Genomic DNA, 70,971 nt, shown 5'->3' with positions numbered 1-70,971 from the left:
GAAATCCAGTGTCTGCCCAACACTGAAAAGGGGTGGTACACCGGCTAAAGTGAAACCAAGTCTAGTGTCTTCCCCACGCCGAAAAGAGGTGGTTCACAGCTAAACAGAAACCGAATACTTTCTTTGAGCATTAACCGACATAGATCAGGTTAGCTAAATATGAAATCCAGTGTCTGCCCCACACTGAAAAGGGGTGGTTCACCTGCCAAAGTGCAACCGGATACTATCTAGCTCTCTTAGGTGGAATCCACTGTCTAGATCCTATGCTGGCAACATAGTTCAAAGACTAGGAGATTTTGGAGACTACTTATCCAACTTGGTGGTAGCCTCATCTCACGAGGCTTATATGTTCTTGCACAAGCTCATTGCTAGTCTATCGGTGCTTTGCTCAATTACTTATACTTTTTAACTTTTAGAGTTGACTCATACAATATGGAATCTTGCTTCTAATATGAGGTATGTTTAACTCAATGGATGACTTGTCATCCCTTTCTTTACTTAATGAATGTGAACTTAATCTTATTATCATTTTGGTGTGAATGAGACTTGTCTCACGATTTCTAACACCCTCTTATGTGAGTATCTTTAACATAACTATTTAGGTGCAAGTGAGACTTGTCTCACTTCCTTTAACACCCCATTATATATTAATTTCATAACTCATAATATTTTAGTTATGTTATTACTCACCATATCTTGTTCAACGTTCTTTGGTAGTCTTGTACCATTCTTTATGAAAGTTGTAAGGACTTATTCAATGTGCTAATATCACAATTTCATTTAGATAGGTTATGTTGGGACTTGTCCCAATCATTGGCATACCCTGGTTTATGAGTTCATTGAGTTACAACTTGACAAGTAATTCTTTAACATGTATTTGACCTCACAAGAAACATTATAATTTATGTTGGATAAGTAAGATTGGGATGATTTAGTCATAAGCCAACTTTATATCATATTTTGGAAATAATATTGCTGGCCAATTTATTGGCATTAGCCAAAGATTCAGTAAACACTTGTCAAGATATTATCATTAGCCGTGCCAATTAACTTTATATATATACTATACTAATCTCATCATTTTAATCAAGTCAACTTTTAATCAAAGGAACAATTCAGTGCTTAATTTTCCCAAGCTATAAAGTTGATTTGGCATTGAAGGTTCATTAATTAGCTTTGATTCACATCTTGTTTCTTATTGGAAACATTGCATTCCAAATACTTACGTCATATCTACTGTAAACACAAACAGGAAAGTTGAAAACTTCATTCGTTTCAACAATAAACTAAATTTCATAAATGACTTCTAACAATTTCATTTTCTCGAACACAATTAAGCATTAATTATACGGATCTAATTAATAGGTATTATTTGACATTATTAAATCATAGAAACATACAAATAATGATCAGTTAGGACCATATACCAACAACATGCTCGATATATTGCATTATACATACTACTGGAATTGGAAAGAGGAAGAACTAGGGAGATGAATGTGCGATTCAGTGGGAACAACCCTAGTTTTGGTATTCTTCAATTCAAAACGTTTGAAAAGCCTCTTGCGGAAAGGAATCCAAGAGAGAAAACACATACCTTACTGTAGTATTGAATCTACGAAGATCACCTTGTACTTTTCACGAAAACCTTGAAGAATCACCTTGAAATCGCCTAAGGAGAATTGAGAATATTTTTTGTTTTTGTCATGCTTGCTTACTGTTTTAGAGTCGTGTGTTTCTGGTTATTAATTGTGAGTGTAAGTCTTAGGAACAATGATTGATTAATTCAACTTAGACCAATTAACTAAATTAAATAAAAAATAAGCTAATTAACAAAATTCCCCTCCTAAATTTACTAAAATAGGAGAACATTTTACTTAGCCAAATCTAAAATTTTCCTAAGGTTTTCAGCTTTGACCTTGAATTTTAATTAATTAATGAAGTTTCTAATTAAATTAATTAGGTAACTTAGGGTAATTACGAAATTCCCCTTAAGTCATTAGGACCATAATCAACCCCTTTGGACCATCCTAGGTTAGGTAATAGGATGTTTTTCAGTTAGTTACCCAGCTATTGTCACCCGATTAGGTCTTAGGTTGTCTGGTGCACTAGTTAGTTAATTTCAGTTAGTACTAGGTTAGTTAGATAGTTAGGTAAGTTAGTTATAGCCTAGAGTTTGTTAGGAAGCTAGGACCCACATGGGTTGTGAAGTGCACGCGCCTGCGCCCCAACCGCCCTAACCGAATTCGGTTGGGCTTGTCCTTTGGCCGGTTAGTACATGTGCTTGCACATGTGTTGCTGCTCATTTATTGTTGTCCCAATGATACTCACTATATCCTTGGGCACTGATTACTCTACATCATCATTTTAAATGATCATGTGCTATGGTACCTAGGCTTGACACTTGGATGCCTTGTACCTAATGTGTGTAATATGTAGTCAAAAAATTTATCTTAGGGTCTTCATTGCATGTACAATTCCTAATCAAGCTTGGATTTGAGAATTTGATCATCAAAGTATATCTTAATACAAGAAATTGGATAACACTTCTACGCCAATATTCTCTAATAGGCCCAATATTACTCAATATTGGGCATTGCAATGCTATGTACCCCAATACCTATTTTTAAAACTTAATAGACTCTTAACTAGATGAGTACATTTTTTGGAATGTTAAAAATCTATATTGATTTAGGGTCAATTTTAAGTCATTTTAACACACCCAAATCAATTCCCCAAATCATTCTCACTCCTCTCTAAATTCTATCTATAACTCAACCTCCACTGAAGAGAATTGGAAGCTTGGAGAAGAAGGTCAAGTTCTCAACTTTTATTTTTAAAATCGTGGATAAAATCTTCATTAAGGTATGAGTTCTTAACTCTTGGGATTTTTTTCCCTAAGTGGTCTATTAAAAGTTGATTTCTAAATCAACCAATTCCAAGGGTTTTTTTATCTCTAAATGGGTTTTTTCTAAACTTGAAATTGATGATTGATTATGACGAATTGAGATTACTTATGGCTAACTAAGTGTATTGTTGATTAATTGATGTTGATTAATGGGTATTTCATTTTATCTATCCCCATTACCCAATTCCCCAAATCTAGGATCTTGCTATTGATTTTTAGACTTGTGTTAACTATTATATTTCATTCATGGACTTTCTATTGTCATGTATTGTTGGGATTGGATCTATTTCTAGAAAATATCATGGTTTAAACCCATTTCCCTAACCCTAGCTATAAATTAGACTTGTAGATGATTAGGGTTGTTAAAATTGATCATGTTATTGTTTAATATACCATACTATGATGATGATGAGTAGGTTATTGGATTATTGTGATTAATTCAGGGTGTGATTCTTGATGAAGGTTATGGAGGCTAATTAGTAAGACATTGTGATCTTGAACTCTTTACTTCAGTAATGATGGATTATAATTGATGATGATGTTGTGCAATGGAAGTATTACATGTGATTAGATTTAGGAAGATATACTGTGATGAATATGATGGCATGATATGAATGTATTGAATGTGATATCATGGTAAGTTTGTGAGGGTGAAAGAATGAAGATAATTCTCTTGTTTTCCTTATGTGATAATGACTATGATATATGATCTCACTTAATGATGGTTGTGTGATGAAAGGAAGTTCTTATCCTATGCCTAGTTAGCTAAATGATATGTTATATAAGGGCTAGTCTCCTATTACCTAAATTAAGTTATGATTGTTAAATAATGGCTTAATGACATTTCAAAAAGGGACTTCAACTTAGCACTGTGTTAACTTGACAATGAGAGGTGTTGACTCTTCTAGAAGGGAGATTCACCAAGGGTTCTCATGAGATTGTAAGTATAATGCAATTGTGCATAAAGAGAGTCCTACACACGTCTCCTAGTTCTTGAACTCTGTTGCCCCCATAGGAATACTAGCAAGTGGATTCACCGAGAATTCTATGTTCATGATTTTGTCCTACCTTGGCAAAGAGAACACCTTCTTTTGGTGTAAGGTTTCATGACACCAGATTCCATGTTTAGCTCACACGGTCTGTTGTCGGTTAAGGCAATTTCTCTCGAAAGTAAATTAAAAATAATAAAGTGAACTCTAAGTAGGATGACTTAAGGGGTTCTTCTTAGTGTGGGTAGGGGTATGGGACTCTACCTATACATTGGACTAGTCGGCCTTGAGTTAAGTCTTAAAAGGTTGTTCTTATTCTCTTGTAAAGCAAATGATATGCATATGTTGACTTTATATGTTGATGATCCTATATGATGTTAGTTTCACTTATGAACATGTTGTTGGTCTATATTGCTATATATGATGATGAATAATCATGGAGCTATGTTATATGAAGTTAGGCATTATTATGATCTATTTCCTTGTTTACTTGATTATGTGGGGTTATGAGAGTTGAAATGAGCATTGCACTTGTATGTTTGAATGAGATTGTTTGTAAGGGTCTTATAAGTTATGATAATATGAACTCTTATACATTCTTTGTTATTGTGACATTATGTTGGAGTTTATTTGGCTATGTGACCTTGATATGCTACCATTCATGTTGACATGACCTTATGTTGATAATATCCATGTTAACTTAACTTTATTTATGATGTTGGTCTTGTGTTGAATATGGACTTGTCTATATGAATTTGTGATGGTGTCTTGTATATGTTCTTAATTGTGCATAAAGGTTTTTGAAAGTAAATTTAGCATGGTTTGAACTAAATGTCCTTTTAAAAATGATTTGAAATGGTTTATGTGTATATATCCATACTTAGTACAAGTGGTTGTACTAACCCATATTCTTTGTTTTTACAAATATGTAGGTTCGGGTCGTTGAGATTTCAAGGTCGCTTTTCAAGAAGACTAGGACTATTACCCAAGTTTTGGTAGGTCCTCTAGTTTGAGGATGGTGTCACGTACTCCACCTTAGTAGTATTTCTGTAGTCTAAAAACATTCATTTCTCTCCTATTATTGAAGATATTGTGGTAAGCCCTATGTGGCAATTATGAATTTGTATAAGAGCTATGTTAGAGTGTTCTACTTCATTATAGATGGTTTAATTTGAGACCGTCAAAATTAGACTAAATTCTTATACGTTGGTTATGTTGTATAAACGAGAATCCTATGAATGCTTTATATGCGAGGAGTCTAAGTAAACTCCATATAAAGTAAGTGAGAAGCCTAAGTATACCTCAATATGTATAAAGTTTTAATTTTTCTGCATTTTTTGACCTATGAAATGTTATGACGAACACTAAGGGCTTGTCTATGTCCTCTCCGAGGACGAAGACTCCAATTACATCTAGGGGGTGCTCCCCATTCGTGACAATATATCTTTATGTTACAATATACATAGAAGATAAGGGTTCATAGTGTATACACCTGAAGATTTATGAATACTTTGAAGAGTTGGAATAATAAGAAAAGTTTTCTCCCTATTTTTATTGCTTTCATCTTCTATATTTCTTGTCTTATTTTACTTTAGTTTTGCAAAAACATTATTAGCACGGTTATTCTACTATTGAAGAATTGAAGAAAAGATAATACAAAGAAGGTAAAAATATTTGTGTTTATTTTTCTCTCAGAAACAAGGTAAATTACTATATTATCTATTTTATATTTTATTTTCGATTATGTGTCATCAGTTTAATCTTTCCATCTCAAAATTATATGAGTCCAGTAGTTTGATCACTTATGTATCTAAAAAGTAAAATTAGTTTTGTAAATTAATAATTTGTAAAGAAATTGTTCTTCACGATCTTGTTTTATTGAAAGATAAGTTATTAAGTTACGTGGCATATACATATTAATTGGATTATCATTATAGGTTACTTTTGTAGCTCCTTATATTTCTATATATAAACATTTACTTCTTGGGTTATTAATATATAATTTTTACTAACAAAGTTTGCTTTTTGGTTATTTAAAAATAGTTAATATATTATGATATTTTTCATAATAATATTGTCACTCTCCGAGCCTACACCCAGGATGTGGCCGACACCCAATGACCACTGCAAGTCTTGAGCAAACCGTTGGCCTGACTTACTTAACTCAATGAAATACCAAACTCAACCATGAAACAAGAAACATTCTCAAATAAATTACTTAAAATAAAATCGTTTGTCCAAAATGACATTTAAGTCTTATAATTAAATAACTGAAATAAAAAATACTCAACTGAACTAACTGACTATCTATCTATGAAGCCTCTAAAAATAATATGATGAATGTAGGGACAAACCCCACAACATTCTACAACTGAAAAGACTGTAAAACAATAACAAAGATCCTCCGGAATGCAAGGAGGTTCACCACTATCTATGAGTTCTCAAACTGGATCAACGAGGCACTGGGTGATAATCCTGGTTACTTTTTTTTACATCATAAGACCATGCAGGCCAACTGGCATCATTACATTGAATGTACGATTATGTGAGTTGGAATGCTAAACAACCACTTAAGCATGATAAAAATAAGATGAACTTACCTTGGATCTTCTCAACTTATGAATACTCAACTCAATGTATAAAACACATGTGATATATATATATATATATATAACTATTTTTAAAACTGTAAAAGTAACTTATGTTATTAAGATAAATGCAATAACAAACTCAATTCACTAATATATGAAAGTAATATAGTTCTGCGAGAGATTCTCTAGTTGAAAACACCAGTATGAGCCTAAGTGGTGACACAATCTTTTGCCAACGCTGCCAAAATTATCCTATACTTTGTCATCGCATAGAACTCCTTAACTTAGAGGATCCACTAGATTAACTTACGTGATCATCTAAAAAGTATGACCCATTAATACCCATGATGGCTACATGGTTTACATGAAGACTTGAGTTAATATGAACTCTCATCCCCACATCGGTGCTCAATACTACTCCCAAAATATACTTCAGCTCATGCTTTTAAAATAACTTCCTTTCATAGGGTTGAGGTAATTTGCTCAACACTTTAGCTTTAAAAAGCTCCCTTTGAATCAATATTCCATTTTCTTGTTCAAAACTCTTTTAGGGAAATCTTAGTTCCCTCTTAACTTAAATGTGAAAACATTTATAAAATTTATAGGGAATACACACTTTCCTTATATCTTTTGATAAATGAACTCAATTCTTTACTCTTTGATTGACTTGTAACTAAACTCTTAGGGAATACTTAGTTCCCTCATAAATTTTGAGAATTCAACTCAACTTATTACACTTTACTCAACTTGTAGCTTCAGCCTTAAAAAAAAGTTAAAAAGCTTGTTTAAGACTCTTTGAAAACTTTAAGAACTCTCTTTGAGTTGCTTTTTAACTTTTAGACTTGGCTCTCAACTTCTTTTGACTTTGATCTTAACTTTCCTTGAATTGTATTATGAATTCAAGGTTCATGACCTCATGTTTATTGATGATTTCATGATGTTTAGATGTACCTTAGAGTGATGGAAAAACTAAGAAATGTGGGTACATCACTTTGGAACTAGTACGAAAATATGGGGAATGAATGGGATCTCCAGGCCTCCTTGGCGCTTTGAGAGGTGCGAAGACCAGAGCCTGATGGATAGAATCTATCCTGAGGGGATCTAGCTGGTGTAGAATGCCAAGGCCTGTCATATAGAGCCTGTCTTGAAGGGCTCTGGCAGACGCAGCGCCTCAGAGCTTGTCAGATGGGAGTTTTGACATTTCTTTTACATTTTTCATCTCTAAACCTCCTACACTCGTATGCGTCCTTCCCTAAACACTAAGGATTACAAATAACCTCAATACCCAACATTTTAACTCGAGAAAAAACCAGAAACATGAATCAAATCAACTAAAGGCATACTACAACTCAACCCACAAGAATTCAACTATTGTTCTTCAAGAACTTCAATGTTTATCATTCAAACTATTCAAAATTCACTGAATTAAACAAGTTGGTGTGTGTCTGAACTAACCTAACACATAAATATATCAGATACCTTAATAGGAATCACCCCAAAGAATTCCACTTAAAGATCTTGGCGTTCTTGGTGAATTTTTTGTCTTTTCTCCCTTTTTCCTTCTTCTCATTTCTTTTCTCCAAGCCCAAGCATAAATAGACTTTATATTCTGAATTAAAACTTATTTTAACCCCAAATAAACCCTTAAAAGGAATTAGGAAAATATATGGGTGAAGAGACAAGTTTGCCCTTGCTATAATCTAGAATTAGACTTTCCTTACTTCAATAGCACAACTTCTGAAAGACATATATCTCTCACACGATATTGAAATTGTGAAAACCCAGCGCCATTGTAAAGATCATTCCAAGGGATTTCCAACCATATAAAGAACTGTCTCTAACTCATCCTGAGCTAGAAGTTATGAACGTTTGAAAATGACCTAAAAATCACTTTTTGAACTTAGGAAATTTTCCAGATTTTCCTTTTCTTTCCTAAAGAGATAAATTTTAGTTTCTTAGTTTATTCTTGGATATACCTTGGAAATATCCCTCCTTGAATGAGATATCTTTCACCACGCTTAGAATAGTAACATCAAGTTCATCACTAAACAATCCAAAAGAAAATAAGAATCATGCTTACTCATAGTTCATAAAGTACTAAGAAGAGAATTAGTACCTTGATCTGCATTCTCTCCGAGTTCAAGGAGATGGGGATATCTTTTATTCATATCCTCTTCAGCTTTCCAAGTCGCTTCTTCAACAAATTGGTTCCTCCAAGGAACCTTGATTGGCGCAACCTCTTTTGTTCTCAACTTGTGAAGTTAGCCATCTAAAATCTGAACTGGAATATCTTCATAGGAAAGTTATACTTAATCCCAACATTCTTAGTTAGTACAATCAATGAAGGATCACCTATGCACTTCTTCAACATAAAGATATGAAATACCGGATAAACTGATGTTAACTCTTGTGGAAGCTCCAAATCATAAGCTACATTGTCAATTCTCCTGGATATTCTATAAGTTCCAATATATAGGGGACTAAGTTTCCCCTTCTTACCAAATCTTATCACACCCTTAAACTTTTAGATACACTAGTCATCCACTTCAAACTCCAATGCCCTTCTCCTCACATCGGTATAGGACTTCTGATGACTCTGTGTTGTCTTTAATCTCTCTTGAATCACTTTCAACTTCTGCATGACTTGGTGAACTAGATCTGGTCCTATCAATCCTGTTTTACCAACCTTGAACCACCCAATAGGAGATCTGCCTCTTCTCCCATAAAGATCTTCATATGGATCCACTTGGATGCTCGAATGGTAGTTATTGTTGTAAGAAAACTCGATGAGAGGTAGGTGGTCATCCCAACTCCCTTTCAAATCAATCACGCAATCCCTCAACATATCTTCTAAGTTATGGATGGTACACTCTAGTTGTCCATCTATCTGAGGATGAAAACCAGTGCTTAAGTTCAACTTTGAACCTAAACTTTTCTTGAAAGACTTCCAGAAATGAGCAGTAAATTGTGTACCTCTATCTGAAACAATCAAACCTGGGACTCCATGAAGTCTTACCACTTCTTTAATGTACAACTTTGCATAATCTTCCGCCGAATAAGTGGTTTTTACCGGCAAGTAGTGGGCTGATTTTTTCATTCTATCGACAATCACCTAAATTGATTCATATTGTCTGCGAGACCTTGGAAAGCATGTGATGAATTCCATATTAATCATCTCCACTTCCATTCCATAAGATCTATATTTTGAGCCAACCATCCAGGCCTTTGGTGTTCCACTTTCACATGATGGCAGTTAGGGCACTTAGCAACAAACTCAGCAATGTTTTTCTTCATACCTTCCCACCAATATAACTCTCTCAAATTGCAGTACATCCTGGTGGAACCTGGATGAATGGAATATATAAAGCTATGAGCTTACTCCATGATCCACTCTTGGAGCCCATCCACCCTAGGTACACACCATCTACCTTGGTACTTCAGCAAACCATCTTCCCCTTGTTCAAATGTCATTACTCTTTGCTTATGAAAATTTGCCTTCAAATAAAGAAAAATGAGTTCTTGTTCTTGCCTTTCTTTCACCTCTGGCACTAGAGATAATTCAGCCCCATTAATAACCATTATTCCTCTTTCTGTGACATCCATAAGTCAGACTCTCAAGCGTGCAAGTCTGTGCACATGTTTGGCTAAATCCCTCTTTTCTTCCTCAACATGGTCAATACTCCCTATGGATAACCTGTTTAAAGCATCAGCAACCATATTAGCCTTTCATGCGTGGTAAATAATACTCATGTCATAATCCTTGAGTAGTTCTAACCACCTCTTTTATCTTAACTTTAGCTCTTTATGGGTGAACACATATTGTAGGATCTTGTGATCAGCGAATATATCCCACATGAATATCGTACAAGTAATGATGCCATATCTTCAAGGCGAAAACTACAACAGCCAACTCTAAGTCATTGGTTGTGTAATTCTTCTCATGAACTTTAAACTGTATGGAGGATATGTTATAACATTTCCATTCTGCATTAATAAGCATCCCAAACCAATTCTTGATGCATCACAGTATACCACAAAACATTGAGTACCCTCTTGTAAGGTCAAAATCGGAGAAGAAGTCAACCTCCTCTTCAACTTTTGAAAACTTTTCTCACAAATTTTTGGGCCATTGAAACTTAACTGTATTCTGAGTCAAATTTGTCAAGGGAGATGAGATAGATGAAAACCCCTCCACAGAGCTTCTATAGTAGCCATCCAAACCCAAGAAACTCCTAATATCGATAAGAGACGTGTGTCTAGGAAAACTCTAAATTGCTTCTATTTTTTTGTATCAACTCTAATCTCATCACCAGAAACTATGTGGCCCAAAAATGTCGCAGGCTTAAGCCAAAACTCACTCTTGGAGAACTTGGCATGCAACTCTTTTTGTCTCTAAGTCTGAATTACTATTCTGAAGTGAATAGGATGATATTCTTCATTCTTAAATATATTAGTATGTCATCAATGAAGGCAATAAAAAACATATCTAAATAAGGCTCGAATACTTTGTTCATAAGATCAATGAATGTTGTTGGTGCAATTGTCAACCTAAAGTACATAACCAAAAGCTCATAATGCCCATATCTGGTTCTAAAAGGTTGTCTTTGGAATACCACATTCTCTAACTCTTAGCTGATGGTAGCCAGATCTTAGATCAATTTTTGAGAAACAGGTGGCACCCTGAAGTTGGTCGAAAGGATAGAATCGAAAAGATCTTCTATCCTTGAAAGGGGATATTTTTGATAGTAACTTATTCAATTAGTAGTAGTCTATACACATCCTAAGACATCCATCTTTATTCCTTAAAAACAAGATCGGAGCGCCCCAAGGTGAGACACTTGGTCGAATAAAACCTTTAACTAACAAAACATTCAGCTACTGGTGCCATTGTACATGGCAGAATAGAGATAGAACGAGTATCAGGAATAATATATATGCCCAAGTCTATTTCTCTCTCATGAGGGACTTCAAGTAGATCATCATGAAAAACCTCTGGAAACTCTTTTACTATAGGAACTGAGTGAATGGAAGGTACCTCAGCACGTGAGTCATTAACTCAGACTAAGTGATAGATATATCCCTTTGAAACTAACTTTCTCTCCTTAAGGCACGAAATGAAACGACCCTTAGACACTACTGAACTACTACTCCACTGTATAACTGGATCATTAGGAATTTGATAATTGAACACTCGAGTTCTACAGTTTATTGATGCATAACATGCATAAAGTTAGTCCATACCTAGAATGACATCAAAATCTACAATGTCTAACTCTACTATATTAGCTATGGTGTTCTTGTGATTTATAGAAATAGGACAATCACGATAAAATCTTTCTGCTAGATGCGAAACACAAAAAGGTTCACAAAGTTTCTCAGGAAGAATCTCAAATTGGTTTGCAACATAAGGAGTCACATAATATAAACTTGGTTCTAGGTCTAACAAATCATAAACATCAAAATTAAAGACTTTGATCATGCCCGTGACAACATCTAGTGAGTTCTCTTTCTCTTGGCGCCTAGTGATTGCATAGAGGGGGTTTGCCCCTCCGCTAGTACCATAAGTGGACCTTTTAGGTGCTTCCCTATTTGGTGGATCAAATGATGAAGATTGGGCTCTGTTGCGTAGATTTCCACCTGCCTGTTCTTAGGAGAAACTGAAGATTGGGCACTATTGCCCGGATTTCCACCCTGCGTGTTCTTAGGACACTCTCTCACTAAGTGACTCTCTTGACCACACTTAAAGCAACCTGTCTGGACATCACGGCATTTACTTGGGTGGGGTCTACCACTTAGCATATGCAGGAGCCCAACTATCTCCTTGTGTCATGCTTCCTTGAGACTATGTGGCCTAGCTATGTAGTTTAGCAAATTCTGGTCATGATGCTCACCTCTGTTTCTAGGTGCAGGAGCAACTATCAAATAATGGTACAAGCCTCTTCTGTTTCTGGAACAGTGTTCGATTTGAACAACCCTTATGATGTCCACACTCATTGCCAGTCTTAGCCATCAATCGGGATATGTCTATGTCAGCGATCAGCATTGCAGCTCTGCCATCTTTTCTTGATGCACAATCCAAGCCAGCGATAAACAAGCTCATCCGGCTCCTCATATGCTTGACCATCTCCGGAGCATAGCGAGATAGTTGGGTGAATTTTAACCCATACTCATGAACACTCAAAGATTCCTATTTCAGAGTATGGAACCCTCGCATCTTTGCCTCTTTCAAATCTGAGGGTTAGAAACGCCCCAAGAAAGCCTCTTTGAAACAAGCAGTTAAGATTTGGTGCATTCTCATCTCTATCTACCTTCCACTAGTTGAACCAAGTCCTATCCATATTCTTCTGTTGGTATGAATCTAGATCGACTCTCTCAACACCAATAACATGCATCACATTGAATATTCTCTTCACCTCTTCCAAAAAGTTTTTTCGGATCCTCAGTAGTGCTCGAACCAGTGAAATTGGGAGGATTCATTCTCAGGAATTCACGAGTCCTCGAGGTGTCAGTATCTTCTTGTTGAGATCCTCTCTGTTGCCCGACTTGGTTAGTTACTAATTGGATTAGATATGGCTAGCCTCACAGAACTCGACATTGGTGATTTCTCCTTGACGTTTCACGTTCTGTGCATTAGGTACGCCTAGTTCCTCAACATTCTTTTTTCCTGGATGACCTCTTTCTGCTCTTCGTGGAGCATGATGATCTGAAACACACGCAAGCACAAATTATAGGGGAACTTTTTAGATATAAACTCTAACGCATGAAAAAGAATATGAAAGAAGTGAGGAATTCTTAAATGTTGTAGACTCATAATCATAGATGTGGAAGGCTTCACACCGATGACTAAGAATCTACAAAAATGACTTCATAGACTCCTTAGGACTCTTGAGCTTTGTGCTCTAATACCAAATTTTTTACACCTAAACCTACATCCTGGATGTGGCCGGCACCCAATGACCATTGCTGGTCTTGAGCGAACCCTTGGCCTTACTTACTTAACTAAGATGAAGACTCAACTCAATCATGAAACAACAAACATTCCTAAAGGAATTACTTAAAGTAAAACACCTTGGCAAAGATGGCACATAATTCTCCTAATAAAATAACTGAAATAAAAGAGACTCAACTAAACTAATTGACTATTTGTCTGTGAAGCCTCTAAAAATACTATGATGAATGTTGGGACAAACCCCACAACATTCTATAACAGAAAAGACTGAAAATCAAAAACAAAGATCCCCTAAAATGAAAGGAGGCTCACCACTAACTCTGAGTGCTCAAAATGGATCAATGAGGCGCTGGATGCTAGTTTTGTTTACTCACATATGCATCATAAGACCATGCAGGTCAACTGGCATTAGTACATTTAATGTATAAGCATGCGATTTGGAATGCTAAACAACAACTTAAGCTTGATAAGAACAGGATGAACTTAACCTGGCTCTGCTCAACTCATCAATACTCATCTGTAAAAGCAACTTAGTTTATTAAAGGAAATGCAATAACAAACTCAACTTTACTTATATATGAAAGTAATATAGCTCTCTGGGAGATTTTCTAACCGACAACCACTACTATGAGCCTAAGTGGTTATACATCGTCTTTCCCAAGCTGCCAAAATTCTCATATACTTTGTCGTTGCATAGAATTCCTTAAATTAGTCGATCCACTAGCTTAACTTACATGATCATCTAAAAAGTATGACCCGTTAATACCCATGATGGATACATGGTTTACATGAAGACTTGAGTTCATATGAACTTTCATCCCCACATCGGTGCTTAATACTACTCCAAAAATATATTTTTGATCATACATTTAAAATAACTTCCTTTCTTAGGATTGAGATAATTTTCTCAATACTTAAGTTTCAAAAAGCTCTCTTGGAATCAATATTCTCTTTTCTTGTTCAACACTCTTTAATCTTAGTTCCCTCTTAACTTAAATTTGAAAAATTTTATAAACTTTCAAGGGAATGCTTAGTTCCCTTATATATTTTAAGAAATGAACTCAAAACTTTACTTTTTGCTTGATTTGTAACTTTTACTCTTAGCGAATGTTTAGTTTCCTTATAACTTTTGAGAGTTTAACTCAACTCGTTACTCGTTACTCAACTTGTATCTTGAGCAAAACCAAGTTAAAATGTTTGTTTGAGACTCTTTAAAAACTTTAAGAACTCTCTTTGGCTTGGTTTTTAACTTAGACTTAACTCTCAAATTCTTTGACTTTGATCTTAACTTTCCTTGAATTGGATTATGGATTCAAGGTTCATGATATCATGTTTATGGATGATTTCATGATGTTTAGATGTACTCTAGAGTGTTGGAATAAACTAAGAAATGTAGGTATATCACTTAGGAACTAGTACGAAAAGATGGAAAAGGAATAGGATCTCCACGCGTCCTTGGCGCTCTAAGAGGCGCGGAGCGCCAGAGCCTGACGGACAAAATCTGCCTGAGGGGCTCTGGCTGGAGGGTGCGCTAGGTCCTATAGGATATAGCCTGTCTTAGGGGACTTTGGCAAGCGCGGTGCCCCAGGGTTTGTCAAATCAAAATTTAACTTTTCTTCTTCGTTTTTCATCTCTAAACCTGCTAAATTCCCATGGATCTTTCCCTAAACAGTTAGGATTACTAATAACCTCAATACCTAATATATTATACTTGAGAAACAACCCAAAAGCAGGAATCAAATCAACTAAAGGCATACTACAACGTAACCAACAAGAATTCAACCATTGTTCTTCTAGAACTTCCGTGCTCATCATTCAAACTATTCAAAATTTAGTGAACTAAACAAGTTGGTGTGTGGGTGAACAAACACAACGCAGAAAGATCTCAGATGCCTTGATATATATTACGCCAACGAATTTCACTCGAAGATCTTGGCATTCTTTGTGAATTTTTTATCTTTTCTCCTTTTTTCCTTCTTCTCTTTTTTCTTCTCCAAGACCTAAGATAAATAACCTTTCTATTCTGATTCTAACTTATTTTAACCCCAAATAAACCCTTAAAATGAATTAGGAAATAGATGGGTGAAAAGACAAGTTTGCCCTTACTAAAATCCAAAACTGGACTTTCCTTACTTCAACAGCCCAACTTCCAAAAGGCATATCTTCCTCATAAGATATCTAAATGTGAAAACACGGCGTCGTTGTAAAGGTCTTTCTAAGGTTTCCCAACCATATAAAAAATGACTGTTACTCATCCTAATCTAGAAGTTATGACCATTTGAACATGACCAAAAATCATTTTTTTAACTTACAAAATTTTCCAAATTTTCCTTTTTCTTTCCTAAAGTGATAAATTTTAGTTTCTTAGCTTATTCTTGGCTATTACGAGTTACGAGATGTTACAATTTAGAGGGACTATTAAAATGTTTTAATTTATTTTAACTTGAGACTTTGTATATGGTTCCAACATGTTGTTTTAATTAATTAGTTTTGTTCATTTTTATTCAATTCTAAGTCAAATTCAAATTATATTTATGACATTCAATATTTATTTTTTGGTAATGCATTTGGTTTATAAGACATTGATTGAGGGTAAGACGGTGAACTCAGGTTTCACCGCACCAAGTGGGTAAGACATCAAGTTAAAGCATTGGGGTACTATGATAATAAGAAGTTAGGTCCAAGTCACATTGATTTATGACCAAAGGTGTCTTTATATGTGTAATACATTGGGTTTAATTCTCAATGTACTATAGTGATGATATGGTATGACTAACATAAATTTATATAATTTTGACTAAAAGTCATGAAATATGCCAATTAATTTGCTCCATTCTTTAATGTGAATGTGGTAGCAATGCATAATATGTCTGAAAAAATGACAAGCGGTTGAATGTATGAATATGAGTGTGGTAAAACGTTAATGATCATCATTGTGGTAATGAAAAGGAAGAATATTATGAGTTCTTAAGATGGTTCTTCAAATGTGAAGGTAATTTTTTCCATTAAAGTTGTATGAAAGGTTATTGGATATATTGTTTCTTAAGATACATTGGGCACATTGTTGTTGGTGCAACCCAAATTTGAAAAGTTTTGTAAATCCTCCATCAAATAAAAGAATACAAAGTAATAATATATTTGGTACATTTGATCTCTTAAATTGATGTTAAGGTGAATCACATAAATTTGATAATTGTGAAAGTATGGCAATGAGTTTCTAATAAAAACATATGGTGCATGTTCAAATGGTTATGATCCATTTCTTAAAGAAAATGTGCCTTGTCTTCTTATGGATAAGAACATGTCTATGAATTGTTGGATAAATACCAAATATCACCTCTACGGGAGGTTTCAGATATTGAAAAGAAATATTTTGACATAAATGGTCATTTACTCATATAATTTAATTACTACACAAATATTGTGATATGTTAAATTATGAACTATTGGAGGACAAAAGAGAAATAGTTCTTTTCAAATAGTGTCTATGACCAAACAATTTGTCACTAGTTGTCAAGAAATAAGTCTTGCATGTGATAATTTTAATCGTGACAATAATTATAATTTTTTCCTCGAAGGAAATGATCACCATAAGAATGGGGTTGTGAAATTTGTGGTAGTACACAAAATTAGTTGAGAGTTCTGAAAGGTCTAATTAGTAATTATTCGGAGGAATAAAATTATTTATAATATTGAGGTTTTTGTGACCCACAAGAGAAACTTTTTAAGTTTCGAAAGAATTGAAAAGAAAAATACTACAAATTATGGGAAGATTTGACATCTATAAATACTACAACAAAAGTGGGTTATAAATATTTATGTATAAGATTACCCATTTTTCCCTCTTGTTTGTTGTATACAAATATAGGCATGATGATGTAATCACAAGCAAAAGTAAACTAAAAGTTTACTAGAATAAATATTTGTTGGCATAATCGGTAGGTCATTCCGATTCAAATGTGGTGCAATGAAATTGAGAACTCACGTGGCTATATTCAAGAATTCTCTTTTATAGCTTGTTTTCATGATAAAATAATCATTGTACCAGCAAATGTTGGATGTATCCCCTGAAATTATTTGGAACATATAAAAAGGAAAATATGGGTCTGTCACCTGCCGTGTGGACCGTTTACTATTATGATTTAATAGATGCATCTATGGTATGGTCACATGTGCATTTATATCAACTTACAAATTGGTTTTTGTAAGGTTGTTTGCTCGAATTACTGAATTAAAAGCACAGTTTCAAACTATTAATTCATGTTCATAATGTCGGTTGGCTTAGCAGATATTTTATGCCTCCAATTTTAGCTAGACCATTAATTATGAGAACATATCTCTCAAATAAAATTTGGTATTACATGTTTATTTAACATGTATGCATCAAGTCAACAAGGTTCTCCAAACACATTTGGTTCAAACTCAGGAATCAAATAATTTTCATCTAAAAAATTGATGTGTGCAGATATGATTTTACTACTCAACCATGCACAAAGATGAAACCCCAAATGAGGTTGAGGGTGAACATTAGATTTCCTAACATTAGGAGGAGATATGTGTAGAAGCTAAAAAAATATGTGTGGAGTGGATTATCTGGATTCTCATTTAAAAAATGTGAACTTGAAGTTCAAGATATAATTCATTTGCAAAATGTTGCAAGTAATTTGTCAGATGTATTTGATGATTAAATAATTTTAATTAGGCATAATACATAAATGTGTCATTTGACTTTGCCTCATTCCACATTTATGTCTTTCAACTTTGGATATGAACAAGTGGACACTTAAACTTGCATAACTTTAACTAGTAGACATATGAGTCCTACGTGGCACGATACACGTAGGACACCACGTAGGATAAAAAAATGAAAGATAGGATGTCATGTAGGACATATTTGTCTATTTGTTCAACTTTATACAAGTTTAAGTGTCTTCTTGTGCACTCCCAAAGTATAAGGGCATAAATGTGATTTAAAGCCAATTTAAAGGGAATATTTATGTTTTATGCTTTAATTAAGCTGCAAATGCTCCAGTATTTCTTGATGAACAGAGTCTATGGTACGCCAGAAGCATGATAGACCAATTGATTCCAAATGTAAAACTCCTTGAGGATGGAGAGGAGCAAATTATCAAAATGGTCATTGATAATAAGGTAAGTTCTTTGAAAGATCACTATGACATAACATTTCATAAAACCTTGGCAAAGGTTCAGCTAGCTAAAAGTGATGAAAAATGATGAGATCTCAATAAGTTATATGTATTGAAATTGATATCAAAATGACCGTCGATGGTATCTTGAATTTTTTACCAAACTAAGAAATTATATAAAGTAATTTACCAAAATAATATGTTTTTTAAAAATTTTACAAAACTATTATATATGTATTTCATGGTAACGTCTTATGGAATATTTCATTTTTAAAACCTGACGACATTAGCTTGATATACGTTACTGTGAGTAACGTTTACTCCTAAAATATTACTGTGAATAACGTTTTAGGTATAAAACGTTACTTTGAATAATGTTTTAGGATTAAAACATTACTAACAGTAACGTTTTAGTAGTAAAACGTTATTGTGAGTAACGTATATCAACCTAATGCGTCAGCTTTTAAAAAATGAAATATATCCTAAAATGTTACTGTGAAATACGTTTATACTAGTTTTATGAAATTTTTTAAAAATGTATTATTTTGATAAATTGCTTTATATAATGACTTAGTTTGATCAAAACCTCTGGTATCTCTGATATTAAGTAGCACATAATATTATAAATGGTTACGAGGATCTTAAATTCGAATATGCAACTAGTGTGGACAAATAAATGATTGACATTATTTAAGTATATTTTGTTTCACTTAGATTAGTATTTTTATTAATATTATAGTTCATGGATCAAAATATAATGTAAGTGTGGTACAAATGAATCATTGTGCGAAAGTATAACCGTATGTTTAAAGTGCAGTTTGTGCATCGGGGCATAAAAGATTTTTGCATAAATCCTGACATTATTAAACGGAGATATGTTCTCTAGTGGTGGATGCAATGAGACTTGTTTCAGTTTGGAAATATATGAAATACTTCAATATGTACAATCAATGATTATTATGCCTAACTAGACTGTTAAGGTTATATGAAAATCCTTGAAGGTTTGAAAAGGTCCTAAAGCAATTTCATTGAGTATGCAATGGTTTTGAGACTCTTTAACAGAGAAAAAGAATTATTTTGATCTTATGAAAATAATTTAAAATGACATGTATTAGTGCAATTGGTACACTTACAAATTGCTGGTTATGCTAATGCTAGAAGATTATTTGATATACACAACAAAAGTTATGTGAAGGGATTGTCATATTATCATTCAAGCTATGTCATGAAACTAACAAACCAAGAAACTCGACTCATAGAAGATGTGTGATTTTCTTTGAGAAGAAAAGACAAACTTCAATAAAATTTTAATGATCAACATCTGAGTCAGAAACTATTTGATTATATAGATGCAAAATATTTATTTGATCACAATAATATCTTGGCATTCAGAAGAATCAAATACTAGTAACCACTTCTTCAAATCATAAAATATAACATTGATTATGAAGTAAGTCGGGAGTGTGTTTGGTTAGAATCATCACTTATCATATTCAGAAAGAATGTGATTTTCCTTTGGAAAGGAATATTGTAGTCAAGATATATGAAAATGATATATAGTTCGATTGAAAGGAGGATATAATCAAAGGAGAATGACCAAAGCTTATTTCACCAAAATTCTTTGTCATACATGATTTTCAACATTCTGATACAGATGCTCAAAAGACTCGTTCAAGTGATAATCTTGTAAATTTATGTACTATCGATTGTCAACATCAATATTTGAGAAGTTGTGATTTAAGATTGGAATGCATCATATCAAATAAAGTTTTTTGTACACTTTTTCTTAACCATGGTTTTATCCCAATTGGATTTTCCTGCTAAGATTTTTAACGAGACAACATTGAAAGCGTATCAGAAGATACGTGTACTCTTTTTTATTTACTGGGATTTTTCCCACAGAATTTTTTCCTAGAAAGGTTTAAAGGAGACATTTTATCTATGGACATTCAAGGGGAGTGTTATAAAATAATAAAATGTGGATGTCCACTACACAAAGTCTACATAAGCTCCTCCATTATGAAGATAATCATAACCTCCAACTTTATAACCATTACTCTTGTAACATTTTACTTTCATAACCTCCATCATTATATTCATGTTGTCACGACCCAAATCCGGGCCGCGACTGGCACCCACACTTACCCTCCTATGTGAGCGAACCAACCCATCTAAACCTTAACATTTCAATGTAATATCAACATAAAGTAATGCGGAAGACTTAAACTCATTAATAAAATCAATAACTATTATTATCACCAAAATCTGGAAGTCATCATCACAAGAACATCTATAATCAAATTACTAAACTAAGAGTATTCTAAGAAGCTAAAAATACATAAGAAGCTAGTCCATGCCGGAAGTTCAAGGCATCAAGACTTGAAGAAGAAGATCCAGTCCAAGCTAGAAGCATTAGCTCACCCTGAATTTCCAATGTAGTAAGACTGGCTTGAGTTACTGTTGAGCCGAAGATGACGGCACGTTTGCTGCACTCCACAAATAAACAAGAAGAAAACAATAAAAGTAGGGGTCAGTACAAAACACGGGTACTGAGTAGATATCATCGGCCAACTCAAAATAGAAAACCGTATGTATTAAGCAATATCATAAAATCAACAAATATCTTTAGCATGAAGCATTTACAGTTACCATAACCCTTGGTTACAACACCAAGCACATCAATGAGGACTCACACCTCCTTCTCCCAAGTGGCTTCTTCAACCGATCGATTCTTCCATTGCACCTTGATGGATGCAATCTCTCTTAACCTCAACTTGCGAACTTCTTTATCTAGAATAGCAACAGGCTCCTCCTCATAAGACAAGTTCTCATCAAGCAAGACTGAATCCCAACGGATAATGTAGTTTCCATTCCCATGGTATCTTTTCAACATCGACACATGGAATACCGGATGTACTCCGGACAGCCCTGGAGGCAAGGCTAACTCATAAGCCACCTCCCCTACTCGCTTAAGTACATCAAATGGTCCAATGTACCTTGGACTTAGTTTACCCCTTTTTCCAAACCGCATCACCCCTTTCATTGGTGAAACTTTCAACAAGACTTGTTCACCCTCCATGAACTCTAAGTCTCTAACCTTTCGATCTGCATATTCTTTTTATCTACTTTGCGCCGCTAGAAGCTTTTCTTGAATAGACTTCACTTTTTCCATCGAATCCCTCAAGAGTTCAGTACCCCAAGGTCTAACCTCGAACGCATCAAACCAACCAATGGGAGACCTACATCTCCTACCATACAATGCTTCAAATGGAGCCATATCAATGCTTGAGTAATACTTATTATTGTATGAAAACTCCGCTAACGGTAGGAAGCTATCCCAATGGCCACCAAACTCTATCACACATGCACGAAGCATATCTTCCAACACTTGAATCGTTCTCTCAGACTGACCATCGGTCTGAGGATGGAATGCAGTACTAAGGTCCAACCTAGTACCCAATTCCGCATGCAATGTTTTCCAAAACTTAGAAGTAAACTGCGTACCTCTATCCGATATGATGGATAGTGGAACCCCATGAAATCGCACCACTTCCGAGATGTAAAGTTTGGCTAACTTCTCTGCATTGTAAGTCACCTTGACTGGAATGAAGTGATCAGACTTAGTTAACCTATCAACAATTACCCAAATAGAATCAAACTTTCCCAATGTCTTGGGAAGACCAACCACAAAGTCCATTGCAATTCTCTCCCACTTCCATTCAGGAATGGGCATTCTCTGAAGTGTTCCTCCGGTCCTCTGGTGTTCATACTTTACTTGTTGACAGTTTGGACACTTGGCAATAAAGTCAACAATATCACGCTTCATTCTACTCCACCAAAAGTGTTGCTTTAGGTCACGATACATCTTGGTTGCGCCCGGATGTATAGAATACCTTGAACTATGAGCCTCTGTCAGAATAGTGTTGATCAAACCATCGACGCGGGGTACACATACCCTTCCCTTGATCCTCAAAACACCTTCCTCATCAATTTGTGCTTCTTTAGCCTCTCCTCGCAATACCTTATCTTGAATTCTGCGCAGTTTCTCATCATCAGACTGTCTTCCCGTAATCTTGTCAAGAAAGGAAGATCTTGCCTTAACAGAAGCCAACAACCCTCCCTTCTCATTTACTTCTAATCTCATCAAGTCATTAGCTAGAGTTTGAACCTCTCTAGCCAGTGGGCATCTAGAAGCTTGCAAGTGAGCTAGACTTCCCATGCTTCCCGCCTTTCTACTTAAAGCATCCGCTACAACATTCGCCTTCCCCGGATGATACAAAATAGTGATGTCGTAGTCCTTCAGTAGTTCCATCCATCTCCTCTGTCTCAAGTTCAAATCCTTCTGAGTAAAGACATACTGAAGGCTACGATGATCCGTGTAGACCTCACACTTAACCCCATATAAATAGTGTCTCCATTGTTTTAATGCAAACACTACCGCAGCCAATTCCAAATCATGAGTTGGATAGTTACGTTCATGCACCTTTAATTGTCTTGAAGCATAAGCAATCACACTCTTCTCTTGCATTAGTACTGCGCCCAAACCAGAAGATTACCTGTGATGACAGCATCAGATGCCTCCGCTTCAGACCGCCCAGGGAAAGCGTAACAATGGGCCCTATCGTTTGTCTGTCCATTGCCCCTACCATGTTGTGATGTAGTGTCTCCAGTTTGCCCATCACCTCGGCCGTTTTGGTGACTACCATTTCCTTGACCACCACGTCCTCCAGAATAACGGCCTCTGCCATGACCACCTCTACCTCTAACATTTGAAGGTCTGTAACTCTGTTTTGGACAATATCTCTTAATATGTCCAATCTCCCCACATCCATAGCACTCTCTGGGTTCATGCATAGGTCTTTCAGAGAAGTGTTGACCGGTCGGAGGTGGACCCCCAACTACAGTCTGTAGTGACGACTGAATGGGTCGAACTGCGTAACCTCCGGAACCTTGTCCTCTAGAGTAAGAACCATTAAACTCACCTCCCTTTCGAAACCTTTTTGATGTCGATGTCGAGGTGAAGTCATCGGGCTTCACTCCTTCCACCTCTATCACGAAGTCTACCACTTCTTGGAAGGATTTTGCTGTAGCCGCTACCTGTAAGGCCGAAATCCGCAACTCTGATCTCAACGCCTTCACAAACCGGCGAATCCTCTCTTGTAGACTGAAACAAAGTTGCGTGGCATATCTGGATAGTGCACGGAACTTAGCCTCATATGCATTGACCGACATCCTGCCTTGCTTTAGGCTCAAGAACTCATCCCTTTTCCTATCCCTCAAAGTTCGGGGGATATACTTCTCCATAAACAAGCTAGAGAATGAGGCCCAAGTCATAGGTGGTGCCTCTGTTGGTTGACACTCAATATGTGACCGCCACCACATTTTGGCGTTCCCTTGAAACTGATAACTCACGAACTCAACACCAAACCGTTCTACTATACCCATCTTGTGTAGTAGCTCATGACAGTTAACCAGAAAATCGTAAGCATCCTCAGATTCCGCACCCTTGAAGGCTGGAGGTTTCAATTTCAAGAACTTACTGAAAAGTTCATGCTGATCATTTTTCATTATAGGCCCAGTAGTCAGACGTGGAAACGTGCCTATTTCCAATGGAACATCCATGCGGGGAGCCATAGTAGCCGCATGTTGTACCTCCGGAGCCTGAGGTGCTGGTGCAGAAAACACTGGGGGTGTCTGGCCCTGATCAGATAACCCGCTAAGATAAGCCAGAACTTGATTGATCATCTCTGGGGTAGGTTGGGGTGGCATTTCCTCATTCTGCACTTGTTCATTTTCCCCATCCTCCCCTTCTCTTATTACCTCCTCAGCCGGTAGAGGAGTCACTGCCCTAGTATCAGATGGACTAGGTGTTCGTCCTCTTCCCCTAGAGGACGTCCTCCCACGACCTCTACCACGGCCCCTTGCCGCTGTTCTTCCTCGAGCCACAGCCCCAGTGGCTGGCTCAGTTGATTCTTGTCTGGCCGGTGTTAGTGTTGGCGTAGTCGTTGCTCTAGTTCTAACCATCTGCGAAAGAGAGTGAAGATAGTCAGATACCAATTCGTATCGCCTAGATACCAATTGGACTCAAGTAGTAGCACGAAAGAAAGAATGAAAGAGTGAAATTTTCCTAAAGTCTTATAGCCTCTCAAGGAAAAGTAAAGGTGTCCCCCTACCGTTCCTTAAGACTCTACTAGACCTGTTCTTGTGTGATGAGACCAACGAACCTAATGCTTTGATACCAAGTTTGTCACGACCCAAATCCGGGCCGCGACTGGCACCCACACTTACCCTCCTATGTGAGCGAACCAACCCATCTAAACCTTAACATTTCAATGTAATATCAACATAAAGTAATGCGGAAGACTTAAACTCATTAATAAAATCAATAACTATTATTATCCCCAAAATCTGGAAGTCATCATCACAAGAACATCTATAATCAAATTACTAAACTAAGAGTATTCTAAGAAGCTAAAAATACATAAGAAGCTAGTCCATGCCGGAAGTTCAAGGCATCAAGACTTGAAGAAGAAGATCCAGTCCAAGCTAGAAGCATTAGCTCACCCTGAATTTCCGATGTAGTAAGACTGGCTTGAGTTACTGTTGAGCCGAAGATGACGGCACGTTTGCTGCACTCCACAAATAAACAAGAAGAAAACAATAAAAGTAGGGGTCAGTACAAAACACGGGTACTGAGTAGATATCATCGGCCAACTCAAAATAGAAAATCGTATGTATTAAGCAATATCATAAAATCAACTAATATCCTTAGCATGCAGCATTTACAGTTACCATAACCCTTGGTTACAACACCAAGCACATCAATGAGGACTCACACCTCCTCATCATACTCATTGGGAATTTAGTTCATTAGATTGGATATATTAACATATTTCAAGATTCATTATCTTTATTCCCCTCGTGTCGGTACGTGACACTCCGCTCCTCAATATACTATCCTGGTGTCGGAACGTGACACTCCGATCCTCATTCTATCCTGGTACCGGAACGTGGCACCCAATCCATATTCTATCCTGGTGTCGGAACGTGACACTCCGATCCTAATATACTATCCTGGTACCAGAACGTGGCACCCGATCCATATTCTATCCTGGTGTCGGAACGTGACACCCGATCCATATTCTATCCTGGTACCGGAACGTGGCACCCGATCCATATTCTATCCTGGTGTCGGAACGTGACACCCGATCCATATTCTATCCTGGTACCGGAACGTGGCACCCGATCCATATTCTATCCTGGTGTCGGAATGTGACACCCGATCCATATTCTATCCTGGTACCGGAACGTGGCACCCGATCCCCTAATCTCACCACTTTCGTTCATCAAGCCTTCTTTTATACCAAGGCATCATCATTAACAAAGTAGATTAGGGTTTCTTTTCAAGATTTGGGATTCAATGGCTTCATCATGCTTATTTATTCACAATTACATAATCACATCATTCATGCAAGCATACAATTAAGCATATAGAAGGTTTACAATACTACTAACACATATCATTCGCTATTAAGAGTTTACTACGAATAGCATGAAAACCATAACCTACCTCCACCGAAGAATTGAAATCAAGCAAGTTAATCATCAAAGCTTGGTGCTTTCCTCTTCTCTCGATCGTTTCTCTCTCTCCCTTCTTGTTCTTTCTGTTTTCTTATTCAAACCCTCTTTCTTTTACCCAAATTAGTATATAATTAAGAATAAAAGATGGCAATAATACCCCACTAATTAACTTAAGGTTACCTCTTTTAACCCCCAAGAATTTGAGTTATTAATATAAACCCACGAAATATATAATTATAGCAGGAATAGTCCAAAACGCCCCTTTAAAACTTCACCAGAAATCCGACTCCAACTGGGATTACGCAAGCTGTGACGGCCCGTCGCGCCTGCGACGGTCCGTCCTGCTGCCCGTCACAAAGTTCAGAGACTCAATTTCTCTGAAGAATCTGTGATGGTCCGTCACACCTGTGACGGTCCGTCCTGCCATTCCGTTACGAAGTTCAGAGAGTCGATTTCAGTACCCAATTTTTAGTTTTTCTAAGTGTTTTGAAACGAGACCCTGCGACGGTCCGTCGTGCCCTTGACGGTCCATCGTGGGGTCCGTCGCTTCGGCCAGTTTTTCCAGAATTGAAGTCTGTTGCTCAAAACGACTAAACAGGTCGTTACACATGTTAATGTCGTGTTTATGACTAACATTTTATATGTCTCTATGTCATATTATAAATAGAGACATAAGGGTTTATATTGTATACACTTGAAGATTTGGTGAATATTTTGAAGAGGTGCAATAATAAGAGAAGTTCTTATCTTTTGTCTTCATATTTTTATTGCTTTCATCTTCTATATTTGTTGTCCTATTTTACATTAATTTTACAACAATCTTCTTATTTTTATTTATTTATTTATTTGTATTAAAATGTCACGACCCAAAATCGAGCCGCGACTGGCACCCACACTTACCCTCCTATGTGAGCGAACCAACCAATCTAAACCTTAACATTTCAATGTAATATCAAACATAACATAATGCGGAAGACTTAAACTCATTAATAAAAACCAATTCAATAACTATTATTTCCCCAAAATCTGGAAGTCATCATCACACGAACATCTACTTCAAATTACTAAATCTAAGAGTTTCTAAGAAGCTAAAAATACATAAAAGCTAGTCCATGCCGGAACTTCAAAGCATCAATACATGAAGAGGAAGATCCAGTCAAAGCTAGAAGCATTAGCTCACCCTGATATCCGGAGTAATGAAGACTGGCTAGAGTTACTGTTGAGTCGAAGATGACGGCACGTTTGCTGCACTCCACAAATAACCAAGAAGAAAACATAAAAGTAGGGGTCAGTACAAAACACAGGTACTGAGTAGATATCATCGGCCAACTCAAAATAGAAATCAATATATACCAAGTAATATCATAAAATCAACTATGATACTCAACATGTAGCAACAGCAAGTACTATATCATTAAAAATTACCGTCAAGTTCACACATGAGGACTCAAGCCTCAATACCATACTCATTTGGGAATTATGTTCATTAGATTGAGTATATTAACATCTTTCAAGATTCATTATCTTTATTTCTCTTGTGTCGGTACGTGACACTGCGCTCCCTCATATTCATTAATCCTCTCGTGTCGGTACGTGACACTCCGATCCCCTACTACTATGTGTCGGTTCGTGACACCCGATCCCCTAAATCTACGTGTCGGTTCGTGACACCCGATCCCCTAAATCTACGTGTCGGTTCGTGACACCTGATCCCCTAAATCTATGTGTCGGTTCATGACACCCAATCCCCTAATTCTACGTGTCGGTTCCTGACACCCGATCCCCTAATTCTACATGTCGGTTCGTGACACCCGATCCCCTAATCTCATTCTATCAATTCATCAAGCCTTCTCTTATACCAAGGCATCATCAATCTCATTACTTTAGTTCATCAAGCCTTCTCTTATACCAAGGCATCATCAATCTCATTACTTTAGTTCATCAAGCTTTCTTTTATACCAAGGCATCATCATTAACAAGAGATTAGGTTTTTTATCAAGATTTGGGATTCAATAGCTTCATCATGCTTATTTCATCACAATTATATAATCACATTCATGCAAGCATACAATTAAGCATATAGCAGGGTTTACAACACTACCAATACATATCATTCGCTATTAAGAGTTTACTACGAATAGCATAAAAACCATAACCTACCTCCACCGAAGATTCGTGATCAAGCAAGAAATTTCCCAAGCATTTTCGTTTTCCTCTTCTCGTTCGATCCTCTCTCTCTCTCTCTTTGTTCTTTCTATTTTCTTTATTCAAACCCTTTTTCTTTTACCCTAATTAGCATATAATTAAGAATAAAAGATGGCAATAATAACCCACTAATTTACTCAAGGTTACCTCTTTTAACCCCCAAGTAATTAGACTTATTAACATTAACCCACTAACTTTATAATTAAAGCCGGAATAGTCAAAAACGTCCCTTAAAACCTTAAAGAAATCCGACTCCGCCTGGGATTATGCAGCCTGTGACAGCCCGTCGTGCCTGCGACGGTCCGTCCTGCAGGTCGTCGCAAGATTCAGAGACTCAATTTCCATCAAAGAGTCTGTGACGGTCCGTCACACATGTGACGGTCCGTCCTGCCATTTCGTTACGAAGTTCAGAGAGTCGATTTTCAGTACCCAATTTCAGATTTTCTAAGTGTTTTGAAATGAGACCCTGCGACGGTCCGTCGTGCCCATGACGGTCCGTCGTGGGATCCGTAGCCTCAGCCTGTTTTTTCAGAAATAAAATCTGCTGCTCAAAACGACTAAACAGGTCGTTACAGAAAAGTTCTTAAGTTTTTATTTCCTCTTTTTTAAAAAACAAAATAAAATAATAATTCTATTAAATATTTAACATTTGATGTTTGAAATATTAATACTACTAATTAGGAGTATATAGGTTTCTGTATAGTGCTTTAGTGAGTCTTTACTATTGAAAATGTCTATTGATTATAGTGCTTTAAGATAATGTGTTATTGTAAAATTTATTTATTAAAATTTATTTCTGTAAATGATAATAATTATAACAATTATTATTATTATTATTATTATCAAAAATGTGTTTCATAAGTTACCAAAAGAATATCTATTTATTTGCATTCTCTACTTAAATATCATGCATGTCTTCTCAACGTTCTTCTATTTAATTTTTCATGATTAATCAATCAATAAAAAGCAATTCTCTATGGAGTTGTTTAAAAAATAAGCTCATTGCTTAAAAGAATTAATTGGAGAGCACAACCTAGGATGGAAAAAAGTTATACAATATTACTAATTTTTCTAAAGAGAAAAATACCACAAATATTACCAAATCATGTAACATTATACGTTAATGAACTTACATATGAATTACTTTTTATACAATTACACCATTCTAAACTAATCCATTACACTTATTGATTTACTATATTTGCAAGACATATCTTTCATAATAAATACTAACAATACAAATCCCCAACTTTCCTCCAATTATTTATATAATCTTCACACTTACCTTTACAAAAACATTTAACAAACTCAAAAAAATTAATTCATAATTTAAACAATTAAATGGAAAGCACAATCAACAAATAAAAAAAGTGGTATAAATAACACAAACAAAATTTAAAACATCAAGACACACCATTTATCTTCCTAGCCACTATCTGCTCATAGTGATTAATTAACTAGGTGAAGTCATCTCATCTTTTTGGCCAATAATCTCAATCTTTTTTATAATTTTATAAAATAGTATTTAATGTCTTATATATAGCTTTCAGAATTTTTTTACTTATATTTGAAATTAAATTATTTATTGAATGGAAAAGGTTTTCCTTTTTTACGGCATTTGGTAAATGGATTAAATTTTATTTACATATAAATCATATTTTTTATTACTTGAATTATATTGTAAGAACTTGACAAGAAATTCAAGTAATGCACGATTTATATCAAAAAGTTAGTGTGAAATCACTAAAGTCACTTTTAATTTTCTTTAATGTACTCCCTCCGTCCATTATCGTTTGTCATGGTTTCTATTTTTAAAATCATATTATAAGAACTTTGACTAATATTTTAAAAGGTATTTTTTCATCATATTGATATGCAAAAAAATGCAATTTATAGTACTTTTCATATAGTTTTTGAATATCTAAACTTTTTGTTTAAAATATCGAATTAATGTAATCTAATTTGACTTTAAAAATTAGTCAAATTGATTTTCGAAACTTAACATGAGAAATAAAAGTGGACAGAGGAAGTAAAACTTAATGATCTTTATTTTCATTACTCTTATGAATTTCTATGATATAACCTCTAAATAATCAATAGTCATATTCATGATAATATTTGATATCATGTATTGTAGTCCTATAAATAGAGACATTGTAAAATTTAATCGAAATGAGCACATTAACATTTCAAGCTGTCATGTTTTCAGTTTTATAATATTTGATGCTTTGATTTGACTTGAAAGAATAAAATGAAAGCTATCAAATGATAATTGCAGCTTGTGAAAGTGAATATTATTGACAAGATCTTCGAAAATTGTGTACTAGTAAATGTAACTGTGTTTTGCACGGTTATCATGCAAAATAATGTTGATGCATTTATTTAATTAAATTGCATTGATAAAATAAAATTACATTGTTATTTATACATATTCATATGTACTTTTGATATCACTTCAATAATAACTTTGGGTAAATACATCACTAAATGTGCCTATAGTCACCTCTACCTTTTATGATCATAGTTAAAGATTTTGAAAAAAAAAAATCAATTACACGTTGTACAATATCAATGTAGTATCATTTATACTTCTAAAAAAATATATTAAAGGTGTTTATAATAGAGATATTTAAAACTCTATTTAAGGTGTTTGGAAGTAGGGGTGCTTATGATTTGATTTGTATTGGTTATTGAATAAAATCAAAATCAAACTAATTTAATGAATTTTTGAATTTTTAAAACAAACAAAACGAAAGGAAAAAAAATATAACCATCAATTTTGTTCTCTTTTTTTTTTGGGTGGGTGGGTGGGGGTGGAGGGTCCTTTTTTTTTTTAACGTAATAAATTTTTTCAGGACATACATATTTTGATGGACACACACCTAGTACATGAACACTCTACAAGAAAATTATTGTGAATTTAACTAAACAATGATAGAGTTATTATTACACGAACAAAGTGATTCAATTAAGAGAAAGTATTATTACAAATTCAAGTTCAAGTACATCAAAATATATTATAAAAATTACTAAAAACTGTTTACAAATATTAATTATTACAAAATAATATGCAACTAATCAAAAATCAGCCTAAAGTTTATTAAGAAAGTATTTTCAACAAACTCATTTAGCTGTACAAGATTATATTAAAGAGGAAACACTCTAGTAATTTATTTTTTACTATTATTGGACGTGATTAGTATGGACGAAATATGGAAAAGAAATGAGGTATGTGTATGGTATTATGGTAAAATTTTTCGTACAAAAAATTTCATTTTTTTTTGTTTGGTTAGTTTAAAAAAAATTTAAATTTTTTAATGTTTGGTTTGTTTAAATTTTTTTGAAAAATATTTGTAATTATTTTTCTTAAGTTTAAACTTTTTGAAAAATAAATTTGGATATAGATTTTGTACTCCTAACAATTTGGAGTGAGTTTACGGAGAGAAAATAGGAGTGGAAAAAGGAGTGGTGAACATGAATTTGGCTGGTGACTTATGTATCGGATAGTTTTTGAATTATGAGAGAGAAATAATTTAAGTAATATTTTAAAAATGGAGGAAAAAATAGAGAATAAAAAAATTAAACTTGTATATATAAATAACTTATCCAAAAAATTAAACTAACAAAACATTAAAAATTTAAAAAAAATTATGAATTTTCTTTTACCATAATATCAGACACAAACCTCATTCCTTTTTCATATTTTTCCATGCTAATCACGTCCAATAATAGTAAAAATGAATTAAAAGGAGTATTTCCTCTTTAATATAATCTTGTACAACTCAATGAGTTTGTTGAAAATATTTCCTTAATAAACTATACGCTGGTTTTTATTTGTTGCATATTATTTTGTAATAATCAACATAATATTTGTAAATTTCTCATAATTTGATTTGGTTGTGGACTCTAACAACTAATCATTCATTGAAACTGATTAGGATTGTTGTGTTATTATTAATGCTTCTATTGTCTAATCAAAATATTAGTTTCAATTTCACAAAATTTTCATATAGTCTAATATTTTCATCTTTTTTTTGTTGTGGATGTTTTTCTTAGTTAAATTTTTTTAATGGATTGTAGTTGTTCATATATCTAATTGATAACTCAATTCTTATTCATTGTGATATATTTATCGATACACTTTATTTCAGCTTACATACATCCTTCTCTCACAACTTTATTGTAGCATATACATTATTATCAACTACAAAATGACAAATTATGTAACTTATACATATCTTTCAAGGCAAACAATAAAAGACTTATCAATTTAGACGAGATACATAAATAGTAATGTATCATGCACTAATTTTTTTCAGATATGATACATATTTACGAATTTATACTAAATGCATCAACTATAGCAACTACCACACAATAATGTATCGATCTCGATTCTAACATCTTATGGGCAATAATTAGTTATTTAATGTATCTAGTATAAATACAATATTTAACAATAAACAAAATATATAAATAGTAAAATGCTAAGTAGCAAAGGCATTCATGATGTACCTTCTCAATTTTTTCGATAAATTTAGATCAAAATTGAAAGGATTTTTCAATAAACTAGGGTAAGAATTTTGAAATTCAAAAATTTCAACAATTTTTAATTAAAATTGAAGGGATCTTGTTGAACTAGGAGAAGAAAGAATCTTAAATCTTAGATTTTTTGATAATCTTGAATTAAAATTGAAAGGATCTTCGATGAACTTGAAGATACAAAAGGATATTATTTAACCAACAACAAGTTCATCACTTTTGTATCCTTCATAACTAACCTCGCTTACCCAAAATTTCGATGAATTTTTTCGAACCAAGTCTGAAAGGTTTCTTCTATGAACGGGAACAATTTTAAATTTTGAATTTCTTCGTTGTATTAGGATTTGCCTATATATGATTAAGAGTAAGAAGAAACATAAGCATAATTTATGGATTTAATTAATTTTTAGATTTCATTCCCTTTTAAGCGCAATATAAAAACTTTTCTTGTATTAGAAATTAATGTATCTAGATGGTAATTTATGTATCCGGAAGGTACAAATTTTAAGAGATTATTGTAATTGGAAAAAAAAATAGGGATATAATGTAGTTTACTCTTTACACTATGTGATTTAGGTAAGTTGTACAAAAATTCAAGTGATATGCTTGAGAATATGATAAAATTAATGACTTAAATTAATTAAAATTTAACATTTTTTTTTATTCTTACACCTACAACCCCTTTTTTTTTATTCTTACACCTACAACCCCTCTCCCCAACTCCCGCGCCACCCCGCACTGGCTACCTCTGTCAATTTTTTAAAAAAAATTAAAATTATTTTTAAAAAGTATTTTAATTTTTTTGAAGAATCATTTTTTATACTAAAATGTAAAATTATTTTTGAAAAAAGTTTTCCTAGGTCGAAAAATTGGGTCAGATTCCAAGTCAAATTTCTGGGTCGAATTTTGGAATGATGTTCGAGCTTTTATCCTAGTTTGAATATCGCGGTCGGGTTTTAAGTCAATAAGCGGGATCGATTTTTGAATCACAAATAAATTCATTTTTCATTAATTTAATAGAGAAAGATTGAAAATTTATTTTCTATAGGTCAATTGTGAAACATGCAAGAACTTGTATTATTTTTTATTGAACCATTTTTATTTTCAATCTTTAATATTTTAGTAGCTTTAAAAAAATTATATGAACAAATAATGCTCTTATCATTCTTATAATATGTAAAAAATTAAAATTAAATCTAAACCCACATACAATCACATATAACCACCCGACCTCACATTAATTTTATAAAACCCACTTCAATCCACCCATACTCCTACCCTGCACAACCTTAAACCCGCCCACCCCACATCCATTGACATCTCTAAATGAAAGATCTTCATTCGACTGGTTTTGTAAAATGTAAAATCTTCAATTACTATATCCAACTTCTCTTTTCAAACAGATAACCTAATCCCATTTACTATTTTACTATTAATTTATTAATAAATACCCTACTTGCCGACATACCTTTTTTAGAAACAATAGAGCACATGTAGAAACAAGAAGTTCCAATAACATGGTTCCAAAAAGAGGCAGCAACAAAGAAGGATCTTCAAAGTGCAGGAGGAAAACTTGAATTTGATGAAGAATTGAGAATTGCTTTACATTTTAGAATAGGATTTACTTTCCTTTTTTCCTTTTCTTAGATAGATGCACTTTCCCTTTTTCTTGTTTCCAGACATCACTTCAGTTAATACAAATAGCCCTATGGGGACTTGTCTTTAAAAAAAAAATCTCTTTTAGGCTTTCTGTAGGCCATCACCTCACACAACAATAACCTATAAGGAAAAAAATTTAAGAAAATATAAAAAATAACACCATGCACCATTTCTGATACGAGCAAGTTAACAGCCAAGGGGTCTAGCACCTAAAATGCTAATGTCCAAGGGATGGGGGGCCATTACGTTGTCAATCTTCACTCTAAAAAATAAAATGGTACTGTCTATGGCACATCTAGTTGATTTAAGCATAGTACTTTAAGCTGGCTTTCTTCTTCGCCTGAACCTGAATAATGCCTTCATTGAAATCTTCATGGGTAACCTGCAAAATATTACATAAAATTGACACTTACATCATGCAAATTGTAAAAAGTTGGAAACAATGCGTTTTATCCATTGTTGATTAGCTTGACCAACAACTATCAAACCCCATTGGTTGAAAACCTTTCAACATCAAGGGCATGCTTCATTTGGACTGGTGTCTGAATTAAATTACCACTTGAAGGTCCTAACTAGTTCGTCATAAACTAAAAAATTACAAGTGAACTACATGATTATACAACTTATGGGAAGAAGAATCTGACATTTGACAAAAAAAAATCTCTTTTAGACAAACACAGCCCTTACAAACGTTTTTCAACTTTTCACACAACGTTCACAGGTAGTAGAATAAGCAGATCACATTTCACGAACAAATGTGTATGATACTTCTCAGTAGATATTTGCCATGTTCAAGTTATTCAGATTCTTAATTTATGGCATGTTTAATTAATTCAAACATCTTCAGTTTTTCAGGCCAACTAACATGATGATCATATGCAAGAAACATGGCAGCTAATGGTTGTTTCTGTTTTTTTTTTGTTTTCATAGATCTGTCTTGTCCTGAATTAAATTAGAGAAGCTACACCACACAGATCAAATATCATAGCCAAAATATCATCCCCAACAGTGTGTTAATGTACACATGGAGCAGCCACAAATGCTAGAGAAAGCAAGGAGAAAGGCAGACCTCAGTGGCATCACGTCGGAGTGCTAACATGCCTGCCTCAACACATAAAGCTTTTAATTGATCCCCGTTAAAATCATCTGTAGATCGAGCTAACTCCTCAAAGTTGACATCAGGGTGAACATTCATCTTTCTAGAGTGAATCTGCAATGTCAGTAAAGAGCCAAACATTAAACCAAAATCACTGAAGATCTTATTTCCTTTATTCATGAAAAGAGGCAGCATTTATAGACCACTTGTTGTTCTTTCTTTATTAAGCCAGCAAGGGTAATAGAATTGAAGTCAAAAAAGTTTAGAGAAAGACCTACCTGCAAGATTCGAGCCCTAGCTTCCTCTGTAGGATGGGGGAACTCAATCTTACGATCTAATCGACCAGATCGCATCAAAGCAGGATCCAAAATATCAGCTCGGTTTGTTGCTGCATTCACCTGAAGTAAAGGAAAGAGACCAATACAGTTCACTCAAATTGTAGAGAACCAGAATAGTTAAAATCACTTTCACTAGTAAAGTTACCAAATCAACCGATTTGCAGCTAAACTTTACAACCCCAATAACAAATACCATAAAAATTGGGAAGGGGAAATTGCTCTCAGTGTCCAAACTAGTTTAAAGTGGGCAGAAGTATAAAGATATGGTTAGGCAGGAGAAAAAACCTTTATCCGATCATCACTGCTGAAACCATCAAGCTGATTAAGTAACTCCAACATAGTTCTTTGGACCACTCGATCACCACTAACTTCACTGGGATCAAACAACATAAAGTGACGATCTGTCAGTACACATCTTATAAGGAGGTTGAGTGAAACTTCTTTTATCAAGCACAAAGTTTTCATTTTCTCGGTCATAACATATATTAAGCGTCTGCATACTATTTTCTTTTTTTTGTGTGTAAGATTCAAACATTTTCAAGTGAGAAGAACATCAGCAAGAGCACATCTAATATGAGGTTTAGAGTGAAATTCCACTAGTAAAAAAAGTGATTCTTTTTTCAGTCATAACATAAAGAAAGAGTCGGCATATTATATGTATGTGAGAAAGATTCAAACATTTGTAAGTGAAGAACATCAGCAACATGGTTAGCTATCAAATCGCTTTGTGCCTATAGCATCAATCTCATCAATAAAAATGCTGCACGGTGATTTCTCCTTTGCCAGCTGGAAAGCATCACGAACAAGTTTCGCCCCATCTCCGATGAACATCTATATTTAGTACAAGGTTCCTTTGATAAGCAGTAGAGATGAGAGAGCTGTTTTATGCACTAATTGGGTAGCTAACGTCAGAATGCAAAACAATTAAATCATAAACTTCAAAATGCAAATTATATGTCATGATATGTAGTTCTCTTTCAGAAACTATTTGCTCTAGTCAATCAATTTATGGAAAATTAGCTCGACACATCCAATATGGATAGCTAGTTATGCCTATTCCATGTTGCGAAAGTCTTCACGTATAATGTTAATGATGAATCTCACTGGCAACAAGATAAAGAGTGTTTCCACTCCGGATATATGGATAACTAGGAGATGGTTGCTTGACACCCAAATCATGCCCTGGACATAAACCAGAGACCAATATAAAAGTCAAATGCATGAGAGTGAACTCTCGTCCTTGTGTATTTAGGGATCGTTTGGTTTGAATATTAGTAATAATGGGAATTGGAATAAGTTATGTTGGGCTTATTTATGATGGGAAAATTATGCTGAAATTATTTCTTATTGAGTGTTCAATTTGTTGTATTCAAAATGATATACATTACATAAATTTTAAAAACAAGTTGTTTGTTTACAAAATTACCCTTCACTTTGTTTAATTTTTTATATTTTCTTTGCAAGCTTTAGTTGTCCATTTTGAAAAAAAAAACTTCAATTTTATTTAGCTTAAATATTTTTGTTTATGCATTCCCATGATAAGAACCATATGTATCTAAAAACAATTCTTTTTTCTTATTTCGCTTAAAATAGAACTTCCCTCTTATGTTTGTTAAAGAGAATAAATATTTATGAGAAATCAAAACATAAATAAACATAAAAATTAGTCAAATAAATTCATGAATTAAAATTATATTTATATACTGTAATTTTTTGATAGAAAAATATGAATAATTATCATAAAAATTAGGAATAATGAATATTATTATACATGGTATTAAAAATAATGTAAATATACATAAATATGAAAAATGATGTATAAAAAGGATTTAAAGGGATATATTTGTCATTTTGTATATTTTATCGTGGGATAAGTTATCCCGGAATTACTATACCACCCAATAGAAGGAATGACTTATCCTCGTAGTAATACTTAATCCTGGGTAAGTTATCCCAAGCTTTGCAACTAAGTAAGGAAATAAAGGATACTTACAATTTATCCTGCAATTAACTCCTTTATCCATCACACCAAACAACCCTTTACAGATACACAGGTTGCTTGATTTACTTTTGCTCCTAATCCCATAGATTACCATCCAAGTAAAATGCATAGTTCTTGTTCCACCACCTAAGTAGTTGTCTTACACTACTAGCATGTTGCCTAATGACCTAGACATATTCTAAGGTGGCACTTGTTTTCAAGTTCGCAAACTAACTTCCTGAGTTTCGAGGTAAGTGTTTGTTTGAGTTGTTTGCAAAGTAACATCTTTTTCTAACACTTTGTTTGGATCAGTGTTATGCATTGTTTCATAATGTATTGTATTGTATTGTACTGTACTATATTGTACTGTATTGTATGGTAGGTACAATGTTTGGCTAGATTGTATTGTTTGTTGTTATTTAATAACATTTTAATTATTTTGTTTGATTGTATCGTACTGTATTGCAATTTATAAATTTACTTAAATATCCTTAATTATTCTAAGTAGGAGGTTGACTAGATTTAAATAATTAAGGTAAAGGATAAAATATTATTTTGAAATATTATGTAAATATATAATTGAAAAAAGAAATTAAGAAACAATAGGAACACACCAAATTGGTTGTTCCATAAAATAGGAGTTTTCATTGTTACGTAACAACGAAATTTAACAATACAGTTTAAATAACAATCAAAACAAACATTGTAAATATAGTAACAATACAGTACAATACAATAGATAACAATGATTCAAACATAGTGTAAGTTCTAAAATTCAAAATTCAAATCCCTTAAGATCTCCAAAAAAAAAATAGATATATCAATTGAAAAGGGTTTAATAGGGATTCATGCAAGTGGAATGGTGGACTAAATGCAAGTGAATCGAACACATCAAGCTTTTGACAAGATCATCAGTAAGTTCGACATGAGAACCATCTAGGATCCTACTATATATAATAGTGTTAACAGGCATTCTAGACCAACTATTTGTCTCATTTGCAAGGAAAGAAGAAAACACGGATACATTACTTATAAAATATTAAATATAACAAAAGGGGATAAGAGGTACATGAACAACTTGCACATGCAGAGTATCTCCAGTTAGTTGACACAATTAATCACAACAAACAAACACCGAAAGTAGAAGAAATTCACCTGCACAAGCTGTGGCCCTGCTAGCCTAAGAGAAGTGGCATTTGTCTGTGCAGCACAAGCTCGGGCCATGAGATTTTTCCCAGTCCCAGGAGGCCCATACAAAAGGACTCCTTTTGGAGAACGAACGCCTAATTTCTGGAACCGTTCTTTGTGCGTCATAGGCAAAACAATTGCCTCTACGAGTTCTTGAATCTGTTTCTCCAGGCCTCCAATATCATTGTCGTCTTCAGTTCGTTTTTCATGAACTTCCATTGCCTTCACCCGTGAATCATATTCAGATGGCAAAGTGTCTAATATCAGATAACTATCTTTGTTTACTCCGACCAGATCACTAGGCTTTAAATTGTCCGGGTCAACAAGGCCAACAACAGGCAGAAAAATTGTCTACAATCGGCAAGAAGAAAGGAGGACTTCAATTAGCAGAATAACTTTGCTGAAATGAAATGACTTTCGTGGAGCACAAGGACTCAGTTATGAAGTTCAACAATAAAAAGGATATAAATGCCAAAGAGGCTTTGGGAGGATAAATTAAAAGAACACTAATTAGAAGACAAAAGTTTCGCCAGTTACAAATCACAAATATAGTAACATAGCATTATGGGTAACAACTTACCTGGCGCGTGGATGTTTTCAGAACTACATATTTGCCCTTCCTTTGTGAGTCGAGATCAATATTTGCACCATCCTCCTCATCCTCTTTCTCTGGATTCATTTCCAAAATCTGAAAAGATAAGGATCAAGTTAGTGCCTCAAAGTTAACTTCCTTATACCCTCTTTGCATAAACCCCCTTCCTGAACAGAAGTAAAAAACAAAACAAAATATAAAGAAAAAGAGAAAGGATTCATAGACCTGTTTGAATGGGCTTATAGCTTATGGTTTATAAGCCAAAAGTCATAAATTATAATTGATTTCTAACTTATGGTTTTTGGCTTGCTATAGTCATACGTCGGGATTGATTTCTAATTTATAGCGTTTGACTTACTTTAGACATAAGTTGGGATTGATTTCTAACTTATAGTTTTTGGTTTACTTTTTGTTATTTTGGCTTAAAACAAGTGCTTAAAAACACTTTTAAATTTTACCCAAACACTACAAAAATGCTTAAAAGCACCTAAAATAAGTTTATCCAAACATGTTTATAATACTATGTACAAACATATTGTCTTCCCCAAGGTCTTATAGGCAATTTGATTTCTAAAATCACATGAACAAAAATGTCAAAATATGCCATAAACATATACCCTTAATAAATCGAAAAGATCACTTTCAATTTTCAATAAGCAGGAATAGTAGACATTGCAAGGAAAACCTCTTTATATATTGTAAAAGGGAAAATGCACAAGTACCCCCTCAACCTATGTATGAAATTCCAGAGTCACATTTATACTATAATAAGGTCCTATACCCCCTGAACTTATTTTATAAGTAATTTTCTACCCCTTTTGGGCCTAAGTGACATTAATTTGAAATAAAATCAATCAGCATTAGACCCACAAAATAGTGCCACGTAGGCCAAAAGGGGTAGAAAAATATTAATAAAATAAGTTCAGGGAGTAACACGACCTTAGTATAGTATAAGTGTCTCTGAGATTTCGGGCATAGGTTGAGGGAGTACTTGTGCATTATCCCATTGTAAAACAAACAATTTATCATCAACTCTCTCCTCTCTCTGCTAGCACCAATTAGTGTTTTTCTAGTTCTGATAAAAGTAAATATAATATAATTTAACTTTTACAAACAAAAATTAATTGTACTAATAAAACATATTTTCATGATCCTTTTAACACATTATTTCACAAAAAGCATGCAAGAAACATTCAATATTAATTATGATAAAACTCAATTAAATTAGTATATAATATAAACAAACAATAAAAACAGAAAATAAAAGATAATTAAAAGAGTAAAGAAAATGGTACAGTAAAAATTTGGAACTCTGATAATCTTAAATGTTAGCAGAACTTTTTTTCTTAGTCTAAGGCTTTTTCCTATCATGAATTGTTGACATTTATGCTTTCATAAAATATAATAATAACATATATTTTGCTTCTCATAATTATTTATTGAAAAAATGGATATGGAAATAAATAATAATAAATAAATAATTTTTTTAAAAAAAGATATGAAAAGATCAACAAACTTCACCATGCCACAAAAAATTTCTTCTCAGAGCATTTATTCTTTCTTCCTCGGTTCCACCTTTGCAGGAAGGTGAAAAACATACATTAAGTTGGTAGTGCATCCAAGAAAGGGTTGATCAACAATGATCTACCACCTCTTGATAAATATTTGAGGATTCCACCTAGACAATCTTTTCTCACATCTTTCCACTACATTCCAGATCTCTTTGAATTGGCTTTTGACACCCAAAAGCATACCCAAGTATGTTGAGGGTAATTGTCCTATTTCTCCACCCAAAACATCCAAGCGATGTTGTATTTTGGGCACAACATTGATTGGAAAGATGTGACTCTTTCTCTAACTAAAGTGCAACCCTGATACCAACTCAAAAAGTATGAGGATTATCCTCAAAAGCTTTAGTTGGTTGTCTTCTGCATCACAAAAAATCAAAGTCATCTACATATTGCTTATTGAATATGGGTGATTTACAATTTAGTATTCACTTCTTTGTCCACATTAAAGCCCCTTACATCATTTTCATGAGTTGTTTAAATCATACTATGCCTTCAATGATTAGTAAATATAGAAAGGTGAGACTTGAGAGTGGCTTGTCTCAAGCCTCTAATTTCTGGAAAGAAACCTTTAAGAGAACCATTTATGAGTATTGAGAACCTGACAGAGTGCTAATGTAGAACCTCATCCATCTAACACACTTCCTCTAAAAACCCATACTACGTAAAATTTCAAGCAAATACTCCTAACTAACATGATCATATGCCTTCTCTATGTCCAATTTACACATTATGCCTGGGGTTTTATTCTTCAATCATGAGTCTCGACATTCGTTTGCAATGAGAGCAACATCAGTAATCTGTCTTCCTTTTAGAAAGACCATTTGTTGAGTGTTTACCAACTTTGGCATCACCTTTTTTAGCCTCTCTGTAAGAATTTCGGTAATCAGCTTGTAGCCACTTCCAATCAAACTAATCAGTCTGAAATCTCTCTATTTTCTTGGCTCCATGATTCTCGGGGATGAGTGCAATGTAAGTTGTATTGAGGCTCTTTTCAAAATCTTCCCGATAATGGAAGTTCTAAATAGTACCCATCACATCCCCCCATTAAAATTTCCAACACTAAATGAAAAAACTCCTAGGCCTCATTTGTTTGCACTTAAATCTAAATGGTTAGACATTAGGTCATTAAGTGCTTTTTTTTTCTACCTGAAGATCTCTTAATGGGTCTGAAAGAGTCTGAATGAACTTGTTGTCCTTTAGACTCTTTTAAAGACACTTTCATTTTTGAGAAAATATTGTGCTCCATATTGTTTTCTTCAAAAATAATTCAAGGATCTCTCATTCTCCAACTTTATTAGTTATCCAATTATTTCCCTTAAACTTTTTATTTTTGTCCTTGTTGCTTGTTTATCAAGAATTAATAGAAGTTATTTGATTACAGATGCAAAGCAACTTCATAAATATATTTGTTGAAATCAAAACCTTTATAAATTTGTTTAAAATCATTTGAATGTATCATGTTCATTATTTATTTTAGAGAAGAGTACATGATAAACACATTATAGAAAATAAAGATGCTTCACTGATTTATTTCAGATTAGTTTGTTTTGAATTATTTATTTTGATAAAAGATGACTAAATTTTTTACTAACAATTATTCTATTATTATAGTTTATATATGTAGTCCAAGCAGTTCCATTTATTTTTATCAAACATAAAATATTTATTTATAATTCAAATATCTTAACGTTTATAAAAAAATGACATTTTTTCTAATATTTTGTTAATGTAATATTTAACTACTATTTTGTTTGAATTATACTCCATCCGACCCAATTAACGTGACACTTTTTTAATTATTGTAATACATATACATATACATATATATACATACATACATACATACATACATACATATATATATATATATATATATATATATATATATATATATATATATATATATATTTCTTCTTCAAAAGGCTTCTATAAATCTTGTTGCTCCTCCCTGTTGATCACTGCATAGGTATTCATGTTGTAAGCAGGACTACAATTTTCAGTCTCGTGTTACTTCTTATTAAATAAAAAAACCATCTGCCTCTTGATATTTGTGTTTTTGTTAATTCATTACCTACCACCATCGATATATCAATGTGATTGGCTCTCTAGTTAACATTTCCAACCCTTCGGAAGAATATACTGTTCTTATCCCCTTGCTTAATCCACAATGTCCTTGATCTTTGCCTCTAAGCTATCGTTTCCTATCTAGCATAGTCTTCAAACTCTTTAGTAAGACTTGCCATTTCAATTTCATCATCTGACAAAGGTTTGTCCTAGCGAGCATTGTCAAATATAGTAATTTTGTTAAGCAACTCCTTTCAACTTTCCTGATTTCTTTGTGCTTGGGCTCCATTCTTTTTTTTATTGAGAAAGGTTACTTTTTAGTCGGTATATCCACAGATGTACTACATCAAAGTGTAGTCCCCCTTCTAAAAGTATTACAACCTAGGAGACCTATTTGTACTTTTTGTTGCAAATAGGCTTAAACATCAAAAAAATTGTCAGTTTGTCCTAACACTTTCTGTTTGCACCAAAAATTGTAAAAAACCAGACAGTTCGTCTTAAAATTTTGCATATTACTTTGTTTTCCTTCAAAGCATCTTTGACTCTTTCCTTCCACACTGTCCATCATAGACAAACTGGTAAAATCTTCCATATCTCCTCCTTTGTTGTAGCATTGCCAACTCTTACGTAGCACTTCAATACCCCTTCAATGTTCCTTGGTTTCACTCAAGTGATTTTCCTTATACAAATGAATATTCTTCAAAGTTGGTTTGGCCATTTACAGTGTAAAAAGGACGGTTGCCTGTCTCTATTTGTTCTTCACATAGGTAGCACCTGGAACACAATTGGTATTTCCACTTCTTCATGCTTTCCTCTATCAGTACTACTTCTTTGGTCAGCAGCCATGTGAAACGACCGACCTTATATGGAATTTTTGTCCCTCATATCATCTTCCAAAGGCCACTGTTCGATCCCACTGTTTGAAGTGGTGAGATTCTTGTATGCTGAGTTCATAGAGAAAAATCCTTGTTACCTATCTTCCATCTTGCAGTATCTTATTCCTTAGTGAAGTTGTTGAGGGGCCAAGGTGTTATAGAGAGCAACAATCTTTTCCACCTCCCTGTAATTAAGATTTCTTCTATGATGAAGGTTTCATCCCTAACCTGTCCACATTTTAGCAACAGTTGCTTGTTGTTGAAAGCTTAGTAGGTGTAGATCATGGAATAATTGCTTTAATGTTCTCTGAGCTATCCACTTCTCCTCCCAAAAAGCCACTTTGACTCCACTCCCCACTTCTAAATTTATTTTGGAAAACAATTGTGTCCATAAGTTCCTAACTAATCTCCAAATACTATAACTAGTGGTGGCAAATGGGAGGGTTGCGTCAAATTTGGGCGGGTTAAAAATGACTCAACATAAATTGGGTAATAATTCTACCCACCTATGATATGGGTAAAAATGGATTGGATAACAGATGAATTGGATAAAATGCTAGTTTACTCATATTTTACCCATATATCTCTACTAAAGAATTCAACATGGAGAAATATTTTAGTCTTTTTCTAGATAAAAAATGTTGAAAATGCTTCATTTAGTTTTATTGTATCATAAAAGTAAAAAAAAATCCTAACTTTTCAATATAAAATAAATTTATGTAATAACAAGGGAAAAATATTTTTAATATCAAAGTAAATGAATAGTTGCATTTTAGGACTAAAACATGATTAATGCACTTTAAATATTAAGCAATGTCAATACTAATACATGATTTGCTTATTTTACACTATTATTTATTATCCAATATAAAATTAAACAAATATAAAAATTTAATTATATTTAACAAAAGAAATGTACATTTAAACGCCAATGACTTCACGTTTTCAATTACAGAGAAAAATAATTAGTTCACTAGAGGAACATAAAAAGGAAGAGAAGTTAAATTTTTTTAGTGATATCCTGAATTCTGAGGGAATAAAAGTTAGAAGCTTAACTCATTTGGCTAATTCATATTTTACCTATAGTTTATCCACCTATATTTTTATGGGTTGAATGTGGGTATCAAACCATATTTTACCCATGTATAAAGTCACTCACCCAACCCATTAAGATATGGACTCATTTTCTTGGCACTAACTACAACTAGAAGGAATGGTCATTGCTTTTGTAATCCATTTATCCTCCATTTCATACTTTGCACAAATAATCTCCTCCACAGTATGTTCTCTCATGTAATAAATTTCCATAACCACTTCATCATTAGGGTTTTGTTTTGCATTTTCATATTCTTGATCCCCGCTCTCCCCTTCCTTCTTGCTAATTATGGCCTCTTCCTATTTAACCAGATCAAATTATCTAGTCTTTTTTTCTTTTTTGAAAAAAATTCCTTCTTAGCACGTCTATTCTCTGGATCACCTTGTTACGGGCAGGGGTTGGGAATACTGACATCATGTATGTAGGCATTGTATCCAGAACACTATTGACTATGGTCAATCTACACCAGAGAAAGGTACTGACTCCTCCAATCGGTCAACTTTTCTTCACAGTTTTCTATCAACCCATTCCAAATCCTCGTTGATTTACTTTTGGCTCCCAAAGACATTCCTAGGTATATGGTAGGTAATTCCCCTACTCTTCCACCCATAATAGTTGCCAAATTATCCAGCTCTCTCACATCATTAATGGGGTATATGTATCTCTTCTCTTAATTGATATTTACCCCAGAAACAACTTCCAAACTAATGAAAATCACCCTTAGTATCAGCATCTGGCTCCACAAAAAAACTAGAGTGTCATCTGCATATTATAGATAAGTTATCCAGGTTGCTTATAACTCTATTGTCCACCTAAAATCCCCTGATCCACTCTTTTTCCCTAGATGTATGTACCAAGTTACTTAGACCTTCAATTGCTAGGATGAATAGGAAAGGGGATAAAGGATCACCCTGTCTCAATCTCCTTTGAGAAGAGAAAAATCCACCGGGGTCTTATTATGTTGACTGAGAACTTCTTTGTGCTAATGCAGTGTTTCACCCATCTTATCCACTTAGCTCCAAAGCCCATTCTTTGCATTATTAGTATCAAAAAGTTCCAATTCAAGTGATCATAGGCCTTCTGGATGTCAAGTTTGCACAAGATTCCAGGTTGTTTGCTTCTTCTTCTAGACTCCACACACTCATTTGCTAGAAATATTGCATCCATAATTTTGCCTTCTTTCTATGAAGGCCATTTATTGTCTGTCCACAATAATGTGGATGACCTTTTTCAATCTTTCTACCAAGAGTTTGGCTATAATCTTGTATACTCCTATTAAGCTTATAGGTCTGAAATCAATTAGCTCCATGGCATCCACTTCTTTTGAAATTAGTGCAACAAATGTAGCATTATGCTTCTTTCAAAAATTTCTTCCTTCTGAAAATTTTGAACTGCAGCCACTAAATCAGATTTGATAGTGTGTCAACACAGACTGAAAAAATACAGCAACCATCTAGCCCTGGTGCTTTGTCACCTGCATAAGATTTGATACCCCTCCAGTCTTCTGTTTCTAGATAAAGCTTTTTATAAAATGTAACCGTCTCCTCTTGTACCTCTTCACGATTGCCCAATATTTCTCCTCTCAATTTCAGCATTTTAATTGTGTTCATTCTTCTATGAGCATTTGCAGTTCTGTAGAAGAAACTAGTGTTTTTTTGCTTAACCACGTAGCCCTGGACCTCCTGAATCTGTTCTAATTCAGTTAATTATCCCAAAATATTGCTACTGAGCCCCTATGGTCCCATGAGTAGTCTTAGTGTCTTACTGTTCAAAAACTATTTGCAGAGCGAAAGCATACCATAATTATATAACATACATGAATAATAAAACACATGGCTTATGCTAGAACATAAACATTCTGAAATATAATTCAAGAATTACCTCTTGAAGTGTGAGCACATACATTCAAGCGAATCCACAAGCTAGTCCACAAACTGAATGGCTGTTCTCTGGTCTTCTACAGTAATACCAAGTTCACTTCCGAACTCTCAATACTGGGTGGGCAAGTATCGTAGATAAAGCCTACCTCCTTTCAAGAGTTAGACGACCTCTATTTATAGAGATTTCTTCCTAGTTCAAGGAGGAGAGGGACACCATGAATTTCCATAGAAAAAGTCATATTACTTCTCCCTTTCAATAGAATAGAGAAAGACACATACTTCTCCCTTTCCTTAAAATAGAGAAAGAAGCATAAGTCTCCCTTTTCCCCTTTAGAATTGGTATTGAGTTCTAGTTAAATATGGGCACGATAGAGAATTAATTATTGAGGATTTCTATTGTGGAAATAATATTTATTTTGAATTATTCTTACCAAAGTAAATTACAAATCATTCCACTTTAAATTCGTAATTGCAGTCCTCTATTTATATTTCAAAATTCCCCATAAAACACACGTGTTATTCTCATGTTAAGATTAGCGATACTAATCAACAAATTGAAGTACTAACGAATTTAATTCAATGATCAATTTCCTTTAGAGCACTACTTAACTTATTTCATGTGCCGAATCATAAATCTATGTGCAAGGTTTGACATGATGAAAACTCATAAGCTTCTAAAAAAGACATATCATCAATATGTATATCAGACATGAATTCCGCAAACTAACTTATTATTATTTCACCAATATATATTATCACCATGCAATCTACCAGGTTTATAATCCATCTTAGAATCTCACCTTTAAAAAATCAAAACGATAATTAATATATATAGATCATAACAGTTATATCAGGATTAAGAAAATGAATACATCTAATAGTTTAGAGAATATGCTTTTGTTAGTTAGTCTAAAGCTACTCTCTCTACTCAGTCGAGTTCAATGCATACAAAATGCACTAACACAAGAAGTTGGAACTATATCATTCCTATAATCAAGATAAACTTCATATAATCTTGTGCTACAATCGTACCAATGGCATTCCATTTCCCATCTTAGATTGTGAACAAAAAAATTTATACTTGTAAGAGTCGATGATTTAATCCTCCATGTATAACCTAAAACTTTATTCACTAAATCATTTATTATATAAGTAAACAACATAAACGAATCTATGATCAATCAAAATTGAAGAAAAAATATTCTATAATAAATAATATATGTTTACATGTCATATGGTGGTGAATTGTTAATATAAATGCAATTTAATCCTCCCTTCATTTTCCTTCTATCCTCGCTTCTATAAACGTAGTTTCATTTTCCAAATTCGATTTATTTTTACTAATTTCAATTTGTGTGCTGATAACATTAATCATCATTTGTCTGCATGTGTACAAACAGAAAGGGATCATGTGGCAACGTATAACACAAAAATGAAATATGTAGCAACATTATACTACATATACAACATGTGTTACCCAACAAAAAGTATGACAACATATGTCACAATTTGAATTATCATAATTTTAAAAAAAAAATTAAACTGCTTTAATTTTCATTTTCATTTTCCGTCTCTCCTCTCCTCTCTCTCCTCTCTTCTCTCTTCTATAAAACTCGTTCATAATCCAAATTTCATTTATTTTTACTAGTTTATTTCATTTTTCTTTTCTATTGTGCTCTCCAATATTCCTTCCTTCATATATCATTGTTCAGTTAATATTTTCTAAAAGTGGTTGTTTCGAGTTGCGATCATCTTCTAAAGCAAGGCGTTGTTGTTCTCATAATTTCTAGTGTATCGTTGATATATCTTCTCATGTAATATTTAATTAGGGTTTTAAATTCATGTGGTTGTAGCTCATCTTATTGCCTGTTTTGACTTGTTTTCTCACTTTTATGGTTGTAGATCATGTGTGACTTTCAATTATTTCATTTTTGTGGTTGCAGATATATAATGTCTCCTGTCAAAAGAAAACTTGATATTGATACATCTGACATAACAAAAGTCCAGAAGAAGGCTAGGTCTAAATTGCTAGGAAGAGTAACGGAGCAGTTTCTTCTTCTCAAGCAGAAGTAGAATTTTGTCAAAAATAATATGAAAAAAGAGAAGTGGTGGAGGAAGAAGATGAAAAACAAGAAAGAGTTGAGGAAGAAGAAGGGAAAATAAATTAAATTGAGGAAGGACAAGGGAAAATAAATGAAGTTGAGGAAGGACAATGGGAAAATATATAAGTAGTAGTTGTGGCACAAGAAGAAAACATAAATGAAGTTCATGAAGAAGAACAAGACCTTCATGAAGAGTTAAATGCCAGTGGTGATGATGAGATTAAAATCATCATTGCAGACACTTTCCCTGTGCCTCTGCAGCCTAATGCTAATGGTGACAACATTATTATGTCAGTCTTGGGAAAACCTTTCGTCAAATTCAGGGATATCCTCAAGAGAAATCAATTGGAAGATTTTTTCATAAATAGTTGTTACGGTCATTTTCTTGATTTACCCATTGATATAATTCCACGTTTTCAAATCACCATTGTGTATGAACTTCTGAAAAGAAGGGTCATTTTTAAAAATCCCAATAAAAAGGATGAGATTGTAACTAATTATTGTGGCATGCCAGTTTTCTTTGGCATAAGAGAGTTTGCCATAGTTACATGGCTAAAATGTTATCCTCCTCTGGTGCCCATCCCTGAATACATTGTTAAAAAAAACCACGAAGAAGACAGAAAGGAGTAGCAAAAGCAGGACAACAGTCACTGCGGAGCAGGACTTGATGTCCCTTGTTGGCAAAAACTTTGAAAATTCTGACTTACTAAATTTGTTGGAACGAGTCGATACACCAAGGAAGCACAAGGACTCATTGTGCTTACTTTGGTTTACACATAATATACTTTTTCCGAAGGATCCATACAACAACATAATATTTAAATATATCAATTTGTGTCAGGATATTGAGACTTTCAACAACTACCCTTGGAGTCATGAGAGCTTTCATGTAACTCTTGACTACTTATTGAAGCCTTTAGGAGAAAAGACCAGTAACTTGTTTGAGTTTTCATGGACTTTCATAGTAAAACTGAATGTTCTTAATATTTTTATATTATATTAAGTAATAATTCAACATTTGATTATTGACATGTTTTTCTTTTTACAGGCCTGGGCATTTGAAGTCATTCTTTATTTGACCTATCAAGTAATTGCTGAAGAACAGAAATTATCTCCAAGGATGTTGAGATGGTTAATAGCAAGAACAAAAAACACCAAAGATGGGCATATTCCAGATCTCTTTAACCCTCCTTTTGATGCAATAAGTTATTATTAGTATATTACATGCATATGTTGCTATAGATGAATCTTATATTGCTACAGATGATTCATCTGTCTCAACATCTGACACAAGTATTACCACAAATGATTCGTCTATTGCAACATGTATCACAAATGTTTCTATGGATGATTCATCTATTGCGATATGTTACACAAATGTTGCTACAGATGCCCATATCTGTCAACCTATCATACATCTGTAGCAACATATGACACATATGTGGCAACATATCACGCATCTGTATCAATAAATGACATTTTTGTGGAACCATATGACCCAAATATTCTTACTGATGACTCAGTTTTATAATTGTAGGTTGTGCATCCATGGATTACCCCAACAGAAGAGGAATTGCAAATTTCATATCTAATTACTCTAGGGTTGGTTGAAACCATTTCTGATCCTGTTGTGGATAGAATTAAAATAGTGTTGGCTGGAGCAACAACAATCAAAAGAGATAGAGTTGTTAATGAAATCGTTAATGAATTAGTTGTTTATGATGGTGTTGGTGCTGGATATGGTGCTACTGCTGGTGCTGGTGTAGGACAACATAAAGGGGCTACCTCTTGTATAAGATGTCGTGGCTTTCTCTATGAGAAGTGCAAGAAACATGATGAAGATTCTATCATGTTTCTTCAAACATTGAGTCAAGTTGTCAATGAATTCAAAAACAAGAGGGGGGGGGGTGAAGGAGTACAAAAAGAATGTTCGGCATCCATATACTCCATAAGGAAAGAGGAGGAAAGAATCATTTGCCAAGGCAATACAAAATTTGAAGAAGAAGATGTTTGGAGAAATTCCAAGGGACCTAATGGAGGAAGTGAAGGAGTACAGAAAGTTGAATATTTACAAGCGTGTGACTGTAGCAAAAAAAACCAAAGTGTTGAGTGTGACGAGTTCAAAGGATATTCGAATAGAATATGACATGCATGTTTTAACCGAACAAAATTTCAGGAACATACAAGCACAAAATTTTGGTGGGAAGACTAGGTAAGTCTACATTTTATAATGCACGTTTCTTTTATCTTTTGATTGAATACTCTTCTTTACAATTTAATATTATTTTTTATTTCAATATATTTACGAAATCCTTAACCTCATGTGTTAGAGACATGTGACATACCCGGACTACTATGATCCCAGAGATAGAATCCTGGATCTCAACCTCTATACTAACTTCCAAAAAAGATATGAAGAAATGAGCGATGAGGCAACAACGGTTGGTGGTAGAAGCATTAAACATATAGTAGATGAATTTGCATTGGATGAAGATATGATTGACTATGTCAGGGGTATTAGGCCATATCTTGGAGGCATGGATTGGATTGATGCAAAAAGAATTTTAACAGTCATGAACACGGATAATATACATTTTGTGACTCTAGAGATTCTGTTACACGAGGTCGCATGAATGTTTGACTGCAACCTGATGGTTATGAAACATGACAAGTTTTTGACACACATACAACCTGTCTTCGAGTTGCTGCCAAATAGTTGAAGCAAAGTGGAATAATGGTAACATTTGCCAGAAAAGCTGCTCACTGAACCATGGGAATTTTAAGGTCGAATGGAACCCATGGTAAAAAATGCACTGGATCGGCTTGCGGGTCATATTTCCTTGCATTGATTGAGCATTTGGTTAGAGGGATAAAATTCTATCTCCCAAAACACTGTTATGTGACAATCTAATTGAACGGATGCAATATGTTTGAGCTTATGGGATGATATCTCAAAGCTTAGACCCTTGAGAATGTGTTGTAATTAAAGACAATGTTTTATTTTATCAATTATGTTGTTTTATTTTTTCTTATATAGTAGATGTGGAACTATTTTGGTCATCTGTAGCAACATTTCTGGCATATGTTGCTACAGATGATTCGTTTATCGCAACATGTGACACAAATGTTTAGACAAATTTGTCAACACATCACATATCTGCAACAACATATGACCCTTATGCAATGACATTTGAGGCATATGTAGCAACATACGCCTCAAATGTTTGTTTTTTGGCCTCATATGGTCATTTGTAGCAAAATTTGTGGCATATGTTTCTACAGATGATTCGATCACAACATGTGACATAAATGTTGAGACAGATTTGTCAACCCATCACACATCTGTAGCAACATATGACTCATATGTGGAGACATTTGAGGCATATGTAGCAACATACGCCTTAAATGTTTGTTTCATTGGCCTCGTATGGTCATCTGTAGCAACATTTGTGACATATGTTGCTACAGATGATTTATCTATCGCATAATGTGACACAAATATTGAGACAGATTTTTCAACCCGTTACACATCTACAAAAACATATGACCCATATGTGGCAACATTTGAGGCATATGTAGCAATAAATGATATATATGTGTAAATTTGTTGTTTAATCAGGAGTGCACAACGTTTATTTAGTTCCACAACTATGATAATTTTAATGGTGGTACACAACTACATAATAATTTTGTATCCTCTACAAAATTCTTCTTGGAAATGCTTAAAAGTATAAGAAAAAAAAAAGAAAGAACACCAAGATTAGCTTCCACATGCTACAACATTTGGTCTTCGTCTTCTCCTTCGTCCCCATTCCGTACTTCTTTTAGTATGACTTTCATCATAAACCCTAAATCCTAAACTCTAAACCCAACAGTTTCCAACTCCTTAATTTTGTTACCCAATCTGAGAATAACGAACTTGGATCATATATCAACATCTTCACGATACCTCAATCTAAAGAAGTTGCATGCATTCTCCAAACATACACAACAAAAAGAAATAAATTTGAATTAAAATAAATAAATAAAGAGATCTGAAGTCTCCAAAGACTGTAGAAATGAATATACACAATAGCGTGGACAAGACCAAAATCTTTGACCTGGATTGTCCTTTGACCATGAAGTTTACATTGACCGTAAGTCTCCATGTTTGCAGTACATTTTCACATTCAACATAGTATCATTTTCATCATCACAGATTTGATTGAGTATTTCATTTGACATCATATCAAATCACAAAAAATCAATCTAATAAAAATCAATTTAATGTTGCGTGTTCAAAAATTAATAGAGAAGACTAACTATAAATCAAATAATATCCCTCATTACATCCATACAAAGCGAGAGGTGTTATCGGAGAGAGAGAGGAGAGAGAAAAAAAGCACCAAAACTGAAGCGGCAAGGATGAAAAGATTTGAAAACCATATTCTTGAAATGAAAATGAAAACCAATATATATATATATATATATATATATATATATATATATATATATATATAATGGGATGGAAAGAGTAATCTTTTAGTACTTGTGGATTTCGATAGGCACAAACATCTAGCACATGAACAATCCACTAAAATGTTATTGTCGGATCAATCAAGCAATACTAGAGTTATCATTACACGAACAAAGTGACTATTTTATGTAAAGTATGGTAGGTAAATACTAAACTGGATTTTGATGGACTTGGACATAGAATTGGTATAATTGGGCTAAGGTGTTAAGCTTAAGAAAATGGTAAAGTTAAAGACTTAAGTTAATTAAAATTGAAAAAAATATATATATTTTATTGATAAATAATATATAAATAATTATGAATATAAATTTTAATATCTAATTCATCAATTTGGTTTTATTATTGTCACGACCCAAATCCGGGCCGCGACTGGCACCCACACTTACCCTCCTATGTGAGCGAACCAACCAATCTAAACCTTAACATTTCAATATAATATCAACATAAAGTAATGCGGAAGACTTAAACTTATTAATAAAATCAATAACTATTATTATCCCCAAAATCTGGAAGTCATCATCACAAGAACATCTACGATCAAACGACTAAACTAAGAGTATTCTAAAAGCTAAAAATACATAAGAAGCTAGTCCATGTCGGAAGTTCAAGGCATCAAGACTTGAAGAAGAAGATCCAGTCCAAGCTAGAAGCATTAGCTCACCCTGAATCTCCGATGTAGTAAGACTGGCTTGAATTACTGTTGAGTTGAAGACGATGACACGTTTGCTGCACTCCACAAATAAACAAGAAGAAAACATAAAAGTAGGGGTCAGTACAAAACACGGGTACTGAGTAGATATCATCGGCCAACTCAAAATAGGGAACAGTATATATCAAATAATATCATAAATCAACTATAAAACTCAACATGTAGCAACAACAAGTACTAAAATCATCAATAAGTACCATCAAGTTCATCCATGAGGGCTCAAGCCTCAATACCATACTCATTTGGGAATTAAGTTTATTAAGTTGAGTATATTATCATCTTTCAAGATTCATTATCTTTCTTCCTCTTGTATCAGTACGTGACACTCCGATCCCCTACTACCTATGTGTCGGTACGTGACACTCCGATCCCCTAATTCTATGTGTCGGAACGTGACACTCCGATCCCCTACATGTGTCGGTACGTGACACTCCGATCCCCTACATGTGTTGGAACGTGACACTCTGATCTGCTACATGTGTCGGTACGTGACACTCCGATCCCTTAATTCTATGTGTCGGAACGTGACACTACGATCCACTAATTCTATGTGTCGGAACGTGACACTCCGATCCACTAATATCATTCTGTAAATCATCAAGCCTTCCCTATTCCAAGGCATCATCAATCCCATTACTTTAATTCATCAAGCCTTCTTCTATACCAAGGCATCATCATTAATAATGTATATTAAAGTTTCTTTTCAAGATTTGGGATTCAATATTTTCATCATGCTTATCTTATCACAATCACGTAATCATGTTCATGCAAACATACCATTAAGCATATAGTAGGGTTTACAATACTACCAATACATATCATTCACTATTAAGAGTTTACTTATGAAGCATGAAAACCATAACCTACCTCCACCGAAGAATTGAAATCAAGCAAGTTAATCCTCAAAGCTTGGTGTTTTCCTCTTCTTCTCGATCGTTTCTCTCTCTCCCTTCTTGTTCTTTCTATTTTCTTATTCCAACCCTCTTTCTTTTACCCTAATTAGTATATAATTAAGAATAAAAGATGGCAATAATACCCACTAATTAACTTAGGGTTACCTCTTTTAACCCCCAAGAATTTGAGTTATTAATATAAACCCACGAACTTTATAATTAAGGCAAGAACAGTAAAAAACGTCCCTTAAAACTTAACCAAAAATCCGACTCCAACTGGGATTATGCAAACTGTGACGGGCCGTCGCGCCTGCGATGGTCCGTCCTGCAGGCCGTCGCAAGGGTCAAAGAGTCAATTTCCACTGAACAATCTATGACGGTCTATCACGCCTGTGACGGTCCGTCCTGCCATTCCGTCACGAAGTTCAGAGAGTCGATTTTCAGTACCCAAATTCAGATTTTCTAAGTGTTTTGAAACGAGACCCTGCGACGGTCCGTCGTGCCCATGACGGTCCGTCGTGGGGTCCATCGTTTCTGCCAGTTTTTCCAGAAATAAAGTTTGCTGCTCCAAACGACTAAACAGGTCGTTACAATAGATACCAATTTACCCATCGTTCGTCCCCGAACGATCAAAAGAAGGAAAACAAGGGCGAAAAGGAGTACCTGAATCTTCAAACAGATGTGGGTATCTTTCTTGCATATCTTCCTCCTTCTCCCAAGTGGCTTCTTCAACCGGTCGATTCTTCCATTGCACCTTGATGGATGCAATCTCTCTTGATCTCAACTTGCGAACTTCTCTATCTAAAATAGCAACAGGCTCCTCCTCATAAGACAAGTTCTCATCAAGCAAAATTGAATCCCAACGGATAATATAGTTTCCATCCCCATGGTATCTTTTCAACATCGACACATGGAATACCGGATGCATTCCGGACAGCCGTGGAGACAAGGCTAACTCATAAGCCACCTCTCCTTCTCGCTTAAGTACTTCAAATGGTCCAATGTACCTTGGACTTAGTTTACCCCTTTTACCAAACCGCATCACCCCTTTCATTGGTGAAACTTTCAACAAGACTTGTTCACCCTCCATGAACTCTAAGTCTCTAACCTTTCGATCTGGATATTCTTTTTGTCTACTTTGCGCCGCTAGAAGCTTTTCTTGAATAGACTTCACTTTTTCCATCGAATCCCTCAAGAGATCAGTACCCCAAGGTCTAACCTCGAACGCATCAAACCAACCAATGGGAGACCTACATCTCCTACTATACAATGCTTCAAATGGAGCCATATCAATGCTTGAGTGATAGCTATTATTGTATGAAAATTCCGCTAAGGGTAGGAAGCTATCCCAATGACCACCAAACTCTATCACACATGCACGAAGCATATCCTCCAACACTTGAATCGTTCGCTCAGACTGACCATCGGTCTGAGGATGGAACGCAGTACTAAGGTCCAACCTAGTACCCAATTCCGCATGCAATGTTTTCCAAAACTTAGAAGTAAACTGCGTACCTCTATCTTATATGATGGATAGTGGAACTCCATGCAATCGCACCACTTCTGAGATGTAATGTTTGGCTAACTTCTCTGCATTGTAAGTCACCTTGACCGGAATGAAGTGAGCAGACTTAGTTAACCTATCAACAATTACCCAAATGGAGTCATACTTACCCACTATCCTTGGAAGACCAACCACAAAGTCCATTGCAATTCTCTCCCATTTCCATTCTGGAATGGGCATTCTCTGAAGTGTTCCTCCGGGCCTTTGGTGTTCATACTTTACTTGTTGACAGTTTGGACACTTGGCAATAAAGTCAACAATATCACGCTTCATTCTACTCCACCAAAAGTGTTGCTTTAGGTCACGATACATCTTAGTTGCACCTGGATGTATCGAATACCTCGAACTATGAGCCTCTGTCAGAATAGTGTTGATCAAATCATCGATGCGGGGTACACATACCCTTCCCTTGATCCTCAAAACACCTTCCTCATCGATTTGTGCTTCCTTAGCCTCTCCACGCAATACCTTATCTTGAATTCTGCGCAGTTTCTCATCATCAGACTGTCTTCCCTTAATCTTGTCAAGAAAGGAAGATCTTGCCTCCACAGAAGCCAACAATCCTCCCCTCTCATTTACTTCTAATCTCATCAAGTCATTAGCTAGAGTTTGAACCTCTCTAGCCAATGGGCGTCTAGAAGCTTGCAAGTGAGCTAGACTTCCCATGCTTCCCGCCTTCCTAGTTAAAGGGATGATACAAGATAGTGATATCGTAGTCCTTTAGTAGTTCCATCCATCTCCTCTACCTCAAGTTCAAATCTTTCTGAGTAAAGACATACTGAAGGCTACGATGATCCGTGTAGACCTCACACTTAACCCCATATAAATAGTGTCTCCGTTGCTTTAATGCAAACACCACCGCAGCCAATTCCAAATCGTGGGTCGGATAGTTATGTTCATGCACCTTTAATTGCCTTGAAGCATAAGCAATCACACTCTTCTCTTGCATTAGTATTGCACCCAAAACAGAATAGGATGCATCACAATAAACAATGAAGTTCTTACCCTCTACTGGCAAGGTAAGGATAGGTGCGGTAGTCAACAAAGTCTTGATCTTCTAAAAGCTTTCCTCACACTCATCCGACCATATAAATGGAACATTTTGCTTAGTCAAGTTCGTTAGTTGGGAAGCAATAGAAGAGAATCCCTTGACGAATCGGCGGTAGTAGCTAGCTAACCCAACAAAGCTCCTTATTTCTGACACATTAGTAGGTCTTACCCAATTCTTCACTGTCTCAATCTTAGAAGGATCCACCATCACTCCATCCTTAGAAACCACGTGCCCCAAGAAGGACACTGCATCTAGCCAAAACTCACACTTAGAGAACTTGGCATAAAGCTTTTTCTCCCTCAACATTTCCAATACCATTCTCAAATGCTCTTCATGTTCCTTCTTGCTCTTTGATTATACCAATATATCATCAATAAATACGATCACGAAGAGGTCCAAATATGGCTTAAAAATCCCGTTCATCAAGCTCATGAACGCAACAGGGGCATTCGTAAGACCAAAAGACATCACTACAAATTTGTAATGCCCATACCTTGTTCGAAAAGCAGTCTTTGGCACATCCGTTGCCCGTATTTTCAACTGATGATAACCGGATCTAAAGTCAATCTTAGAGAAGACACAAGCACCTTGTAACTGATCGAACAAGTCATCAATGCGGGGAAGAGGATACTTGTTCTTTATGGTTACCTTGTTTAGTTGTCTGTAGTCTATACACATTCGAAAACTCCCATCCTTCTTCTTTACAAACAAAACCGGAGCACCCCAAGGAGATGCACTTGGTCTAATAAAGCCTTTGTTTAACAACTCTTTAAGTTGTGTCTTTAACTCTCTTAACTCTGCGGGAGCCATTCTATAAGGGGGTATAGAAATGGGGCGAGTACCCGGTTCAAGATCGATACAGAAGTCAATATCCCTATCTGGTGGCATACCAGGAAGATCTGCAGGGAACACATCCAAAAACTCACGGACTACTGAAACTGACTCAATCGAAGGCACTTGGATAGTGTCATCCTTGAGATGTGCCAAGAAAGCTAAACACCCTTTACTAACCATTTTCTTAGCACGAAGAAAGGAGATTATACGCACCGGATTGGAAGTGTAGTCACCCTCCCACACTAACGGATCTGTCCCAGGCTTGGCTAACGTCACCATTTTAGCATTACAATCCAAGATCGCAAATTGCGGAGAAAGTCAAGTCATACCCAGAATTACATCAAAATCATCCATTTCTAAGATAACCAAATCTACATAAGTGTTTCTCCCCACAAAGTTCACCAAACAAGACCTATATACCTTTTCAACTACCACAGACTCACCCACCGGAGTAGAAACACGAATAGGCATATCAAGAAATTCACAATGTAAATTTAGACCATTAGCAAATGAGGAAGATACATAAGAAAACGTCGATCCAGGATCAAACAATACAGAAGCCATGCAATCACAAACCAGAAGATTACCTGTGATGACAGCATCAGATGCCTCCGCTTCAGACCGCCCAGGGAAAGCGTAACAATGGGCCCTATTGTTCGTCTTTCCGTTGCCCCTACCATGTTGTGATGTAGTGGCCCCAGTTTGCCCATTACCTCTGCCGTTTTGGTGACCACCATTACCTCGACCACCACGTCCTCCAGAATAACGGCCTCTACCATGACCACCTCTACCTCTAGCTATTGAGGGTCTATAACTTTGTCTGGGACAATTTTTCCTAATATGTCCAATCTCCCCACATCCATAACATTCTCTGGAGTCAAGCATAGGCCCCTCGGAGAAGTGTTGACCGGTCGGAGGTGGTCCCCCAACTACAGTCTGTAGTGAAGACTGAATTGGTCGGACTGAGTAACTTCCCGAACCCTGTCCTCTAGTGTAAGAACCATTAAACTCACCTTCCTTTCGAAACCTTTTTGATGTTGATGTTGTGGTGAAGTCGTCTGGCTTCACTCCTTCCACTTCAATCATAAAGTCTACCACCTCTTGGAAGGATTTTGCCGTTGCCGCTATCTGTAAGGCCGAAATCCGCAATTCTGACCTCAACCCCTTCACAAACCGGCGAATTCGCTCTTGTGGACTGGAACACAGTTGGGTGGCATACCGGGATAATGCACGAAACTTAGCCTCATATGCATTGACCGACATCCTACCTTGCTCTAGGCTCAAGAACTCGTCCCTTTTCCTATCCCTCAAAGTTCGGGGGATATACTTCTCCATAAACAAGCTAGAGAATGAGGTCCAAGTCATAGGTGGTGCCTCTGTTGGTTGACACTCAATATGTGACCGCCACCACATTTTGGCGTTCCCTTGAAACTGATAACTCACGAACTCAACACCAAACCGTTCTACTATACCCATCTCATGTAGTAGCTCATGACAGTCAACCAGAAAATCGTAAGCATCCTCAGATTCCGCACCCTTGAAGACTGGAGGTTTCAATTTCAAGAACTTACTGAAAAGTTCATGCTGATCATTTGTCATTATAGGCCCAGTAGTCAGCCGTGGAAACGTGCCTATTTCCAATGGAACATCCATGCGGGGAGCCATAGTGGCTGCATGTTGTACTTCTGAAACCGGAGGTGTTGGCGCAGAAAACACTGGAGGTGCCTGACCTTGATCAGACAACCCACTGAGATAGGCGAGAACCTGATTGATCATCTCTGGGGTAGGTTGGGGTGGCAATCCCTCATTCTGCACTTGTTCAGTTTCCCCATCCTCCCCTTCTCTTATTACTTCCTCAGTCGGTGGAGGAGTCACTGCCCTAGTATCAGATGGGCTGGGTGCTCGTCCTCTTCCCCTAGAGGACGTCCTCTCACGACCTCTACCACACCCCTTGCCGCTGTTCTTCCTCGAGCCACAGCCCCAGTGGCTGGCTCAGTTGTTTCTTGTCTGACCGGTGTTGGTGTTGGCGTAGTCGTTGCTCTAGTCCTAACCATCTGCGAAAGAGAGTGAAGATGGTCAGATACCAATTCGTATCGCCTAGATACCAATTGGACTCAAGTAGTAGCACGAAAGAAAGAATGAAAGAGTGAAATTTTCCTAAAGTCTTATAGCCTCTCAAGGAAAAGTAAAGGCGTCCCCCTAGCGTTCCTTAAGACTCTACTAGACCGTTCTTGTGTGATGAGACCAACGAACCAAATGCTTTGATACAAAGTTTGTCACGACCCAAATCCGGGCCGCGACTGGCACCCACACTTACCCTCCTATGTGAGCGAACCAACCAATCTAAACCTTAACATTTCAATATAATATCAACATAAAGTAATGCGGAAGACTTAAACTTATTAATAAAATCAATAACTATTATTATCCCCAAAATCTGGAAGTCATCATCACAAGAACATCTACGATCAAACGACTAAACTAAGAGTATTCTAAAAGCTAAAAATACATAAGAAGCTAGTCCATGCCGGAAGTTCAAGGCATCAAGACTTGAAGAAGAAGATCCAGTCCAAGCTAGAAACATTAGCTCACCCTGAATTTCCGATGTAGTAAGACTGACTTGAATTACTGTTGAGTTTAAGACGATGGCACGTTTGCTGCACTCCACAAATAAACAAGAAGAAAACATAAAAGTAGGGGTCAGTACAAAACACGGGTACTGAGTAGATATCATCGGCCAACTCAAAATAGGGAACAGTATATATCAAATAATATCATAAATCAACTATAAAACTAAACATGTAGCAACAAGTACTAAAATCATCAATAAGTACCATCAAGTTCATCAATGAGGGCTCAAGCCTCAATACCATACTCATTTGGGAATTAAGTTTATTAAGTTGAGTATATTATCATCTTTCAAGATTCATTATCTTTATTCCTCTTGTGTCGGTACGTGACACTCCGATCCCCTACTACTATGTGTCGGTACGTGACACTCCGATCCCCTAATTCTATGTGTCGGAACGTGACACTCCGATCCCCTACATGTGTCGGTACGTGACACTCCGATCCCCTACATGTGTCGGAACGTGACACTCCGATCCCCTACATGTGTCGGTACGTGACACTCTGATCCCTTAATTCTATGTGTCGGAACGTGACACTACGATCCACTAATTCTATGTGTCGGAACGTGACACTCCGATCCACTAATATCATTCTGTAAATCATCAAGCCTTCCCTATTCCAAGGCATCATCAATCCCATTACTTTAATTCATCAAGCCTTCTTCTATACCAAGGCATCATCATTAATAATGTATATTAAAGTTTCTTTTCAAGATTTGTGATTCAATATTTTCATCATGCTTATCTTATCACAATCACGTAATCATGTTCATGCAAACATACCATTAAGCATATAGTAGGGTTTACAGTACTACCAATACATATCATTCACTATTAAGAGTTTACTTATGAAGCATGAAAACCATAACCTACCTCCACCGAAGAATTGAAATCAAGCAAGTTAATCCTCAAAGCTTGGTGTTTTCCTCTTCTTCTCGATCGTTTCTCTCTCTCCCTTCTTGTTCTTTCTATTTTCTTATTCCAACCCTCTTTCTTTTACCCTAATTAGTATATAATTAAGAATAAAAGATGGCAATAATACCCCACTAATTAACTTAGGGTTACCTCTTTTAACCCCCAAGAATTTGAGTTATTAATATAAACCCACGAGCTTTATAATTAAGGCAAGAACAGTCAAAAACGTCCCTTAAAACTTAACCAGAAATCCGACTCCAACTGCGATTATGCAAACTGTGACGGGCCGTCGCGCCTGCGACGGTCCGTCCTGCAGGCCGTCGCAAGGGTCAGAGAGTCAATTTCCACTGAACAATCTATGACGGTCCGTCACGCATGTGACGGTCCGTCCTGCCATTCCGTCACGAAGTTCAGAGAGTCGATTTTCAGTACCCTAATTCAGATTTTCTAAGTGTTTTGAAACGAGACCCTGCGACGGTCCGTCGTGCCCATGACGGTCCGTCGTGGGGTCCGTCGTTTCTGCCAGTTTTTCAAGAAATAAAGTCTGCTGCTTAAAACGACTAAACAGGTCGTTACAATTATCTTTGTGGTTGTTTTTTTTAGTAAAATCAAACTAAATATTCTCAATTATAAAATTTAAAACCAAATCTAATGAAACCAAACCAAATATCAATATTTTTTAAATCGACTTGGTTCAAATTGTGGTTTGGTTTGAATTTTTAACTATAACCATGAAGAGATATAATTTACCAACAAACTAAACACTTGAATACATGAGTATCATACAAGTACTTTCATATATATCATAGAAGTATCTAGAATTAATTTTATGTATCTATTTGTATGATATAATATTAATTTAATGTATCTATTTATATGAGCTAATATTAATTCATCTTTTGTATGTATAGTTTGATATGTCAAGTATCAAAATTCTACGTTATATCCAAAAACATGTATCTCAGATAAATACAAAAATAGTTAGATATATTGTAATAACACAACAAATCTATATGATAATATTAAGATAATAGAAAAGCATATGCATATGACATGACTCAGATATATGACAAAACAAATTATGTCAAGTATATATATAAATATTCAATAATACATATATGTCTAATATATTCATGAGGTACATACATACTTAATAAGATACTTACATTTATAAAAATAAGATACATATAATTGTGTCTCAATAATGTATCAGATACATCAATTATGTGTCAAATACATGCGTAAATCTTCGCTTATTGAAACTTTTCTATTACATTCGTGAATGGTCAGGGCATGTCATTGTGGAAGTGTTTCCTTCACCCTTTGGTTCATTGGTGTTGCTCACTACGCCTACATTCGACGGGAGAAGTTACGTGAAGTTCTTGGTTAATTCGATAATAGTATACAAGGTATGCAACTGGTACCATTGTGAATGTCAAATTTCACAATTGTGTATGTCAAATTTTACAAATCTATAGCAATACCCATTATCTCTACGTGCAAGAGGTGTCTCACTTTGTGAGAAAAAATGGTGGATTCTTGGGGGGTTTGGTTTGAGAGTGAAAAAATTAAAGGCTACGAATTTGATGCATATGTTGACAAACTGTTGAACATCCATTTTAATGGAGTATTTCTTCTCACTAAATTTTGACTGATCAAGAGTAGAAGAAGAGGAAGAGTAAGAGTTAGAGTTTGATATTTACCTTAGCTCATACTCTCTTAGAGAAAGATATTTTTTTTAATCAGAACACTAATTTTGAAGTTTAAATGTAAATCATTAATCAATCCCAGTTTTAAGAGACAAGGATATTGATTATACACTACAAGAAATAGGGTTTTTTTTGTGACAACAAAAATCACTAAAAAGGCCTTTAAAGTTGCAACAAAAAAGATATAGTGACGACAAATGGGTCTTGTCTTGTACTTCCATATGTCACTACACTAAGTGAGTCTTAGTGGCGACAATTATCACCACAATAAGTCATACTGTATCCCACTATATATATTTATACCATACAACATTTAGCCAAGTCGCTACTAAAATGAAAAATATAGTGGCGACACAATTGGCACAAAAAACTTAACCTAATTAGTGACAACTTTTTCTCTCTGCTAAAAATACTATTAGTAGCAACCATCATTGCTACAAAAATCCAAATCTAACCAACAACTCTTGTCTCGCTGCATAAAAATCAATATTAATAGAGACTATCGTCGTCACAAAATCAACATATTATAAGCAACAACTTTTGTGTCGTTACTGAAAAAAGTCTTTAAATAGCAAACAGAATCGCCACAAAAAATAGTGTAACATCTATGCAAGTTCAACGTTGCAACTAGGGAACAATTTTTAGTAACGAATTGACGTTGTAAATACTATTAAATTCATCACTACTAAAGTATTCTTTAGCCACCATAAATGGTAATGATATAAAATACTAAAGTGGTAATATATCTAATTGTTTAAAAGTAGAGGTAAAATTAATATAAATGCTAGTGATTTATGTCAAAGAAAGTAGTTTCTACCATCCTTCTAGGCAATGGATCACAACCGGAAACACCTCAACTTCCCATAAGTTTTGCCCCCATTGGATCTATTCTGGAACCATCCTATCAAGATCTTCTTTTAAAAAAAAGAATAAAATAATTTTTTTCTATTACATTACATTTAAATGCTCATTATAACCTAATATTTTATGAAAATGTTTATCAACTTAATAACTTAATATAATATTACTAATGTTTATTAACTTATTACTTCCTCTGTTTCACAAAGGATGACCTACTTTGACTTTGAATGAAATTTAAGAAAAGAAAGAAGACTTTTTAATCTTGTATTTTCAAATTAAAGTTATGTCAAATGTACCAAATTGCCCTTTAATCTTGTGGTCTTAAACATTCCACATGGAAAGTTAAAGTTAAATTGTTGCCAAAAAAGGAAAGGGGCCATTTTTTTAAAAACAAACTAAAAAGGAAATAGGTACATTTTTTTAAAACAAACTAAAAAGGAAATAGGTACATTCTTTTTTAAACGGAGGGAGTAAAATTTTGTAAAAATATAATGTAATTTTTTAATTTTTTTCAAGAATTTTAAAAAAGGAGAAGGGTCAAAAGTATTCTTACACTATTCGAAAAAGATCATATTTACCCTTAAACTATATTTTGACTCAAAACTACCCTTCCCGTTAAACTTTTGAGTGAAAAGTGCCATTCTTATTAACATAATTTGTTAAATGTCACGTGGATGCTAGGTTGCACGCCAATAGGGTTCCACTGTCGCATCAACTTAAGGGAAAAGGGTAAAAAATATCCTTAAACTATCCGAAATAGCTCATATTTAACCTTAAACTATACTTCAGCTCAAAACTACCATTTCCGTCAAACTATTGGGTCAAAAAGTGCCCTTCCTATCAATGGAAATTGTTAAATATTGAGTTTAATCGATTGAGATAGGAAACTTATTATATAATTAGGTGAGTTTGTGAGTCTAGGATAAACATAGAATCAATGGAGTGTTTATTGACTCTTTAACCTACAAGTTATGCATATATACTTGATAGATTGAAAAGGTTCGGAGGCATTGAGGAAAGGAAAAACATTGGAGAAGTAGTTTTCATGACTTCGGTTCTTCGATGGAGGTAGGTTATGATTTATTCTATTGATAGATATAGTGATTGATATGCAATTGAGTGATATTGTGAAGTTCGTTATGTACTTGATTGTGTGGTTTGTGTTTTGTTTAAAATCCCGAGACAGTGAAATTTATAATCTTGAACTCTCTCTATCCAAGTGATGCCTTTAATAAAGAAGGCTTGATAAAATATTGTTAATGAATTGAAAGTTATGATAATAATTAATAAATTAATAATATTATTGGATCGGAGTGTCACGTTCCAATACAGTATTCTTGGATCGGAGTGTCACGTTCTGACACAGTATTATTTGATTGGAGTGTCACGTTCTGAAATGGTATTCTTGGTTTCAAAGTGTCACACTCCGTCACAGTATAATTGGATTGGAGTGTCACGTTCCAACACAGTAACATTAAAAGAAAAAAATATTGAATTAACTTAATGTACTCAATCTCAAAGAACCTATTTCCCAAATGAGTGTAGTATGGATACATGAGTCTACATATTTGTGCTGGATATTGTGAGTGATTGTGTACTGGCTTCTGTCGTTAATTGTTCATGTTGTTTTTTGCTTGTTATCGGTTAAGTGTCACAGTTGATTTCATACTATTATTCATTGTATATTAGTTTCTATTTTGGATTGACCAATGATACCTACTCAGTATGTGTTCCTTGTAATGATCCCTACTTGTATTTTCTTCATTTTCTTTTCTGGAGTGTAACAAGTGCAACATCAACTTCAACTCGCCCTATGCTTTAGCCGTCTCCATCACATCAGATTTCAGGGTGAGTTATTCTTTCTAGATCGTACTGGACTCTCTCAGTCATGGCATGATGTCCATGAATTTCAGACATGGATCATCATATTTATTTATTTTGGTGCATTTTATACTCTTAGACTTGATATTTTGAGAAAAGATGTTCTTGATGTGATGACTTTTAGGTTTTGTGGATAATGTGTACTAGACTTTAAAGGTTGACTTGATTGGTCACTTTAACAAGTATTGAGCTTCCGTATTTGTATGTTTATTCGTAGTTGAATTATTAATATATGTTGGGGTTTGGAATCCTTCGTTCGCCAACTCAGGAGGTTAAGGGTGGGTTCCACGTTTGGGTCGTGACAACATTGGTATCAAATTCATAGGTTCAATGATCTCATCACACAAAGACAAGTCTAGTAGAGTCTTGTGGAATAGTATAGGGACACCTTTAATTTCTTCAAGAGACTATAGGACTTCAGGAAAACTCATATTTTTCTTTTTTTCGTGCAATTAATTGAATCCAATTGGTATTCAGGTGATACAAATTTTTATCTGAGTTTGTTTACTCTATTTCACAAATGATCAGAATTAAAGCAACAAATCTGACAACACTAACACCGGCTAGACAGGGTGCTCATGAGCCAACCATTGGGGCTGAAGCTCGAGGGGGAGTAGTGGTGAGAGGTTGTGGTAGATGTCGCGAAAGAAGGCCCACTAGAGGCAGATAAACACCTGGTCCATCTAGGGATAGAGCGGTGACTTCTCCACCGAATGAGGAGGTAGTGAGACAGGGTGATGAAGGAGAAGATGAGCATATTCAGGAGAAGGAACTACCACCCCAACATACTCTAGAGATGATTAATCAGGTTCTCACTTATCTCAGCGGGTTATATGATCAGGGTCAGGAACCCTAACATTTTCTGCACCACCACCTTAGGTCTAAGAGTGCAACATGCAGGTGTTGTCGCACCCTACATGGATGCATCCTTGGAGATAGATACGTTTCCCCGACTGACTTAAATGACTGTAATGACTAGTGACCAATATGATCTCTTCATTAAGTTCTTAAAGTTGAAACCTTTAGTCTTCAAGGGTATCGTGAAGATGCTTATGATTTCGTGGTTTATTGTCATGAGCTGCTACATAAAATGGACATAGTGGATGGATTTGGCGTTGAGTTTGTGACCTATTAATTTCAGGGGGATGGCAGAATATGGTGGCAATCTCATGTTGAGTGTCGACCAGCAAATGCACCACCTGTGACTTGGGCAGCATTTTCTACCTTCTTTATTAAGAAGTATATATCCCGGACTTTGAGGGACATGAGGAGATATGAGTTCATTAACATAGAGTAAGGAGGTATGTCTATTGAAGCCTATGAGGTCAAATTTCATGCATTATATACATGTATGTCACTCAACTTTGTTTCTGTCGACAAGAGAGGATTCGCCGCTTTGTAAAGGGATTGAAGTCAAATATTTAGATTCCAGATTTACAGGTAGCTGCTTTTGCAAAATATTTTTAAGGAAGTGAATGATTTTGTGATGGAGCTAAAGGGGGTGAATCCAAATGAATTCACCATGGTGTCAACATTTAAGAAGTTCCATAAGGGAGGTGAGTTTAATGGTTCTTACTCACGAGGGTAGAGTTCAGGGGGCAATCCACCTCTTCCTATTTATTATTCAATAAAAACTTTACTAAGAGTCCGTCATACTCCAATCAGCCCTTTTATGAGTTTGGGGATTTTTACGACCCGAGTCTATACCTTGTACATGACCGATACTCAAGAACTATTGATTGTCCCCAAGAGAACCCTTATCCTGGATGACTACAAGCGAAGACTAACTTAATCATTCAAAAGATTAAAACTAAATAAAAAATCAATAACTCAAATACAAAGCTTTTACTTAAAAATTAAGTTTGAATAAAATAATATATTAAAATCGCCATAAAATAGGAAACTTAAGTCTTTAAAACATTTTACAAAATAAATGAATAATACAGACTTCTTAACTAAACTGACTATCTATGAAGCCTCTCAGTGATAAAGATAGAAGTCGGGATAAGACCCACGACATCCTAACTAAATTTAAAAGTAATCTTCTAGAAGCAAGGAGGCTCACTATAGGTAACTCGAACTCTCGGATGTATAAATGAAGCTCCTGTTAATGATTCTGAATACCTATGTCTGCATCATGAGAAGATGCAGACCAATTGGATCAGTGCGTGGAATGTACGAGAACGTAAGGGGAAATCTAAAGCATAAAACATAGGCTTGAACTTGATTAAAAAGGAAAACATACTTAACTCTTTACAAACGTACTCAACTCAAGGAATAATCAAGATACTCAACAATACTCAACTTACTCAACTTAGAAGTATTCAAGGATAAGATACTCAACTACAGATTAGATACTCAACATAAAGATATAATATTCAACTCTGGATACTCAACTCAATATAAAGTAAGAGTGAGCATGCAATATATAGAAATCTTTAGAAAATACTAAAAACAACTTAGTTTGTTAAAGAAAATGGAATAACAAACTCAACTTTACTTATATAATAAAGTAATATAATTTTTGTGGGAGATTTTCTAACCGACAACCATCACTATGACCTAAGTTATGGTACTACGTTTTACCTCACTATTCCAAGGATCATCCTATATCTTTCCATTGGTATAGGACGTTACTTAACTTAGTGGATCCACTAGCTTAACTTACGTGATCATCTAAAAAGTATGACCCGTTAATACCCATGATGACTACATGGTTTTCATGGAAACTTGAGTTAGTATGAACTCTCATCCCCACATCGGTTCTCAATGTTACTCAGAAAATATAATTTAGCTGATGTTTTTAAAAACAACTTTCTTCTTTGCGTTGAGATAAGTGCTCAACACTTAGCTTTAACAAGCTCTCTAGGAATCAATGTTCCCTTTTCTTGCTCAAAACTCTTTTGGAAAGCTTAGTTTCCCTTTAACGTAAATGTGGAAACATTTGTTAACTCTTAGGGAATACAAGTTCTATTATAACTTTTGAGAAATGAGCTCAACTCTTTACTCTTTGCTTAACTTGAAACTTATATTTTAAATCAAATATTAGGGAATACTTAGTTCCCTTATATTTCTATGAAGGAAACACTTCAACTCTTTACTTGAAACTTGAGCCTTAAAACGAAGTTAAAACGTTTAAAAAAGACTTTTGAAAACATTAAGAAACTTTACTTTGACTTGCTTCTTAACTACTAGACTTAAATCTTAACTCCTTTGATTTTGATCTTAACTTTTCTTTAATTGGATTATGAATTCAAGGTTCATGATATCATATTTATGGATGATTCATGATGTTCAAGTTGGAGGGTTCATGCAGATTTATGAGCATAAACTACTCAACTCAAGGACTCGAAGACACTTGTTATCTTAAGTTGTTTTTGACTTATAGGGTTCATGTGTAATTATGGGCATGCACTACTCTTCTCAAGTACTTCATGGGTAAAATTTAATAGTCTCATGATTAGGAATATAATCTCAAAAGGAATAAGGAACTCAATATACAAGACTTAGAACTTGGAGATATTACTCCTCTCAAAGATACTCAATTTATAGAATTCATGCGATAGTTATGTGCATGAACAAAGTGACTCGAAGGTCTAAGTAACTAAAGTCAACTCATGTATAAAAATCTTCTCATTCTCTTACTTACTCAAAACTTCGTTCAAGTTAATAATTTACCTCAAAGGATTCACAATTGAACCCAAAAGACTTTCTTGAACTCTTCTTTTAACTCTCTCTTGAATGTGAATTATGATCTAAGAGTTTTTGTTCATGACATTGAAAATATCATGATGACAAGGTAGACTCATGCATAAATTCTCTTCATCCTCATACTCACTTGCTTGAGTCTTGAAACAAGTTATTAGAAGTTGGAGAAGACTCCTCATAAGGACTTGAATGGACTCTTTAAAAAGGTTCGAAAGAACTCTCAAAAATTAATCTTAAGTTTACCTTGAATTAAAATTATTAATTCAAGGTTATGATTCATGTACAGTGCACCACCCCAGACCCTTGGGCGCATCTGGGATGCTCTGCGTATTCCCCTCCCTAGGTA

The 70,971-nt window shown here is 34.8% G+C and overlaps 1 protein-coding gene across 1 annotated transcript; it reads right to left on the bottom strand.

The window, feature by feature from the left end:
• Positions 1–34,234: 34,234 nt before the first annotated feature.
• LOC101246945 (26S proteasome regulatory subunit 6A homolog) lies at positions 34,235–46,967 on the bottom strand. The gene is made up of 11 exons (XM_004244823.5): positions 46,817–46,967; positions 46,058–46,134; positions 45,532–45,671; positions 39,912–39,933; positions 39,755–39,862; positions 39,142–39,525; positions 36,721–36,836; positions 36,291–36,381; positions 35,946–36,065; positions 35,641–35,781; positions 34,235–34,953 (listed from the first exon to the last, which is right to left on the bottom strand). The coding sequence occupies exons 1-11, from the start codon at positions 46,965–46,967 to the stop codon at positions 34,876–34,878; spliced, it is 1,428 nt and encodes a 475-aa protein (XP_004244871.1). The 3' UTR covers positions 34,235–34,875.
• Between the last annotated feature and the right edge of the window lie 24,004 nt (positions 46,968–70,971).

Source organism: Solanum lycopersicum, chromosome 8, assembly GCF_036512215.1.
Source record: "Solanum lycopersicum chromosome 8, SLM_r2.1".
In the NCBI taxonomy this organism is placed as follows: Eukaryota; Viridiplantae; Streptophyta; class Magnoliopsida; order Solanales; family Solanaceae; genus Solanum; species Solanum lycopersicum.
This window is presented reverse-complemented; position numbering and strand designations above follow the sequence as displayed.

What these genes read in the sequence shown, in the direction of transcription:
- LOC101246945 (XM_004244823.5), bottom strand. Translation starts at nt 46,967, where the DNA reads ATGCTGAAATTGAGAGGAGAAATATTGGGCAATCGTGAAGAGGTACAA. An exon ending in GCAGTGATGATCGGATAAAG is followed by an intron (nt 36,066 to 36,290) that starts GTTTTTTCTCCT and finishes CCTTTACTTCAG; the next exon opens with GTGAATGCAGCAACAAACCG. An exon ending in TCCGACGTGATGCCACTGAG is followed by an intron (nt 34,954 to 35,640) that starts GTCTGCCTTTCT and finishes AATATTTTGCAG; the next exon opens with GTTACCCATGAAGATTTCAA.